Raw genomic sequence first — 72,089 nt, forward strand, 5'->3', positions numbered from 1 at the left:
GTACAGATGGCCCACCTAAGGAAAGTTGCCAGCACAAAAAGTGACTCAGACAGGGAGAGCAAGGCATCATGGGTTCTCCTAAGTGTTATTGTCTACCGCTACTGGTTCTCCTGGAGTAGCTCATCATGCTGCCTTTCCTGATATGAATTCAGCCACTATCATTGGAGGAGCTCAAGACCTTATCACTGAAGCTGGCTGTGGTTCGCTTTGGAGGGGCTCTGTTCTTACATTCAATATCACTTCCCGGTTACAGATGGGAAGATGATTGCTATTTAATGTCCAGAAGAAGTTTTGTCATGCTGGCTTCCTGACATGTTCTTATCATTGGAGGAGCTCGGGGCCTCCTTGTCACTGAGGATGGCTGTGGTACTTTTCAGGGGAGCCCTGGTCCTTATGTTGAGCTTCACTTCTTGGCTCTAGTGTAAAACCCTCAACCTACTGGCACAGATCTTTCACCTCACTGGCACAGACTTTCGGGCTTCCACCACTGCACTGACCAGTGCAGATCCAAAAGAAAGACTTGCATGAGTCGTTGTCATGGCTCTAGATTCATGGGAGGCATTGTCATGGGCTCTAGGTCTTCAGCTGGACTCATGTAGGACATTGTTGTGGGATCTAGGCTCTCTGCTGGGTTTTCTAGGTCTTCAGTATTGTGGACAGATTTCCTGAACTTTCTTGTATTTAACTCTGGGTTACCATCATAAAATAGTATTATAAATTCTGTGTCCTGTATGTAATTGTTCTCCTTGCAGCCCCTGACTACAACATTTACATTGAATAGAATTATTTTTGTAATCATCTTAGGTAAATATATTTCTGCTTAGAGATTCATAGGCCACCAACTGTGGTATCATGTAGTATACTTGCTTAGATTCAAAGTAGCATCAGAAGCTTTCCACCCTTAAGGCATGCTTGCTCCTCATTATGAGTTTACAAGAGCCTGGATATATTGTAATAGCTTAGGCTATCAGAATGCCCTGTAAAGCATGAATACTTGCTGTGTTTTGCAAACACCATTATACTGATAATTGATTCATATATTGTAATTTTAACCCATGATTTTCTTCTATTTCAGAATCAAAATATGATTCTAAAGGGAAAAGAATGCCAACCCTATCTTCAAATACCACTCGTACTGTTTCAAAATTCTTTTTATTTCAGTTTCACATGGGTCTGTTGGTTTTCCATTTGAGTTTAGATAGGCTAAGAAACACAAAGAATTTTTAAGTGTACAATTAAAATTTAATGACACAGAGAACAATTTTGATATTCGAGTCATTTTCCCTGGGAATTTCAAATTCCTACTTCTTTAGTACTTGATTTATTATATTTGCACTTTACCCAGAGACACACAAACCACACTGAAAGTTCTACACCAGATGTCAGCTGCTGCCAGTGCAATGTGTAATGTGTCTCATGCGACAACTGCAATATGGTGGTATGTGGCTGCCAATATAATGGTGCCAATAGGGAATCGATTTCTACAGATGTTTAACTATAAAATACTACACAAATATTTTTAATGAACTTTAATGCTGCTGCAGTCTACTGAAAAAATGTGATATACGAGAACCTTGTTTTCTCTCTACTTCAGAAAGAGCATTTGAATGATGCAAAGCCATTCACAATCATGCAAAATACGCACATTTTTATTATCCAAACCTCGACTGTATAGAGTATTCTATGGAAAGTCAAAACTAATGTTAGTAGCAAACCAATGCTGTGCATCTAAATGTTTTTTCAGTGGTGAACACATTCAGCTAGTGATTACAAAATAATATTAAGAAACTTTTACTCAAAATAGAGAGATCCACTCTTTTAAGTGATCATGTATTATCCTATTTTCAGCATAATTAAAGTAAAAGAAATATGCAATCTTTGAATAGGTGACTATGAATGTATTGTCAGATGTCTTGATTGCAAGTCATAGAAACCTGTTCTTGCTAATGTAGATGAGAATGGAAATGTATGCTCCCAACTATACAAACATGTGTGCTCACCACTACCACCCTACCCCCACATGTAATCATGTAGGTTTAGTTAGGGTTTTAAGAAATACAGATTTGAGCAAATGAACAGGAATCAAATTTCGGAGAAATTCAAGTCCAACAACAGTAATCAAGCTAAAGGGAGGAACAAAAACATTACTATAATCTACTTAACTTTTCATCTCACTACCTTAGTAAATTAGCATTAAATCGATGAGCCACCAATGATCACAAAGGAGTCCCAAGAATGTTCTGTTTTGTTATGTAACTATTCACAGTGAAATGCAAACCGCCTAATTGGCTAATATGAATCACCCACTTATGGCCTTATTATTGGAATCTGAGCAGGGAAGAAGTTCTTTCCCTTCCCGCAGTCCAATAGCAGGCAGATCACAATTCTTCAGCAGTCACACAGGCAGGGATGGTTTTTATCAGTATTTTTCTTATGAATGGGTCATATATTTCAGTATCCTTGTATGTTTCATCATTTATTAATAAACTTGTGTTCTGAATATTGAAATGTGATATTCCCAGAATTACATTCTCTTTCATCTCTAGTGCCTGATGTTATTTCTTTTGGGGGCACATTTTATAGCAATTCTCAAACCTAATTTTGAAGGTTTTATTCCTATATACAACCACTATGAAATAATGGAGAAACAAAATAAATCTCTCTTGGTCTGATCTTTGCACACTAGAGTTAGCTGTAGGGTTCTTTCAGTGCCCAATCCTTCTTGCAGTAAATCAGCTTTTATTTTCATTTCCTGCCTGCAATAATCTTAGAGAACAGACAGAGATGCCACACTACTTTTTTCCAAGTTCCTTTTTCAAAATTTTGGCATAAGTTACACTCTGAAACTGCCAGTGCACGGTGTCCTTTCTGTGTTAGTCACTTTCCCACTGCTGTGACCAAATGACTGAGGAAACAAAGTCCCTTTCTCTAAGGTCTTCTTCCTTAGTCACTTTATTATTGTGGTCTGAGGTTTTTGATCTCTTTGGCCTTTACTGTGCCCCTCTTCTCTTAGCTAAATTAACTGCATGTACTACATGCCTCTATACTCAATCAGAAGTTGCAACAGACTAAAGGGGAGGGATCAAATACAAGCTTATGTGCTTGTTTCTCAAGAACAACTAAGCAGAGAAAAATGCACATACACAATGATTTGGAAGAAAATTTGTAGTATTTCCCCTCTCTGCAAAGCAGCATAACCCTGCACAGAACATAGAGCGTAGTCTGCACCACTGATACTCAGCTAGGGGCTCAGCTTTGATCAGTGGGAAAGGAAGGAGTCCTGATGCTTTCTTACTGATATCATAGCAGCCTCTTTCTTTGTTCTTCATTTTAAATTTTTCGTTACAATACATGTGCATTACATAATGATTACATTCTTAGGGGGAGTTTGTACATGTGTAGTCTCTTTCTTATTAACTACATTTTGATGCTTTTTAAAATTATTGTTATGGCAGGAGATGTAGCACAGTGGCGGAAGTGCCTGCCTGGCAAGTGTGAGGTCATGAGTTCGATCCCCAGTACGAGGGAAAAAAAAAAAAAATTATGTTATGGATTAAAAACTGATGGTCAACTTAACACCAGCCGAATTAAATTAGCATGATGCTGAGTGTAGATGGTCCACCTGGGGAAAGTTGCCAACATAAATAGAGATATGGAGAAAAGGAGTGAGTGTTGCAGGTTTCTCTAAGTATTTCTGTTTGAGCTGTTGGTTCTCCTGAAAGAGCTTGTCATGACTAGTTTTCCCAGTGTGAGTTCGACCATTGTCATTGGAGGAGCTCAGAACATTATTGGTGAGAGTAGCTGTGGTTCTCTTTGGGGGAGCTTTGGTCCTTACGTTGAGCATTGCTTCGTGGCTCAGGAAGGGATGATGTCTGCTATTTACACTCCAGGAGAAGCTTGTCACACTGGTTTCCTGGCATATACTTCACTGTTCTTATTGTCAGAGGAGCTCGAACTTGTATGTCGCTGAAGATGGTTGTGGTGCTTTTAAGGATAGCCCTGGTCTTTATTATGAGTGTGACTTCTTGGCTCCAGTGTAGAACTCTCAACCTACCAGCACAGCTCCTTCACCTAGCTGGCATAGACTTTGTAGCTTCCACCACTGACTTTTGGGCCTTCCCAGCAGGGATCCATAAAACAGACTGGCATTAGTCCTTCTTGTGGGTTCTAGACCTCCAGTTGGACTCGTGGAATGCATGGTCATGGGCTCTAGGTTTTCATCTGGACTCATGTGGGACATTGCTGTGGGACCCAGGCCCTTGGCTGAATAGTGTTATGGACAGATTTCTTGCAATTCCTTGTGTTTAAGTGAGCATCATAAAACAAATTATAAATTCTGTGTCCTGATTCTAATTGTTCTCTGCACAACCCCTGACTACAACAATTATACTGCAGAGTTACTAAAGAAATACGTTTTGCCAGCTTAATGGTTGCTTCAGTTGAGTGGATAGGAAAAGCTAATCATGGAGTTTTCCTTCATACCATTTTTTGACAATAATTCTAAATGAAAATGTTAAGCCTGAAATTTCCCACCATTACTGTGCATATTCACAGTGCATAAAGTTCACATTATGATACCAAACTAAACCAAACCATATTTCAGTTTTGTGTATTTCTGTCACCCAGGACCATTTCTTCAGTCTTATAGCCACAGTTTAGTCTTTCTCTCCCCATTCTCTTATTCATACTTAAGCATCTACTAAGTATGGCCAGGTGCCATAGATGTTGCAAAGATCTCACCTTTTTCATCAATAACATTATGGTCTAGTGTAGAATACCCAAGAAATAGTTTGAAGATTGGGATTTAGGTAAAAAGAGATTTGTGAAAAGATGAGGACTGATGTACATCTAATCTACAATGCTTATCTCAAAAGTAAAAAATAAAAATAACCACAATAACTTTTACTTACTTCATCAAATATATAACCCAGCTCTTAAGCCAAGGTTATGAAATTATTCTAAGGTACAATAAAAACCATTAAATATAGGTTAATAAAAATACAGAGTCTAATGTTTTAGATAACTTTTCTTCTCCTTTAAGGATTAAGACATAATTTTGTAATCCTATTTGTAACAGTTATTAATAGATGACATATTTCAGCTAACACTTTCTAAGGATTTGTTCCATACCAGATTCAATTAAGTCAGATTTCTATGAATAGAATATTACATTTCATAGTCATTATAAAGGTCACCTTTGACTACTGTATTACACATTATGCATGAAATTGTCAGTACTTTTAAACCAATTTATATATTTAAATTTTTAAAATATGTCTAAGTAGAGATCTATTTCAATTAATATTAAATCCTTGCAATTTAAAGGTTATTCCATTTACACAAATTTATCTCCAGGACACATGCATAAATCGAGATCTTCAATGGTAAGAGAAAGAAGAATCAAGAACTTCACTTATCTGTCAAGAGATATAACCTAGATGTAGGAAATTAATTAAGCATTAAGTCCAAAGAATTATACATTGAATATTAATGACAATTTTCTACCCTTTAATAAAAAGGATCACATTTTTTCTCATAAAATTTTTGAATATTCAAAAATACACAATTTATAATACTAATTGATAATGCTACCTACATGTGTAATGTGCATTTTTGTAAGGTTTTTGCATATCAAAAAGAAAGGAAAAGCACATTAGAATGTGTTGATCATCTAAAAGCAGACTTACAAAAGTGACAAATTTAGGTGATGTTATTTTGTATCTGATGCAGTGATCATATCTCCATTAAGTTAGAATTGACAGAAACTTCAGTAGTTTACTGTCATAGTCATCCATATATATGTATGCACAGTGCTGATGACAGTTATTTAAAATAATTCATTTTGGATTAATACTTCTCTAGTTTTGATTTAAAGTATCCCCAAAGTCTCATGAGTCTAGAATGCAATCAGATTGTGGGATGCAATACTCAGTGGATTCATTCATTGATGATTTCCGCAGCTGAATGTGCTTTAAAAAGTGGGTCACTCAGGTGTAGTTTGAAATCATGTGTGCCTATCTCTGGATCCTCCTTTCCTTTCTGTTTTTTGGCTGCCATGAGTTGAAAAGCTTTCTTACACTATACTCATCATTATACTGTTTCTCCTTTAAAGCCAACAGAGCATGGACCGAACTCTTTGAAATTATGAACCAAAATAAAACTAACATCCTTTAAATGGACTGCATTACTTCCTCTCAGTGATAGACAGTGGGCAATACAAAATATTAGTAACAAAAAAGTGTACTCATTTCTGTGACTGTACTTGTCCAGTTGCTGAAATTTGATTGTGGGAGATAAAGTTTGGAGAAGTATGCCAGAAAAACACTAGATGGTGATAAGCAGAGCTCCTTGGGTGATTCTGTGAGAACGCAGAAACCCAGAATACTAATAAGAAAGTGAACAGTAAAATCAGGGCTCATGAGTTTTCAGATGGCAATGAGAATTCCACTGGAACTGAGCTAGCAATTTTGTGTGAGACTTAATGGTGGCAGATTAATCTGGTAAAGGAAATTTCAACATGACCCTCTACTCTGGCTGTTGTATGAGAATTTTTCTTTGATTTTAGCCAGATGTACAGTTGAGAATCAGCAAAACATAAAAAGGTGAATGACTTGAAAAGTTTTTATTTTTAACAGAAAGGAAGTACCTGCAAACTGGGGGCTAATGATTACTAAAAGTATTAACATTAAAGATAGGCCAAGCATTTTACATCAACAACAACCAAAAAAAAAAAAAAAAAAAAAAAAGCCAAGACAAAAGACATCTCAGGAATTGAAAAGCCCCCACCCCTCTCAGGTGTATGCATGTGAAAGTCAGACAACGTTGAAAGACTTTTATTTGAGATTAGTTTTTAATGGAGATCAGCTCATTTAGAGTCAGCTGAAGTTTTTCCTAGAATTTAGCCATCCAGACACTCAAAACCACTGCCATTTGGGTCCAAGGAAGACTGGTCCCTGCTTCTACTGAGAACAAACATGGCATTGTTCTCTCAGTGCTGGTTTTCAGGCATTCAGAATTCAAAAATTGCTAGGTCATGAAGACTTCCACTTCACTATCAGAAGTAAAACTGAGTGGTCAACTATGTCTTTATGGAGTGGGTTAGCATATGAGCCTGTAGGAGAGAATCCAAAAGAGCAGTGGAGGTTGGGATGTCAGGAAAGGAAATGTCTGTTGAAGAAAGTCACAGGCAGTGAGCACTTCCCCACCAAGAGAGAGGCTATGTGGGCAAAAATAGGGCTGCCACACCTTTTGGAGCTCATTTCTGGCCTCAAATTGAATGGGTCCTGGATGTGGAGATTTGAGGTATAATGTTTATTCTGCTGGAATGTTGTTATGACTTGTGTCTGGTTATTCCTCCAAAGCCTCATGTGGTCATGGAGGCAGAATTTTCAGAGGTGGCTGAATCTAGAGTTTGTGATTGATTTTGTTGTCTCCAGCGGGCAGTAAGCGTGTGAGTGCTAGCTACACTCTCAGTAGGGTGCAAAGCCTGAATACAATATAAGGGAAGAAAAGTGGCTTGCTCCTCCCTGTTGCTCTCACTTTTTCTGTTGTCCACTGCCATGAACTGTTGTCCCCCAGCCATGCCATCCTGTCTTGGTGCCAGCTGATTATGGACTGAAACCCCATGAACTGTGAGCTAAATAAACCTTTCCCCCTTTAATTTTGGGCATAAAGCATTTTGTCTCAGCAATGAGAGGAAAGTAATTAAGACAGATGTGGTTTTACATTTTCCCATTTCTTTCTATCCCCATAATTTCCCTGTTTTACAACGACAATATTTATCCTGTGCTTTACATTTTTAAATAACTTAATTTTCTTTTATTACTTTTAGAAGGACTCACAGTGAAGATTTTCCTTTGAATTTTGAGAGATTTTGGACTTGGACTTTTCAGCAATGCTGGAGCTATTCGTGTTTTGGTGAATTGAACCAAATTCATTTGGTCTAAATGAATTTTCCACAACCAGATTGATATGAATCAACTAAAGGCTAAGGATGTAAAGTTATATATTCACTCTAAACTTTCCCCCAAATTCTCAAGTATTTAGAGGGTGATGCAACAGTGAGAGTGCCATAGTCATCAGCAGATTCATCCACCGATGCAAGCAGTACCTGAATGTGCTACCTGGAGATGGGCACTCACCTGAAATGGGTCACGAGTGGCACAACCTGAAAGCTTTTGTCGTCATCCTTATCTCCTTCCATGTCTCTGATTGCTGGTTGCCATAGGATGATCAACTATCTCACATGACAAATGCTATGCAAATTCTTCCTTGGAGTCAACTGACTGTCCAATACATCCACTGGAAATCTATAAGGCAAAATCAGCCTCTCTTCCTTTAAGTTGAAAGTGCTCAGTATCTTTTCCTAATGACAGATAAATTTCAGATGCAGTCACTGACTATTTTACTTGGTAGTAGATAGATTTAGTAAAAGAAGTTACTTCACAAAAATAACTCAAAACATCACTTTAGAAACAATGACATGAAGGTATTTGACTAGTCATTAAAAATCACATTAAAATGAATTTTGTAAAAAAATTGAGTTTTGATTGTGATGTATAATAGAGACATGAATATAATATAATATAGGTAAAAAGTTTCCAGTTTTAATGTGAATGTCCTTTTATTATATTTATGAGTTCATGGTAAATATGAAAAGATCAACTGGTTGAGTAGATGCGGAGTATTTGGTTAGATATAAGAAATTAAGGTCATAGATATGAAAAATAAACAGCAATGAATGATGGCTGTAAGTACAAAAATCATGTAAGTGAAAATTGTCAAAGTATAGTAAAGATAACTAAGGAGATTACCTTTTATAAATCACTGTATTTGTTTAAATTACCTTTAATATAATTTTATATTTCAAAAACAATGGTAATACATTTGTATCACATTCAAGTAAAGTATTTTATTACATTTTAGTTTTATAAGATTTTGTTTCCCAAGATATACCTCTTTAAATATTGCACTATCTTTCTATATTGTGTACAGTCCTTTGAGATAAGCTTTTCATTATCCTCTTTTTACATGCTTAAAGTGTTAGGTTTCATCAACAGTTAGTATATACTTCCAGCAGCAAAACTCAGCTAGTTCAACTATCATGAGTTTAGGACTATAATACCAGACTTTATTCCTATCTCAGGTATTATATGTGTACAAACATATATCACTCTCAGCTATCTTCCCTGATATGTTTGTGTCTTAGTAACTTTTCTTTCATTGCTGATACAAAATACCTGACACCTGAGATTAAAGGACAAAATGTATTTAGCTTACAGTTTGTAGACGTTTCAGTTCAAATCTGCTTGCTCCAAGGCTGGGTGGCTCATGGCAGAAGGGCAACTATTTATGATGATGTAAGATAGAAAAAGCAACAAGAGAGACAGCAGGCACTAGCCTCTTTCTGTCTCTTGTAGTGTATGTAGGTTACTTGCTCTAGGGAAAATGTAGCACTTACACACTTAATCCCAGTATTGAATCATGGATCAATCACAAGCTCTAGATTCAGCTGCCCCCCCCAAAACCCCCCTTTCTATGACCTCATGAAGTCTAGGGGTGCATCAATATACAAACCACAGTAGTTTCTTATCATACTTTCAACATGATAATTTAGAAAGTAGCAACTGATTTTTGCGACTCCAGAGGTGAGTTTAATTTCTATTTCTCACTCCCCAAACTTCTCCTTATTTGTATTTCTGATATTTATGACACTAACTTTTAAACTTACAGAATATTTATCTTATACAATTGTTTAAATTTGATTGTATATACAAATAATTATATTCTAACTATAGCTTTTTCTTACCCCACATCTATTTTTTCTACTGTTATATATTTTTAAACCATTTCTGTTAAAAATGAGATAATGCTGGGCTATATAGTGACATGTAATAAAACCTTCTCTGTCTCTGTCTCTGTCTCTCTCTCTCTGTCTCTGTCTCTGTCTCCGACTCTCTCTCTCTGTCTATCTCTCTGTCTCTCTTTCTGTCTTTCTCTCTATCTCTCTCTGTCTCTTTCTCTCTAATTTCAGATTCTTACCTGTAGTGATTTTCATTCCTATTCTGTGCTGAAGTTCCTCAGGTCTTAGGCTGGAGGTACATCTTTCTTCCTGATAACAGACATATTCTGTTACCATTAGCAATCACGGTAATTTACTATAAATTCTTTATTTTGTTATATTTATTCAGTAGTATGGGTCAAAACTTTTAAATTACTTTTAAGGAAACATATACGAAAAAATAAATTATGGGAATTCCAGCAAATATACATATATCTTTGTTATTGTTTGGTTAAGTTTGGAATAATAAGTCAAAATTTAGTTCTCAAATTATGGATAGCAAATTTTCGAAACATAGAGCACATTTTTGAAAAAAGCACTGCACTTTAAATTCTGTCCACCAGTAGAAAAACCTTTTGCTTTGTCTTTATCCTCATTTTTCCCCTCCTTTCCTTCTGCCACTCTTTATTTTTGTGAGATTTTTTTTTGTCTTCACAATGACTTTAAATTCTTCTAGTTATTTCCAATGGCCAATATTTTTGATATGATATTAAATAGCATTACATAATTGTCAGTTAGCAATGAATAATCTTCATTCAATGATCATATGAAGGGCCTCACAGTTTCAGGTCTCCAGATTAATGCGTACCTGGGTCGTAGTCTCCAACACGTCCTCTAGGTGTATTCTGTAAATACCAGCCAAGACAGAGAAAGATGAAAATGCCATCAATCAAAAGCTGACAGGAAGCTTAGTGCCAAAACACAGAATGAATGGGCGAGACTCTGTTATTTTATATGGAACAGTTGACCTTACGGCGTGGAAATTATCTATTTGGGCTTAATATAACAGCATTGTACCTAAAGAAAAGAGAGATTTATTTGGCTATTATCAGATGGGAAAGTCGGAGAGGTTTGAAGTGTGAGAGTGTTTGTCAAGGCCTGTGAAGATGGAGAGGGCAGCAGGAGAAGCAATGTTGATGGCTTTAAAGAGCCCAGAGCCACCAGTTCCCTGTGAGGTGACAGTTAGGACAAGGAAATCTCCCTCCTTCAGCCAGGAGAAACCAAATTCTGCTAGCAACGTCAGATGGCAGTGGCAGTCTTAGAGTCTTAACTTAGAAACAGTTCAAGTAATTTCATTCCAACAACCTACCTTCAAAATTCACACCCTCAGCATGCAACACAGTGAACATATCTGTACTTCTAAACTACAGAGCCACAAAATATAAAAGTCATATTTTTCCTACACCATGTGTCGTGACTGCTTTATGCAACAAGGAAAACCAGGTCAGTGTGCAAGCCTAACCCTGGATTTGAAAATACACTATTCAGTGTGTTATGGGATCCATTTGAGACTCTTGTGCATTGCTGGAAAGTGAAGATAATTTTAACTGTCCAGTGGACACAAAATATACATATTCAAGACCCTCAGGAAAATTCTGATCACATAGTAATTATGCAGCTAATAAATATGAAATGCTATTAGATACTTATAACTAAGGAATCTGGCAGATGTAAAATATATTGTGGAAGTACTTTCTTATAATATAAAGCACTATGTTTGGGTCTATAAATTAATTTCTTGGTGATGATGTTTACTTTGGAATTCGAGTTTTCCTGAATAAGTAACACTTCTATGTATACTAAAACCAGACTACAAGTTGAAAGAAGAAATTGAAGGTATTTCAAAACAGAAGTACTTTTGGAAAAGTACCATGGACATTAAAAGTCTGGGTCAGCTTCATATAAAATCATATTTTGCCTAATATTTGCTTTATCATTATTTCTTCATGATAAATTGACCTTTTTATGATAAGTAAGTTTACTTCATAGTATCTTTTATATCAGTTAAGACTATTTACTTCCTGAATATTTATTTTGTATGAAATTAGTGTAGTCTTTCTATTTTCATACAATTGATTGATATTACTCAGTTCATCTATTTTCATCTTCAAACTTAAAAATACTCTTATTTTGAAATCACAGTATATCTTATTTTCAACCTAAATAGCATGACTTTTTTGTGGAATGTTTTCTTAAATGTATTTACTTTTTACGCTTAAATATATTTATTTTTTATGTTTTAGGGGAGGTTATTTGAAGTGGAAATGAAACATTCATTTTGAAGTGGTGGTCATCAGGCAAGAGAGGGTAAGTGGTGAGAGGATTTTATAAGGCAGGAGACATTTCCATTCTCTAAATTTAACAGGCCGATATGAATGGTTGGCTAGACCACAAATCACTTGCCTATACCCATAAAATACAAGGTTTGAATTGTCCAAAATTATATGTTCTGAAACATGCTACAAAAGATTAATCACACACCCTTTCTAAATTTGATCTTTTACTAATTACTTTGTTTTTATGAGCAACCTCTAACTGTGAGTTATCCTTAGGCAATACTGTTTAAAAATTAAGGCTTCTTTTATTTCAAGTTTATTCTTCTCTAATACATGGTGAGTGAAAGGAATGTATACTAGAGTTTAAATGCATTTCAGTTTGTTCATTCCAGTGCTTGTTATTTGCACTCCCAAAAGAAAGCATAAACTCTTCAAAATAAAATAGCTCATGCAGCTACAGGAGAACCATCAAATGCATGCTTCAAACGAGACAGAGAGAAGTTGAAGTATCAGATGTTAAAATGTAATTTTAAATTTCCACTTCTAATTTAAGTACTATTTGTACTTAATTTGGCAAAATAGTTTTTAAATAATTATCCCCATGGATAAAAGTCACAATTTCTAGTCTCTATATTGACTAGGTTGTATAATGTACTTCTGGTTAGTCAACACAATAGAAAAATCCATATAGACACTTTCAAAAAACATTCCTGTAATTTTCTTATATAAAATTTGATTTTCCCTACCCTCTCATCTTTGTAGTTTGTATCTGATAGTTAGTTATTTTTACATGTTATTTGAGAATGAGATGCCTGCGTTTGAGCCATAATAATAGAATCTTAAGACAAGAAACCTTATGGAATTTGTGTACCCAAATTTTCAAGTAGCATGGAGAATATAACCTTCAGATTTCTCAAGAAATAGAAACAATCTTTTGGTCTTACTCAAGCCACTAGTATTTGGAATCTCTACTTGCCTCTAAACCAAAACTTCTGAAACTTCTCTGCTTATCCCAGCATAAAATCATCTGCCCTCTTGGTTGTTTCCTGTTATTTTTATCTTTAACAGCATTTAGCAATTTAGTGTTTGAAAAGATCTAAACTTGTGTTTAATTATTAAGCCATTGTGAATCTAAAGCAGAAGGCATGCCTGTAATGAATATACGAATAGGATAAAAGTTATTCATCAAGGTAAAGTGAGTATATTTTACCATCATTAATAAGAACGGTCAATCCCTTACGCTCATTGCTTCAGTGCGTTGCATCTATGAAGATGGATGAGACTATGACCTCCAACTAAATACTGTGTGTCAAAAACTCCACAGGGCAAGGAAATACACTTTAAATAATGAGAAACTTGTGCAGATAATGGCCCTGGCTGCCATTTGAACTGACATTAAATTTACATTTGGTGTAGGCAAGAGTCTCTGGTCATGCATCTATAAACTCTTTTGCAAGGCAAGATATATACAGGCACCAGATTGTACTGACGAGATAACTGTAAACTTAGTCCTGCAAGCCATTAGGAAGGGTAAAAGAAAAATAATATATATGCCAAATTATAATTGTGCTCTAAGATGTAGACAAATTTCTTAAAGAATCCAAATTTTAAAAGGAACTGGGAAAATGCTCACTTATAAAATTTATTTTTAATGCAATAGAATTTTAAGAACATGATTAGTATTTGTTGCTCATGTCTTTAAGATTGTTTTTTAATTTGGTAGTATACAGATCATATTTAATTTAAAAATTACTTAGATCTATATGGCTGAAAACTTGTTCTTTTCAGAATTTACTTAATATTTGAAGTATTATTCATTAAATACATATATGTGAAAATTTCATTGAATTAAAGATAATATTTTTATGGAAGATTTGACATGTACTTAAAGTAATTTCCATTCACTTTATATTGTTATTGATTTTTTAAAACTTGTTTTAGGCAAAAGTCTTATTATACATTTCACAGAGAAGGTATTGTTCCAAAATCAGCATAAACAACTTTCTTTATGAGCCACCTTAAACATGGAAATCCGTTTGATTAATTTTAGAGTTTCAGCTTAATAATAAACCTCATACAGTAATTTATTACAGAAATACAATTCTGAATGCAGTCATTGCCTGAAAATCAGTCAGATTCACTCAAATTTGAATTTGTGTTTAATATTCTCAGTAATATGTTTTATGGTCATCAATTTTCAAAAATCATGATGTGCCCTGTGTCATAGGAACCATTTTTTTCAGAAATCCATAGCAAGATAGAAGTTTATATAAAATTTGAGATGATAAAGAAAAAATTTTCCTATCCATGTATTCCAAATACTGATTCATTTAGTTCTCTTATGTATTTTTTGCTAGGCTTGCTTATGCAATGAACTTACAAAATTACAAGAGCCATAGTCATTCAAAATGCTTACTTGTATATTTATTTTTGCAACTTCTCTCTATATAAAATAAGAATAATGACTATGAGTAGAAAAAAAAATAACCTCGATTTTAGAAGAATTTGTATGGAATGTTACGTAGAGAGCAAGTGCAGATAATTAATACATTTTTAAAGCTAATTACTGCCTGAAGAAAACTCTAGAAAATCACTAGAGAACTCTAGTGATAAAAGATTTCTTACTAGCCAGATGGGAGATCTGATGCACACAAGCCTGGTTCATTTCCTTAAAAATGACCATTGAACAACTAGTGGACAGTTCTTAGGAGATACTGTGATCAAATTCCACAGCTCAAGCAATACAAGTAGCTGTGATCACAACACTGCTGTGCTTTCTGTGATTTACGGAAGTCTGGGAGATTGGTGCCAGTTTTTCTTTCCTTGGGAGCATTTCCACTTTGATAGCGTAGTCTTTAGAATATGGAAGACTTCAAGATTTCTATTTCCATCCTTACCCGTGTCACAGGTTTGTGGATTTATGGCAAAGTAACCTTAGATCTAAAAAGGGCTTCTGTCCACCATGAACCTATGCCAACCTGTGATGGGTAGTCTGTGTTAAATAGTTTCTGCTGAGTAGCTCATACAGTTAGCTGAATGTTTCTAGAGTAAGGGTTTATACAGAAGAGAAATTATACTTGTAGTCCAAAGGCTAGCAACAAACAAACAAACAAACAAACAGGCTTGAAATACAGACAGGAACTTTTCAGCTACAAGTGAAGAAATCAAAGACCAGAGAAACTGATGCAACCAACTGGAAAATAAATGAAAATACTGCACGTAAGGAAGATAAATATCTTCCCTATTCTTGTTTCCTCATATACAACTTTAATCTGTCTAGATATGGGCAATATCTCTTTACAAAATTACCAAGTGTTTAGTTGCTTAATTTATTTATTATTAAATGATTTTATCTTTACAAAATGAGGATTTAATTTAGCCATAACATCATTTACTGATTCTATTTCTCTACACAGGTTACACACAGAATTTTATGTTGCAATCCTTGTTGCAATCATTGTTATCCTACACCCAGGACCATTAGGATCTCTATATGCTGCCTACCTTCCAGTCTTATTAATTTCATTTACTTTTTTATTGTCAAAGTGGTTAATACTTCTAGTCTATACTATTAATGTATATTGGAATTTCAGTACAGAGTCATCGAATGCATTTTGCACTTTGTTCTCTAAGTTTACAATGTCACATCACATTGTCTCATTCAATACATAATGTATTAAACAAGAACAGTAACACATGCTTGTAATCAACACTCTGGAGGTGGACATAGCAAGAGAATTACAAACCAGAGCCCAGCCTATGTAATGTAATGAAACCCCATCCCACAAAACCAGAACATGGAGAAATGAACTAAAGATGTAGCTCATGACTAAAGATGAACTCAGCTCAAGTTCAACCACTAGTACTGAAAAAATATGTTTAGCTCTGAGATTGCAAGATATCAATTTATCAAGATATCAAGATATCATTTCCCATTTCCCATATTTTATCACAATATCTCTGACCACAGTACTGGATAGAAGATGAAAGAGTATTTTCAATTGAAAAATGAAGAAAAACAGAGGGATATCATACAATCCTCTTTCCCAGCTGAAACCTCCTAAACCTGGTCTTGCCTGGAAGGGTTTCTATAAGCATTCTGGTCTTCTGAGATCTGACCACAATCTATCTCCATGCAGAACAGCTAAGGGGTTCCACTGTTTCAAGTGATATCTCTGAACCTTTCCCAACTCATCCCTCAAGTCATTTCCAAAGGCTCTTGAACTACATGGTCAGGTGTAGTCACAACAATGACCCCAGTTCTCTCATAACAAATCCGGGATTGGCTGTCTTCCTCTCATTGCTAAGACACAATACCTGATGCCCCAAACTAAAGAAGGAACACTTTATTTAGTTCACAATCTGTGAAGGTTTCAATCAATAATCAGTTTGTTCCAAAGCAGGGTGGCAATGCAAGGGAGCAACTATTTGTGGCAGCAAAAGATAGCAAAACAAGAAGAGAAAAATTAGATGAGAAAGAGCAGGTGTCTTTCTCTCAATTATATATTATGTAAGTTCCCTGCCCCAATGTGAATGTAGCACTTACAACCATAATCCGGGCATTGGAACACAAATCAATACAAAACTCTAGATGCCCACTCCCATCACTGCATGAGGCTTTGGGAAAACATCGAGACACAAACTATAACAAATGATGAAGTGACATCTTTACATTTTCTAATATAGTTTTCAATGTATAGAACTTTCACTTCTTTTATTAGATTGATTCCTAAATATTGGATTTTTTTGGATGTTATTGTGAAGGGAGTAGTTTCCTTAATTTTTGTTTGTTGTGCATGTACAGGGATGCTATTGATATTTTGAGTGTTGATTTTGTTTCTAGCTACACTGCTGAATTTGGTTATTAAATCTATAAGTTTTCTAGTGGAGCCTTTAATATGTTCTGTGTCATCTGTAAATAATAATTTAACTCCTTCCTCTCTTATCCTTATTCCTTGTATTTCTTTCTCTTGTCTAATTGCTTTGGCTAATTTTTCCAGAACAATATTGAAGAGTAGGGGTGATAGTGAACATGTGTCTTGATTACTTTTCTATCATTGTTGAGACAAAATACTCGACACCCAAAATGAAGGAAACAAAGTTTAGCTTCCAGTTAATTGAGGTTTTAGTCCATACTCAGCTGACTGTAAGACAAGGTGATGTGGCTTAAGGAGCAGCCATTCATGATGGCCACAAGTCACAAGTTTGAAAAGGACAAAAAGGACAAAACATTCCTCCTTCCCTCTCTTATATTACATGTCAGCTCTCTGCCCCGGGTTGGTGCTAGACAATAAACCAATCACAAATGCTAGGCTCCATTGCTTCCATGACTGTATGAGGCTTTGGGTACTATCCAAACACAACCATAACATTCCACTCCTGGGCCCCCAAAGTCTTATGCACATCCTATATACAAAAGATATTTAATCCATCTCCAAGAGTTGCCAAACTCCTAACAGTTTCAGCATTGCGGAAAAGTTTAAGTCCCAAATCTTCTCTAAGATCAAAGGCAAACTCATACTGTAAGTCCCTATATAAATGAAAACAAGTTAAAAACTTCCAACATACAATGGTACAAAATAAACATTGTCATTTAAAAAAGGTACAAAAGGGATATAAAGGATTGGAACTAAAATGAAACCGAAATCCAGCAGGGCAAACATTAATTCCTGGAGTTTCATATTCAGCATCTGAAGCAATTGAGTTGTGAGCTTCAAAAATCCCCATGAAATTTTGTTGTTGTCAGGAATTGCAAAGAGAAAAATTTACATATAGGACATAGAATTTATAATATTATTTTACGATGGTCACCCAAGGAGTTAAATACAAAGAAAGTGCACAGGAATTCTATCCACAACACTAAAGACCTAGGAAATCCAGTCAAGGGCCTGAATTCCTTGACAATAGCCTGTATGAGAACAGCTCAAAACCTACAGCCTACGACAATGACTCGTGAATCTATTTCACAGATCTTCACTGGGAAGGCCCCAAGGTCTGCCGTGGAAGCTAGTAACTAGTTTATGCCAGCAAGTCAAAAGTTATGTGCCAGTAGATTGAGGGTTCTACACTGGAGCCAAGAAGCAATGCTCAAAAGAGAATAGGAGAGAGAAACGCTCAAAAGAGAGAAAAGTACCACAACCATCTTCAGCAACAAGGTCCCAAGCCCCTGCAAGGATGAGCACAGATAAGTACATATGAAGAAGCCAGCATGACAAGTTTCTCCTAAAGATTAAGCAGCACACATCTTCCCCTCCACTGCCAAGAAGCAAAGCTCAATGTGAGGACCAGAGTTCCGCCAAAGTGAACCACAGCCACTCTCAGCAACAAGGTCCCAAGATCGTCTAATGACAAAGGCTGAATTCATATCAAGGAAGCCAGAATGACAAACTCCCCCAGGAGAACCAACTGGCTGGAAACAGCAACGCTTAGGAGAACCCACAATGCCTCACTTTTCTTCTCTATGCTCCTTTTATGATGGAAGCTTTCTTCATGTGGGCCATGCTGATTTTGTTCACCTGGTGTTAAATTGACTGCTAGTTTTTAATCCATAACAGTATCTTCATCTTATTCATGATTTTAGAATAAACACTTTCATTTTGACCATTTAATGTGATATTAATAGTTAATTGCCATTGATGGCTTTTCTCTGATGAAGATAAAGACCTTGTATTCCCATTTTCTTTTTCTTTCTTTCTTTCTTTCTTTCTTTCTTTCTTTTTTTTTTTTTTTTTTTTTTTTGTCTTTTTCAATTTTATCGGTACTGGGGATGGAACTCATGATACCTGCTTGCAAGGCAGGTACTTATGCCGCTGAGCTAAATCCCCAGCCCCTGTATTCCCATTTTCTGTAAGGCTTTTATCATAAATGGGTGTTGGACTTTGTCAAATGTTTTCTCTGCATCTATTGAGATGATCATGTGATTTTTGTCTTTGATTCTGCTAAAAAGGTTTATTAAATTTATTGACTTTGTATGTCGAAATATACCTCCATCCCTGGGATGAATCCTACTTAATCATGGTATATAAACTTCCTGACTGTGCACTTTATTGTGTTTGCCAGTATCTTATTGAGTATTTTGGCTTCTATATTCATTTCATAGATTAGTGTGTAGTTTTCTTTCTTGGTTGGGTTGTTTTCTGGTTTTGAAATCAGGATATTATTTGCCTCCAGAAAAATTTTTGTTTCTGTCTTTTTCATTTTTATCGGTACCGGGGATCTAACTCATGACAGCCTGCTTGATAGGCAGGTGCTTATGCCGCTGAGCTAAATCCCCAGTCCCCAACCTCCAGGAATTATTCTTTGTCTTTCAATTTCCTTAAAATGTTTCAGCATTAGTGGCATTATTTCTTTTCTGAATTTCTTGTAGAATTCTACGAGAAATTCATCAGAGCTAATGCCTTTATTTATTGATAAATTTTAAATTGTATTTTAAATTTCAATGGCTGATTTAAGGTTATTTAGAATTTTTATATCTTTTTGATTTGGTTTTGTCAATTTGATTGTATCTAGGAATCTGTGCACTTATTCTGTGTTTTCCATCTTATTAGAATATAGATTGTTGTAGTAGGTATTGTTGTTCTTTTGAATTTTCAAATGAACTCCTGTAACTGTTTTCCTGATGTGAGAGTTTATCCTTATAAATTTCTCTCTTCAGAATTCTTTCATTGTATTCCATAAGTTTTGATATGTTATCATTTCATTGAATATGTTGTTCAGTTTCATCTTTATCTCCTGTGATCTATTGGTGATTCTGAAGTGTGTTATTTCATTTCTGTATATTTATGTAATTTTTTATCATTGATTTCCAGTTTTATTGTACTGAGATCAGATAGTATGCATGGAATGATTTTAATTCCTCTACATTTACTTAAATATGTTTTGTGGTCTAATATGCAGTTTATTTTTGAGAATGTCCCATGTGCAACTGACTAGAATGTATATTCTGATGTTTTGAGCTGGGATACTATGTAGTCATCTACCAAATACATTTGTTACAGGCTTGGTTTAATTGTGATATTTCTTTGTTGATGTTTTTTCTCTGGTTTGTCTATCTATTCTGAGAATGGGATATTTAGATCCCCCATTACAATTGTGTTAATTCTTGTTTGGTTTATTTTTATGTTTGTTAGTATTTGTTTTATGTACTTGGGTGCACCATGTTTGGTGCATATATTTTTATGATTCTTACCCCTTCTTCTAGGAGTTTTCTCTTAACAAATATGTAGTAATTTTCTTTGCGTCTTTTGATTAGCTTTAGCTTAAAGTTTACGTTGTCTGAAAATAAAATAGTTACCCTTTTTTTTTTTCTGGGTTCCTGTGACCTGGAGAAATTTTTTCTACTTTTTAACTTTTAGCTTATACATTTCTTTTTAGGTTAAATGTGTTTTTTAAAATGTGGCATATTGTTGGGTCTTATTGCTTGATTCATTCTACCAGTCTGTTTCTTTTGATTGATTAGAGACCATTTACATTGATAGTTATACTTGAGATGCATTGGCTTATATTTTTCATGTTATTTTCCTGCTTTTGGTTCCTGGTATTTCTCTTCCATTTAGTCAGTTGCTCCTCTTCATGGCTTCTTTTTATTGGTGTTCATGTGTTTGTGGTTTTCATTATATCTTTCCAATACATACTTCACAGCATTTATGGAGATGACTGGTTTGGTGGTCATGAGTTTCTTCAGCTGTTCTTTGTTATGAAAGTATACTATATATCCATGGAGTTGGAAAGATAAGTTTTATGCGATATACATCAATATGGGTTTAAGATTATTTGTTTTTAGGGCTTGAAATACTTCAATCTAGCTTCTCCTTGTTTTGAGACTTTGTATTGAGAAGTCTGTCATGATTCTGATGGGCTTTCCTTTACAGGAAATTTGTTTCTTTTGCCTACCTGCTTTTAATAATTTGTTGTTGCTTTTAATAATTTCTTGATTCCTGGAATCTTGATTGTATGTAGTGTAAATTTATTTTGAAAATGGCTATTTGGAGTTCTATATGCTTCACTATTTTGTATATGTAAGTTATTTATCCATGTTTGGGAAGTTTTCTGCCATTATTTCTGTGAGGTCTTTAACGGTGTTTATATTGTCTCCAGCTTTATCACTGACTTAGTAAATCTTATGTTATCTTTCTGTGCTTTATCTTGTAGTTGTTGGATTTTCATGATCTCATGCTACTTTTAAGTTATTTTTCTTTTCATGGTTACTAGACACATTCCTGGCTTCTAGATCTTCTTCCAGATCTGATATTCTTCATCAGGATATTCAAGATATTCTTCTTAAATGTCTAATATTTTTTGTCTTAAAATTCTTGATATTCTGTTCCTGCCTTCATTCAATCTGTTGTAATGGAGTTTTTAATCTCTTGGATTTCTGCCTGGATCTGTTTCCTTGATTCCTTTTCTTGTTTATGTTGGACATTCGTAAGTTTCTATCATTTTCCTAACCTCCTGTTCTTTTTTAAATCTGTGTCTCCTTTAGTGTCGTTCATTTTGTCATTTCTTTTTGCATCTTAGACATTATTTTTTCTATGGCCTCTTCCAGTTTTTTTCACTTCTGGTGCTCTAATTTCACAGAATTCCAGTAGTTGTCTTCTGATTCTCTCTCTCTCATTGCACTCTGGATTTGGCCTGTGTGGGCTGGGCATTTGGGGTTGTATTTTACTTCTTCCTCTTGTCATTTTCTACTTTTTATTTTATTTTGTTTTCTGTGTTGATGCTTATAAATTTCTTATATTGGATATTTTTATTCCTGGTGTGTAAGTTTTCCTAGGAAATACCTGTTCTTCAGGTTTTCTTTTCAATATAGGTAGTATTTGGTCTTTATGTCTATCTCAAGAACATACCTTCCCAATGTAGTGACAATGTGGAGTTGCTATCCATTTGATTCAAGGTCTTTTCCTTTGGTATTTGACCTTCCTGTGGTGATGACTATGTCCTCTTGCAATCTCAGTGCTTTCATACATGGGAGAAACAACTGATTATAACTGTTACAGAATCTTGGTTAACATAGTAGTTATCAATAAAAAGACTCAAGCACAGTCTGGCAACTGACAAACAGTGGTAACTATTAGCCTGATATCTTTAACCACAGAAACAAGTTCTGTAGTTATATACTATAACACAGCTTAAACCAAGAACTTGTATGCAACATTTATCCATTTAGCAGAGTGCTTTTACCCTGTTTTGAGGGGCTTAAGAGGGGTAGGGTATAGGATGGAAAGGTGGATGTGTTCGTAGTAGAAGCATGTTTGGTGTGGGAAGACTGATCACCCAAGTTTTGGATACTTGTAAGACACAAGAAGGAAGGCTGGGATTGGAAGAGAATGCATAGGAGTACTGAAGTGAACCAGAAAGAGAAGGAAAAACATTTATTCACATGAAAGTCCCATAAAATCAAGTGAGATTTTGATGAAAGAGGAAGAGAATGAATAAAATAATACAAAGAGAAATTAAGAGATCCAAATAATGAATGAGAGAGAAAAGAAGGTAAAAAAAAGAGAAAGAAGAAACAAAAGTAACCACAACATGGAAAAACAACAAATATAAAGACAGAGAAAAAAATCAGAACAGATTAAAAAGACAGAAAATAAAAGGAAAAACAAGCAAAACAAAACAAAAAAACAAAAAAACAAACAAACAAAAAAAAAACCCGAACTATAATCAAAATATAAAACACACAAACCCAGCTAACTACCAAGAGAAAAATCCATCAAAGAGAGAAAAATGAAAACTGTGAGATTTCTCTAGTATCCATAGTTGTACGGTAGCTTCAATTCTGATCCCCAAATGTGTGCTCTAGCCAAGAGAGCAAGTGGATTTGTACTGCATTTGGGTCTGATATTTGTGTCTGGATTTAGGGGATGGGAGTAGTTTTCTGTGGCCAGAGTTCTCCTGGATGTTTAAAAGGGGGAGGGGATGGAAAGTTAAAAGAAAAGACGGCAGGGTCCTTTCCGTCCCCTCTCTTCCATGTGTCTTGGACCCTTAAGCACAGAATTGCTTCACCCAACTTTCCATCTTCTGGCTCCTATTGTTACTGTTGCTTTGGACTTTTCCATGTTTCTATCACATGTAGAGATGCCTGCGTTGAGTAAGGATTATGAGTAGATAAATATCCTCCTTCACTTCCCTAGAGTGGTGAGACTCGAGACATTTGCAATGCATTTTGCCAAATTCTCTTCTTTTCTTCTTCCTCCTTATTCTCTCCCTCCTGTCCTCCCCTCCTTTCTTTCCTGTCGCTTGCCTTCTTTGCATTTGTCCTTCTTTCTCCCTTCCTCATTCTTTCCTTCTTTCCCTCTTAGTTTCCTTTTCTTATTCTTTCTTACTTCCTATCTTTCATCATTGCTTTTTTTTTTAGTATCTTTCTTCTTATATCAGCTCAGATTTCTCTTTTTTTCTTCTCTTTTTTTTCTTTTTCCTTTTCTCCTCTTTATACTCTGTCCTCTTTTTATTCATCCTTCTTTTAGGGAAGTTATGAGCATTTGGGGATTTGAGGTCATTAAATATTAAAAAGTTGACAAAACTATGAAAATTAAAAGTCTCAGGGAGAAGGAGCCGACACTGGATCGTAGTACATGAACAACCCTCTGTAAAAGCTGTTTCCCAGCCTTTGGTTACTGGATGAATTCAGTTTCATGGATTTGTAGGGTTTAGGTGCCAGCTTTTTTTCTGGTCACAGTTGAAAGCCAAATTCAAAGTCAGAAAAACCAAATCACATCTTTGCCTCACATCTCTGATTCGTTTTTTCTCTCTCCTTTCCTCAATGTATTGCTCTTATTAGACTGGAATAGTCCACAAATGATTACCTCCTAAACCAAAGTCCTGAATCTGCTAAGAATCCTCTTGGTACACAGAGTAACATCTTCCCAGTCCCTAGAAATCAAGGTGTACACAATTCTGGGGAGCTGGTATCCTGTTACACCTTCACTCTTCAATAGCAAGAAAAGTGTAGAGAATAGTGCTGTTTAATAGTCACATATGTAATCTAAAATTTTCTAGAAACCACATTTTTAATGATAAAATGAACCACTGAAAATAATTTAATTTATTAATACTTTATATAAAGAATTTTGAATTATTATTTAAGCAATATGATTAAATAACTAGCTACTCATTTATTTAGTAGGAACAATATCACTGAGAATCTCAGATTCTTTATTCACAAAACATTTTTGAAATCTACTGTGTATTTTAACTTACGGTCTATCTCACCTTGCATAGTTTCATTACCAGTGTCGAAAGTGACTGATGCTTGCTGTTTTATGCAGGGAAATAGAACACAAGATGAGTCTCAGTGTTACCGTTAAAAGACAGCACTCCTCAAATTCTTTGCAAGATTAATAAACATTGAAAAGTATATTACTTTGGTAAATGTGATCATTTTGATTTGTTCAACACATAAATGACAACTAAAATTTTACTGAATTGCTGAACAACACACAAAAAATTTTCTGTATAGTGTCAAAGTATCTGTAACATTGTTTTCTCAATAAAATTATATGCATGTGTAGACATGTGTGTATATCTGATATATATCACATATAAATATACAAAATGACACAATGATGTGGATGCCTGCACGATTCACATCAATTTACATTAACTATATTGACAATAAACAACTTATAACAAAGTAAGAAGCAATTTAAGTGATATTTTTAGTGGTTCATACTCATGCACAGCAAGTTATATCATCAGATTTTCTGAGGTAAACAGTCTTGAGGTCCTTCTACTAATTAATAATTTCAACACATTAGAGATGAAACCTAAGAGAATAATTGGTCTCCTATACAGGTTGCTTAATGACTTTAGGCATGCTGTCCTTATTTTGATTACTTTGTACTTATATAAATGTCATCATAGTTTCTTCCTAGATTTTTAAGTGATTGATTTCCAACCTTTTACCATACATAGCATCTATTAAATAATCAATATATTGAAATTAATTTGTTTCCAGATTGAAATTAGATGGTGATATATCGTACTTATTACTACAAGTATGAGGATGTTGTCTAGTACATAGTTCTTTAGTCAAAGTTGCCAGAGTAGAAGTTTCATTATACACAAACTTGAAATATATTTTACAATGTTTCTAATTTTAACATGAAAAATGTCTATATTAATTTAAAATCATATTTCTAAGGATTCTGCAAAGAAAGTGAATGGGCAATTGGGAAAAATGGAGTTACTGTGTTTTTTGAATATTAATGAAACAAATGATATGCTTATATATTAAAATATTTATACAACTAATAGAATGTTTCATGTGTCTACTAATATTTTTTGCTTTCTTTTTGTATGACTATGTTTTAATATTAAAACCTGAAAAACATGAAAAATTAATATAATATAACTAAGTGTATATATTCCATTCATACTGTCTACCCCTAGGAATCCAAAGTGTATTCACCTGGAATATGTTTTCTAATAATGCAGTTTGCAATCTTATCTGCTCCATACAATAAATATCTTTCTAAGCAATTTTCTTGCTCTGATAAAATACTTTAAAAGATACAGAGATAATCTCTCATTACTCTATTGCTGTATAAATATGGTAATATACTCCAGTATATTTCAAAGTTTTCTTTGCAGTAGAATATATTGAAAGTTATCTTTGAGTCACTAGTTTATGTTTAAATTACGGAGGTATGTTACATAACTATTTGATTTTCATTATTATACAGAAGACTTTAAATTATGTATAACACATATAACACAAAGGATTGTAAGTACTTTTATAGTGCTCACTTATCTAGATAATCATAATTTATAAATATTTTGTGTACATAATTATACATATTCAAAAATATACACACCTCTAATATTTGTCCTCACAAAGAATAGTTTGAGTAATAAAATCATATGAAATTTTCATTGAAATGACTGTATTTCTGTATCTTATATTGTCATGTCAAAATATTTTTTCACTAGTCAATTTTTTTCAAGCACTAGATTGTCCAAATAGAGAAATTTTTCTTGTTAAGTTTAGACAAAACATCTGTATGAATTTTAACTCAAACAATATGCAAATGAAGATTACATTTTGCTTATGTAGAAATTGTATACAATTAAATACCCAATTCTTGATATAGATTTTGCCTAACAGGTTCAGATGGCTGAAGTTATTTTCTTTTAGACTTACCCTCATTCTCTGGGCACTCTGTGTGAGTTCTGAGAATAGTGCATGAAATTTTAATTCTTTTTGGAAGTGCTTGATCAGTTTGATCAGAGGTTAGGGAATTAATTGTAGCCAAAACTAAATTATTTTATAGTGCATTCTCCCTTTTCCTGTCAGGAGTTTCAGAGAAGCCTAATTATCAACTGCACTTCATATCTCCTACCCAGAAATGTGGTATCTGTTCCCATCTAATAATAGCAAAGGAAAAAGTCAATGAAAATTGGTGTAAAGACCAAGTATCTACCGCAGGCTCTTCTCTTAACAGGAGCACAGTGACAGCTGGGTAGGAAAATACATACAGTCATAATCCCACAAAGAGCACTGGTAATTGATTTTCCTATTTTCAGAGAGATATAACTATTAGGAAAAGCAGTTAAAATTTTATTTGATACTCTGTCTTTAGGAGAACAAGGAATATAAAATATCTGTTGAAAAGTTCTGTACATTAGTTACTGGTAGGTTTTATGTGTAAGTTATACTTCTTTGAATGGATAGTCTCTAAGTTGTATGTCTAATTAAATCAACTTGATTTATTTTGTGCATTTGAAAATAATTATGTTCTTGGTTAATGGATTTCCAATAAATTAATATTTTCATAAAGTTAACACTAACCCTATTATAAACATGGTAAAATCATTTTGTATGGTTACTTTAAATGTGTAGTTTTAATTTCTATTGTATTTTTTTCTTTTTCTTTCTTTCTTTTTTTTTTTTTTGGTACCAGGGATCAAACTCATAACCTCACATTTGCCAGGCACACACTTATGCCACTGCCCCAGGCCCTGGGCACACATTTGCCTAAGGTCAGAAACACAGTTCTAAAGAAACATTTCATGTGTGTCTAAATTTAAATGTGTTAAATACTTATTTTGTTATTCATCTTAATCATTACCGTGTTGAATTTATATATGTGTTTTCCAACACAATACTAATATGTATTATTCTTTAAATGTAGGACACCACTTTTGTTATAAATACAAATAACAGTGTGATGGACTCAAACAAACTCTAGGATTTTTTCCTTCTTTCAAAGTGATGAGTTAAAACTTTCTAGGCATAATATTCCCATGCTAATCAAAATTGAATCTCTTTTGGGAAGTTCTTTCTGTTTCTCTGCAAACCCATTTTTTAAAGTTTTAAATAATTGTCTTGTAAATGAAATGCAACTGTTGGTGCTCAAGATTTGCGTATAAAATTGGTACACTGTCATTTTTAGAATACCAGCCAAGACTAGCATTTTTAAGTTGTCTGAGGAGCACAAAACTGATTAGGGCAACTATCTTCAATCAGGGATCTTACAATCTACATATGGTAACTTTTCAAATACTTTAAGTACTTATCTCATCTCTGCCAAGTTTTTTGAAATACCTGAAACAAAATGCTTGTTAGGAAAAAAAAAAAAAGTATTACAATATCAGCAAGAAATAAGATATCAGTGATAGGAAGTAAATATTCAAAATTTACATTAGTATAATTGTAACATCAAACATATATTTTACATATATTTATTTACATATTTACATTATTTACATATATTATGTGCTGTTTATGTTAATTTTTAATAAAACATTTCATCCCTCTTCAAGAAAAGAGCCACATTTTGAAGAAATGTGTCCTCTGTTAATGAGTACTGTATAAAATTTATTTTAAGCATTCAGTTAGAAAATACTTAATAGTGATATTAGACTTCTGAGGTACGAAGTGAACTTTAAATGTGTGGTTGAGATACCTGTGAATGAGAAAGCTCACTGATGCATATCGCACTGCTGTTGTAAACACTGAACTTCATATTTGTGAAACTTGACATAGCATTCAATGTTTAGGACCTCAGTTTTATTCCTACATATGAGTACTGTTATTTCTGTCAAACATTAGGTTAATGAAACAGTAAATAATGGGTAAGTTAGCATTCAAGTTCTTCCTGCCATGATTAAAAAAATCTGAGGTTTAAATGGTGAAATGATAAATTACCATTCATAAAATATGTACCATAATTCAGTATTTGGATATTGTTACAAATGGCAAGAAAATATAACCTGGTTCAGTATTGTAGTCGCTGAGAGAATTAATGTATTGACGAACCCTATGGTTTTATCTAGGTCTCCCCCAAAACCTCACATGCTGGCAGGTGACGGTTTTCAGGGGTGGCTGGATCTGGAGTGTGTGACGCTGGAATCAGTATGTGTGATTATTAAATTAATCCACTAATTGGTTTGCACAGTTCTGGCCAGGATTAAGGATGCTCACCTGTCCTGGGGCTGGTATCCTGGATAAAATATAAGGGACAGAAAGCAGGTCCTCCTCTGTTAGTTGCTGCTTACTTGTTGCTGGCTGCCTTCTGCTCTCCGTGAACTGTTTCTCCCCTGCAGTGCCCCTCTGCCACGCCACCCTGCCTCGGAGCCAGCTGATTGTGAACTGAAACCTCCACAAACTGCATGCCAAAGAAATCTTCCCTCCTTTTCCTTTCGGTATTTCGTCTCAACAATGAGAAAAGTAAGACAATTTACTTTTTAAAAATATTGATATATTTAAAGTGCAGTGAGACATCAGAAAAATTACATGATAAGATATTGACAAAATTTTAATTTTGTATCATTTTTATACACAAAAAATCCATAGCTATTAAAGTGGAATGCTGTCTTAGCTTTTTATAAATCCATGAATGTAATGGTAAATTTTTAGATCTGAATCATATGTTTGATCCCAGTATCAGTGTGTAATACTTGATCTGAATTTCAGTGTGTAAATATAGCCAGATCACATATCTGGCATTTTCTTGACACACTTAACCTATTAATTCAGAAAAAGTAAAGAAGAAGTATATGAAAAAGTTCCTTTCAAAAGGAAATATACTCTGTTCCAATCTGAGAACACTGTGTGAAAGCAGAAATATTTTTTTTCTGTCATCGGATGGGTATGTGGAAAGCAGATGTGTGCATCACAGTTGTTTCAGGAAATGACGCACCTATCTCAGAAAGCTGTTCAGCGCTCCATCACACAGCTGTACCACATTTCTCTATAGTAGCTTTGTAGAAATAACCTAGTTCAGTTTATTATAACAAACTTCTAATTTAAGTCTTTAACTTTTCGGTTCCTAGTACTGATATGCATGACAGCAAATAAAAGAAACTCATTACACAATAAACTCTTTTCTAAGGAAAATTGTTGTTGCTAAGGAAACATTTCTTTTCCTCATAGAACATATTTTCATGCACAGTGTTAAGAAATTTTAACTTTAATCTAAGTTATTTAGAAATATAAAGCCATTCCATACACAAATTGCACACAATTTAAAAAATCAATGCTGCATTTTATATGAATTTACATATTCACAATTTTGCTGTTGACTTTCTCTCATATAGTAATACGAAAGTAAAAATTTGAAGCACCTGCCTTACAAGCAGGCAGTCGTGAGTTCGATCCCCGGTACCGATAAAAAGAAAAAGACAGAAAAAAAAAAAAAAAGAAAGTAAAAATTTGTCACTCAGTCTCTTTTTAAATTATTTTACCTAATTAGTTCAATTTGTTTAATTTGAAGACTTCAATATATTTTTAATAAACATTTACTTTTCAATAATTTTAACAATTTAAAAACATATATGACCATTCTGCTTTTAGGTTTACTTGTTCAAATGTAACAGCAAGAAAATACTCTTTTATACATACAGTAATAATTATTACAAGCTCTATTAAATTTCATTTGTTTTGTTCTTTCCATGACTTCATTATTTAGAAGAGTGTATAATAAGTAAATGGTAGTTGAAAAAAAGACAATACTTCAATTTATTTTCAAAATTACTTTATTTTTAGAATTTAAATTTTCTTCTATTAAAGCTTATGATTATTCAAATACATAAGCAAAATGACATTTTTCTCCTCAAGCATAAGCAAATTAAAATGATAAAAACTTGAAAACATTTTTTCTCAGAGAATTTTCAATAATAAAAAAAAATAAACCTATTGAGCAAGATAAGTCAGTTATATTACATTGGAAATGTAAATACAATTCTCAGATAAAATATTAAAATACATCTTCAATAATGAGTTCTTTTAAAATTTGACCTTGGTTAATTTGGAATCATTTGTGCTTTAATTTGAATCAAGATAATGATCTTATACTCTGATAGCTCAAAAATTATAAAATCCGTCCATTTGTTAGTATGTAAAGGAAGCAAATAAAAGGAATGAAGTGAAATTTTATGATAATGCTTAGTAGAGATCCATATTTGAGTGGGGACAGTATCTTATACTGGATTTAGTAAGTGTCGATTGTTTTGATACTTATTACACATTTGCATGTCTTTCCGGCTGTTAAATGCATGGGTAGAAAGCAGCAAGACAATTAAAGACTCCCTATAGAAGAAATAAATTCATAGGGAAGAGGTTAGAGGAACTTCTCAAAAAGGAAACATTACATCTTCTGTATAAGACGTCCCTTTTTCACAATCCAGTCAATATCTTAAGTCAAAAGATGCTTTCATACATATATATTATGGTTTATTTAATGATACATTTTATATATAATGATAAAATTAATTAATCTGCATCAATAAAATAAGATAGTTTGGGTACTTCCAATGTTAGTGAAGCATACTTTATAACATGCATATTTTAAAAAGTATTTTGCTTGAGTTACCAGCTTCCCTCCAATCGTATTAGGCTTTCTCTCAGTTTGAAGCACTCATGACGGAGGAGCGAGGGTCCGTCAGCCCAGTGACATGTGGATTAACCTTGGACACATGGTCAATACCGGTTCAGATACAAAATTACTTCTCAGTGTCAGAAAAAGTATTTAACCACATTCATCACCCTTATTATGTGAATAAATATTTGAAATTATTCATATTCACAAGGCGGAAGCATCGTGGCAGAAGGGCACAGTGGAGTAAAGTTGCACACTTCCCGATGAGCCGGAAGCAGAATACAGGAAGAAAGCCCTAGGCAAAAACATTTCCAAAGGCATCTTCCAGAGGACTTCCTCCCTGCAGCTCAAAAATATCAATCTTTAAATGTATGTGAACAAAATAAATACACAACCACTAAGAACTCAGAAGAAAATAAGCAGTAACTACCATGAGTTATGCCAGTTCATCTTGACAACTGGGCTAAACTATTAACGGATTGACCTACTCATGCTAATAGCCTACCATGAACCAAAAACAATGGTATCCTGAGCCAAGTTTAAACTTCAAGAGTCAGATAGTTTGTCCTATTAGTTGGAAATCTGAAAAAATCAATAAAATACCTATTATTTTAATATATTAGTAAATTTTTGCACCCAACAGTTTCTTTAACAAAAACTTAATGAAAATGGAGTATTATATGATAATCTATTTCTACTTGGAGACTTGAGAGTAAGTGACTATTTCTTAGGGAATTTTTGTGTAAAAAATTATGTTATTTAAATGTATTCCAATAACATTAATAATGACAGCAGGTTAATTATTGTTTACTTATTCAAAATAGTTTTAATGTTCTCCAGGAGTAATACATGACTTCAGAAATAGTTGTTACTGCATCATGTTGTGTACTAGTATTTGAGCTAAGTACTAAAAAAAAAAAAAAAAAATTCTGAAACTTTACAATAGAATAACCAACTCCAGTGAGCAAACCTACAACACACCTAATATAATCACAATCAGAAGACTCATGTTAGAAAATTTGAACCATCAGCATCAAACTAGCTCCAGTGAACACATTTGCTTTAGTTATTGTCAGCCAGAACTTGCCACTGTAATCTACATCAACCAATATTCTCAATAGAGTCTTATTCATAAGAATAAAACCATGTCCCTTGCTGGAAAATGGAGACAAATGCAGACCTTCATCCTTAATGAAATAAGCCAGACTCAAAAAGGTAATTAAATACGTGTTGTCTATCATATGCACTCTTTAGATAAAATAATGAAGAAATAAATGTTTCTAGATAAGTAACAGTTTTATGTCGTTCAATGATTTATTGTTCTGCTACATGCTTTGATTATGCCTCTGATTTGTGCAAAATGCTAGCTCATATTTTGTGTCCTTGTTTTTTTTTATTCTATATTTTTTGTTTGCTTCATATATAGGTTCTGCTTACAGATGAAATATAACAAAATAAAATTCAAACTAATCCCAGTGATCCCTGAGGCCTCTTTATTGACTGGCTGTCTGACTGGTGACCCACTTGTGCAAAGGCTATTGATCAGTTTTCTAGTTAGCCTCATACAAAGCTACCATGAGGACACTGCCTAGTTAATGGGTCAAAGATGTTAATTGTCTTCAGTTCATATTCAGGCATCAATATTTCTTGAGCACTGATTATCACAGAAGTCTCTGAGAGACTGCCTAAACTGAGGAATCTGAGACACACTTATTGTTTTCTTATCATGAGTCCTTCATATCAAAGACACTCTTACCTTCTTTAAAAATTTTGTCTGTATAAGGTTGTGTCACAAGTATAAACCATGGTTTAAGTTGGTAAAAAGTGAAGGTAATTAGCTTTAAAAAGCATTTCCATCTGGAGTGCTCTAAACATATCAAAATAATACATTTAAGAAGATTGTTATAAAAGTGAAGAAAGACAAAAATGCTTCAAGTTTCAAAGGCTTGCTTCTTCAAAAGACTCTGAATACCAAGATTCCAAATAGGAAATTCAAAATAATTTATTTTGAAAGCTTTGCTTTACTACTGTTCCAGTGTTTTGAGATTTTTCTCCTCTGTACAATCCTCTTACAGTACTTGCATTCTTTCTCTTTCAAATGACAACCAAACTAAATTAACCTTTCGTTTGGAAACTTCTTGAAACCAAACACTCTGTTCAGAAAGCTTGTTATATAAATTATTTATCATCTATTTATGATCAAGCAGTACAAGTTCTCTCTATACTTGTTTTTCTATATATAGAGAGAGATTAAATATATAAGACAGGGACATGTATTATGGGAATCAGCTTATGTGTCTGTAGAGGTCAAGAAGTCTGAGAACAGCTTGTCTGTACATTGGAGAACCAGGAAAACTGACTATTTCTATTCAAGTTGAAAAGCTTGAGAAGAAGGAAAGCTGATGACATGAATCCCAATCCAAGACTCACAGCCTGGTAAAGAAAGATGCTTACTGGTTTAAGACTTGGGATTGGAAAATCTGTGCACCAGCAGCTGAAATATCCAGAAGCAGAAGACTGCGGAGTCCCAATTCAAGAAGTCAGAGAAAGGATCCACATACTCTTCACCTCTTTGTTCCATTGGAATCCTCAACAGGTGGGGTGCTGCCCACCAGTAATGGGGAGGGTTCTCCTCCTAATCTACTGATTCATATTAACCTCCCGATGAATGACCCTCATCAAACACCCTAAGCATGTATCTTGGTTTTCGGGGCAACACTGAGGTGTTTTAAGGTGACACTCATACTGACAAGTATACATATTTATTGCCATTTTATTACCTACCAGATTCTCAGAACATAGATAAAATTTTGGGAATGTACATAAATTGATTCTTATCAAGATTTTAAAAATATTCTAGATATTTGTAACTCTTGATTTCCACAATCTTCTTTAAACCTTTTGTGCTTTCTGCTTCTAATTATATTTTCTCCTAACTTATTTAACCCTGTACACTTTTATTTCATCATATAAAATTCTTCATATTACACTAACACTTGCCTAGATCTAAATGTTATAAGACCACTAAAATGTTAACTGTATAATGCAACTCTTACAAGTCATTTTACTCCTTGTAAATGAAACAGTAGTATAGCTAGCATTGCGTTACTATTCCAGGTAATGAGATTATTTGCACACAAAATATGGAAAACAAATGCTTAGACAACAAACATGAACAGAGTTATCTGTGAAGATCATAACATTAATTATATTGTGGTGCTACTGACATGTCTACATAGCCACTAAGATTAATTGAATTTTTGTGCGGTGCCTAAATGCCTCTATTTCTCTCTTGTAATTATCGGTCATTTATGAGAATCAAGCTGTTGATTTTTCAAATGACAAAGTTATTTGTTATGAAGAAAGGTTAAATTGATCATTGCAGGTGTGTTTCTCCCCAAAATTTTCAGTGGACTATTCACTTACTGAAAGTCCAAGGCAACGCCAACCTTCCTGGTGTGTTGTTTGGCATGTTTTATATGGTTTTTGGTCTACTACTCTGTTTTTTAGACAGTATATGTGATCACTGTCTTTATAGGGCCTTGTAAGATGAAGAAATGAGTGTGATGCTGGCATACAGGGACATACAGGGAAGGGGAGCAAAAGTATTGAAATGTGTAGAACATGTAGCAACTCCCTGCAATGAATGTTACCGTTATATACTGCAAATGTATACTAATAACAGTGAAAAGATTAAAAAAAATAATAATTAATAGAAAGGGAGTGTAAAGTAATCTCTTCTGAAGGAGTAAAGTAACACCAAATTATTCTCAACACTCAACAAGGCATTTTTTTTATTTTGCTGATGTAATTAGGAGTTCTTGTTCTGGAAGCATAATGTACTATTTTAAATCCCTTATTGTTGAGAATCAAACAGTTTTGGATTTTTTAGGTAACTAGTGGAAGTTTGTACCCTTGTTAGCACTAATGCTAATTCTGAGTTTAAAAATACGTAAGTGAGATGTAAAAAACCTAACCTTCAAAAAAGTGGTTGAGATTGTTTATACAGGTTTTTGGAAAGGATGGGGCTTTTGGTTTAGATGTTTTTGTTTTGTTTTAGTTCGGATTTGGGAAATATTAGGTTATGATCCCAAATTTTCCCCTTGACTTATAACACTGTAGTTGAACCTCGGTTCACTACAGTTACTGTTCTCTCAAGTGAAAGATGTTGGAATGCAGCAATTGCCCTCTTACAAATTACTCAAGAAATGGTTCAAAGATACAAAGTGAATGAAACCTTGTTGATCAATACGTAGGCTGAAAATTTCTGAGATAATTCATCTTCAGGAAGAATGAATAATTCAACAGATCAATAGTACATCAAGGTGGCTATGGTGAATGACAATATTTTAAATCCTGAAAATTGCTAAAGGGCTAGATTTTAGGGATTTTAGCTTCAAAGGATAAGCATGTGAAATAGCAAGTACACTAAACAACGTGCTTTAACTGTTCAACAATGCAGACCAAATAAAAATATCATTTGTATATCATAAATCTGTAGGATTTTCATTGTCAATCAAAATAGATTTTAAAGCAAAGCAGACAATTGTGGTGAATGTGGGGATAAACCTACTTGCCAAGCATAACCAAGCAGGGCACTGAGAGGATTCAGAAGTCCACACGTACTGAGTTGAAGGCTGGCTGGTTTCAGAGCTGTTCTAAAAATGTTTCAAACTTTATTTTAAACTGGTCTAATCTGTCTCTTTGATTTCCCTAATGGGCAGAATGTTTAAACACAGAACTGCTTGTGAACCTTTCTAATCCATCACCAAATCAATTTAGAAGCCAAGTTCCAAGAATAGCCACGAAGTGACAGCCTCCCACTTGGCAAGACGACATGAGACTCACTCAGAGAAACACTCCTCGAACGCTGGTGGCAGCAGTGACCTCTTCTGCCAGTATCTGACCCCTCTCAAGGCCATCATAAACCTGGCTTAGCACTCCAAGCAATGCAACCCTGCTTGCATTCCTTCCTGAAACCTAAATAAGTCCTTTTCTGTGCTCCTAGATAACATATATCATAGGGATCCTTTCCTTAATTTCTAATATCAAGAGTCACATTTTTAGCATAGTGTTGTATGATTAACATTGCAAACTTTCAAACTCTTTGATTTATATTTCTAAATGCAAAGATTATTCACTTAATTTTTTTTCTAAAAATGTATTTGTGGTGTATGACATCAACCATTGTTTCTTGTTTCTGAAAAATAATGTGTCAAATAAAAATGCATATTTAGAAAAATGCAAATGCTAGCAGAGTGTGGTGGCACAAACCAGTAATTTCAGCACTCTGGAAAGCTGAGGTAAGGAAACTGCAAGTTCAAGCCAAGTCTGGGTGATTTAGGAAAGATTCTGTCTCAAAATAAAAAGAAAAAATACAGACCTCAAATAGACAGTGGCAAATACACCCTGGATTCTATTAGCAGTACCGCACACAGACGCTAATTATTATCATGATGGTCTCAACTATTATGTTAATAATGTCTCTTTCCTTTCCAATGGCATAATGTTTCCATTACAGAGAATATGATTGTTAGTATGTGTTTTTAAATGACATAAATGTCATGTCATACATAAATGTTATTATGTATTTTTAAATAAACACAAAAATTTTGTAACTAAATTAAACAAAGTAAATATCTCCATCTAAAGTATCCAAAAGCATATTAATTTAAAATTATAAAAAAATCTCAAAATAAAAAAAAAACACCAAAACAAGTCAAATTACTATCAGAAATATGAGGCTTTTCTTTTGTATTTAAGAAATCATATACCCAAGGATATAGCTCAATGGCACAGTGCCTGCCTGGCAAGCACAAAGTCCTGAGTTCGATTTCTGCTACACATAAAACATAAATACGTAAAATGAAAGGAATTTCATATGAACAGCTAAAGTATTGCTTGATAATTCTTCTGGAGGAAAATTAATTTGCAAATTGTGCATTTTCAAGTGACTATATTTACTATAGTACTTAGTACTTATCCATTCAATGCAGACTATTTTGTTTAGAATTTATATATATGTACAATTTCCAGATAGTGGCAGAGCAAAATATGATATGCTCAGATTCTTATTTCTACCACATTGCATTGCTAATGAGAAAACCTGAGTGTGGCTTTCCTGACATTTAAATAGGGTGCTGTAGACTCATTAATAAAACCACAGTAATTGTGAAATTATAAACATTTAAATGGGCTAGCAATATATTACTCATTCTGGAAAAAAACAAATAGTTATTTTAAACATTCTGAGCATAACTATCAAAGTATATCAATGTGTTTAGGAAAAGCCCTTGAGTAGTGGGAACTCGAATCTGCCTTGGAAGCTTGGGTAGACTTGAACAAGTGGAGACAGATGGCTGCAGAGCCAGAGGTGCAGTCCCACAGGCAGTGCCATCTTAGTCACTAAGCCTTGTTCAAAAAACAAGCAGTCTGTGTTCCCATGCACACACAGTTACTGCATCCATGGTATTTCAGTGGGTGATTACCAAGTGAGGTGGATCACAAGATGCAGCATACAATTGTTTAGGAACCATTTGCAAAATGCTTTCCTTCCTCTGCTGTGTGATCTTAAAGGAAGAAAGGATTATCAGCGAGCTAAAAAGGTGAGCATCTGAATCTCCCTGAGCAAGAAGCTGAAGCAAAGTACCCAGCCTTCCTCACAGTGGTAGATCCTCAAACATGTTTTCCGTTTTGCACCAACTCCATTTTGGCCTTACTTGTCCTCTAACCGGATTCCCTAACGGTACATTAATGTCATTTTTCTCTTTCTTTTTCTGGCCATAATTCACTTTAAAATCTCACCCATTTGTTATTTATTTTTTTAGGTTCATCATTTTCTCCAACATGCAGGTTATATAAGAAATATTTCATAGTAAGCAATTGTGAACAAGAATTCCCTTTGCACTTGATTCTTCTTTTCTGCATAAACATTGTGTGCATTCTGAAGGATTTCCAGATATGCTCTTTGCCGAGTGGGATGTCACTGTGGCCAGAGGGAGGCTCACTGTGGAGCTCGTCTCCATCCCTCTCAGCAGGCCAGATAACGATGGATGCCTCTACTGTTCCTGACTTCGCTCAAACCTGCTGCCCTCGTCCCCTGCAGGAGAAACTTTCCCAGCGTGACGCCCAGCCTCATCTGGAAGAGCTGAACTACATGTATTTGAAAAATACATCCAGGATTTACATACTGCCAATCAGAAAGAAACACGATAAATCATTCAACCATGCAGTTTTTAAAATACTAATTCTCCATAGCTAATTTGCAATTAGGTTTCTCATGATACAGAAGAGAATGTTAAAACACTTCACTGTAAAAGATACAGCAGTTACACTGTGACTTTGTGTACTAATTTTTCTGCAGTGATCACCATCATAAATTTAAATTTCACTATTTATATAGGTAATACATTTATGAAATCTAATATATTTACATTTCATTATTAGGCCTCTGATCAAAGAGACAAGTTTTAATGATATTTATTGTCGATATTCAGGTTTTTTCCTTATTAGTTAAATGACACTACCAAGTGCATGAGTAATTCATTAGGAATCAGTAATTCTCCTATGTTTCTCTTCAGTCTTGCAGTATAATTCTGTGTGTGATGCTATTTAAGTTTTCAGAAAAAAGAATAAATAAATTCACTGAATTTCAGTGATTCACCTAAGCTATCTTACCTTGTACGTGGTGGAACCGAGAGTGACCCAGATTCTCACACTGGTCCCAGTGAGGGTCTATAAGTAACATAAAGTTCTGGAAAAAAGAGACCTTTAATACAGAGGAATGTTCTGACAGATTCTAAGAAATGAGAAAAATACAGTAAACAATTGATTACAATTGTTTCAATAGCAACTTGAGGCAGAGAAAACACTAACAATTTCAAGATAAAAAGTAAGAACTGAACTATAAAATCTGGATCCATAAATTAGAAAATTAACTTCTCTCTTTCCAAAAATACCTTGAGAAATAAAATATTCATTATAGCAATAAGAGTTACCCAGTACTCAGACACGTATGGCAAGGTGCAATACTTTCTGATAACAAAGAATTTAAAATTTTGATAGATCATAAAGTCCTAAATAAATAGGAAAATAGAAAAATGTCCCTAAGAAGAAAAGAACAAAAAGCAACAACAACAACAGCAACAAACAAAAACAATGTCGTATCTGCTAAGAGTTAATTAAGGGCTGTGAGAAAAGAAAACAACGTAAATAATCATTGCAGCATGCAATGTTTACAGAAGTAGAGAAATTTTTGAGTTGTAGAGAGTTTTGAAAATAGGGCCAGGGCTGTATCTCAGTGGCACAGCACCTGCCTGGCAAGCACAAGGTCCTGAGTTCAATTCCTGGTACAAATAAAGAAAGGAAGGAAGGAAGGAAGGAAGGAAGGAAGGAAGGCAGAAGGAAAGAAAGAAAGAAAGAAAGAAAGAAAGAAAGAAAGAAAGAAAGAAAGAAAGAAAGAAAGAAAGAAAAAGAAAGAAAATGAAAAGTGTTTCCAAAAGTCAGAATTTTTGGAAAATGATTCATATATAATTTCAAATATATGATATATTACGCATACAATGTGAAACAAAAACAGTTTTGTCTTTGGTAAATTTTCATCCCTGTGTATTTTTTTGTTGTTGCTTTTCTTACTTCTTGTCTGTTTTGTTCTTGTTTTCATATATTTAGCATAATCAGAATCAGCTACTTTGCAGATATCTTAAAATAAATGGGTAATTTACATTCATTTTATAGTTCAAAGTTTAAGCTTAAATATTTCCCTTGTTTAGACATTATTTAAAAATTAAAAGAGAAAATTTAATAATTAGAAATAAAAATGAAAACCTGTCATCTGATTGTTGGTATTATTTCTTTTAAAGCTCAAAGAATTCTTACTGGTATGCCCTAAGGAGAGCCTTAGATCCCTACCTCTTGAGTATCTTTTGTTTTTGTAGGTATACAATACGTATATCCTTTTCGGAGAGCAGAAGCTGTCCAATGCTAGATATGAACTAAATCACAAATGCCCTGGATTTTATCTTAATATTGTGATACAAGTAGAGATTGTTGTAGATTTGATTTGTGATATCATTTCACTTACCATAACAGAGATCCATTAATCTTAAAGTTGGAGTAAAGGTGAGAGTTGAATCTGATGTCTAAGATGTAGTTTCTTTGAATAAGCTTCTTTCAACATCAAATGCTACAATGCTTGGTTACTTTCTTTAAGGAATTAAATGTAGTAAGGATTTGCTCTGCTTTGAAAGAGAAGTCTAACTTTAGTACTGGATGACCAGGGATTTGAACATCTGCCTTCACTGGCTCTTCTATCATGGGATTTTAATACCTGTAGAGTAACTCTAATGTATATATGAAATGGAAGATATTCAGAATCCCCAATTTTTGTAATTAATAGTTTATATACTATGCTTTTCCAATACATAGCATTCCACAGGTAATATTTTTTTATAAAATAAGTAAAAACCTACCACCAACAACAGAAACAAAAAAGCATAGGCCCTGATAGAATCATTGCTGAATTCTAATTTAGAGAATACCTCATGCTACTGTTTCTGAAACCCTTTAATGAAATCAAAAGGGAAGCAATACCTGCAAATTCATTTGTAGAAGCAAGCATTACCCTGATATCAAAACCAGAGAAGGAGCCAACAAGGAAAAGAGAAGTACAAGCCAATCTCTCTAAAGAACATCAACAGGTAACTCCAAGATACTGTAAATAGAATGAAGCAAGTCATCAAGAAGATTATAGACCATGAGTAGATGAATTCATCCCAAGGATGCAGGGATGATTCAACATACACAAATCAAAGGACGCAATATATGTTCACAGAGCCAAAAATAAATAACATATGATCATTTCAACAGATGCAAAAGAACCATTTGACAAAGTTCAACATACATTCATGATAAAAAAAAAAACCTACAGAAAGTAGGGATAGATAATGTTTCTCTCAATCTGATAAAAGCCATCTATGACAAGCTGGCAGCCACCATCACACCAAATGGTCAAAAACTGAAAGCTTTCACACTAAAATCAGGAACAACACAAGGATGACCCGTGTCACCATCCTTATTCAGTGTATTTCTGGGAGCATTAGCCAGAGCTAAGAAAGAAAGAAAAGGATAGGAAAGGAAGAAGAAAAATTATCATTGTTTTTGGTTGACATGATACTCTACATGGAAAACCCCCAAAACTACACCACGACTTCTAGATTTAATAACCAAATCCAGTAGCGTAGCTGATTACTAAGTCAGCACACATGCCTCAGTAGAATTCCTGTATGCAAATAGCAAACTCACTGAGAGAGAAATTAGGAAAATGTCACAAGGATGTTATGATCCAAAAATAAATATCTTGTATATTTTAAACTTTATGCTACTGTGAGTGCATGACAAATCTCACTCTGTCTTTATCCATTCCTCCAAGGAAGTGCACTGCTTTTCAGGCACTGTTTCCATGCTGTATATGCTACCCATCATTAGTCACCTAGGTTGCCAAATTGGGTGTGAAAATACTGGTGCACTGATGTGAAAATAAGCATTATTTTAAATAAATACAAAAAAAAATCTGGTAATGAAAAGTCAGCTATGCCAAACAAAAGCCATAAAGTTCTCCCTTTAAATGAAGAGAAAAAAAATGTATTAAGATGTTTTCAGAGAAAACATTCACATAAATATTATTAAAATATCTTTTTATAAATTTTGTTTTTATTTATTAGGTGTTGATGTTCCATGTATTACCACTGTTCTGGTTTATTAGTTGTTCAGGTATTATTTTGAATTTATTTTTATTTTATGGTTACATTTTAAATATAAATAATGGTAACATTCATCATAGGAAATTTATACCTCTACATGACATATTCTTATTTTATTTTTCCCATTCTTCTCCCCCACCTTTAACTCCTTTTCCACTGCTTATTTACAAAAGCTGTGCTTCCATTTTTCTCCTATTTTCTTTTTTTTTAATTTTCTTTTCTTTTCCCTCCTCCTCTCTTTTCCCCTCCAGGTGTATCCACTTAGCATATGTATCTAAATTTTATCCTTCTTTATGGCATAGTAGTACTCCATTGTCTAAAAAAAACCCACACCTTCTTTATCCACTCACTAGTTGATGGACATTTGGGCTGTTTCCAAGATTTAGCAAACTGTATCACTGTGAACATGGTTGTGCATGTATCACCATGGCATGATGCTTTTAATCTTTTAGGGAAGATAGCAAATAGTTTAATAGCTATGTTGAATGGAACCTAGAGTTTTAGTTTTTTGAAGAATATCCATATGGATTTCCACAGTGGTCGCACCAGTCTACATTCCCACCAACAATGAATAAAGCTTTCCTTCTTCTCACATTTCCACCAGTATTTGTCCTTCAGTGATTTCTTGGTAACAGCCATTCTTCCTGGAGTGAGATGGAATCTCAACTTTGTTTTAACTTGCTTCTCATGGATGATCAATGATGCTGAACATTTTTTCCTATATGTATTTGCATTTTCTACTTCTTACATATGTAAAGTGTCTATTCATTTCAGATGCCCTTTTTGGACTGAGTCTTTAAATTGGGGGGCTCTGATTCTGTATGTAGCTTAATTATACAAGGAAATGGAGCAGTAACTGAGAAATAACAGTGTTCTAGAAATGCCTACCTCTGCATTTAGATACTAATGGAAACACCTCCCACATTTCAGAACCATTTGCTTTTCAAAATGCTAAGTGTATTGCATTGCCTTTTTCACTTCAGTAATTCAAATGTGAATTTTCCTTAAAAATGAAAACAAGGGCCAAGGACATAGCTCAGTGGCACAAGGGCCTGCCTGACAAGCACAAGTCCTGAGTTTGATTCCTGATACCAAAACAGAAAAAAGAAAAAGGAAAGAAAAACAGATGTCACTAAAACATGCTGCTGGGACAGTGTTTCTGTGTCTTACACTAGTCATGAATGCAATTTCCTAAAATGAGAACAAAAAAAGTCTAGAACTCTCTCACCATGAATATTAACATGCACAAAACAGAGTTCCAATGAAGACACATGTACAGAAAAATTTATACTTCATATGTCAAGTATGTGAATAATTAGTGGTTAATTTTTTCATCAGAAATGTTATTAGAGTGATTACATGATTGCCTATGCCTGGACATTAAGTGATCTTGTCAGAATAACATTCGACACTCTTTCATTAATAAAAGAGTACAGAAAATTATACTGACAACTTATGAAAAATTTAGATACATAAAGCATGTTGTTGAAGAATCATGTATGTGAACAAGAGAAAGTAAACATCTGTATTGTATCCAAATTTAAAGAAGACACATTCTCAGCTATGTATAAAGAAATGAGTGATAATTTTCAGACTGAAGCGTTTTTGAGGATAACAATGATTTTAAATTGTCGAAGCACCTGCGTTACACAGTCAGCTACAATTGTGCTCATGGCTTCATGTGATTACAATACAGAAGAATGAAACTCCCAATCTACTAGATTATCAGGTCCTGACTTCAATCCCTGATCTCGAGACTGACTACGGTACAGGCTTAAATAAAATGAGACAAGTGGTATGATTTTAGGGCTCCAGGAGGGTCAAAACCCTTTAGCTGAGCTTGAGACACTCAGAGCCAAGACCAAGACTTCTCTGGACTGCCCATTTTTATTAGGTCCAAAACAAAGAGCAGGGAAACTGAAGAAAGCACAGGCAATGAGCAGGACCTTGGAGTCACTTCAAAGATGTCTCCAAACAATGAATCAAGTCAAATCAGTAGAACTGTCTTATGAAAATGTGGTAGGAGTGAGACTGTAGAAGTAACTCCTGCAGCTTCAGTCTGTATCTACTTAACAGATGTTTGAACCAGGTGTCCTCAGCTGAGGTCTTATCTTGCCCTTTTAGATATCTCTGGGCTCATAGGCCTCTGCAGGCCTCAGCCAGGACCAGTGATTCATAGAGGCTCATTTACTATGAATCAGCTTCTGTCACCAGTCAAGGGGCCTAGGCCTGGGGCAGACTCACAAATAAACATAGAAAGCCAGTTAGTAAAATTTAAATCCTGCTCAGAGCAACTTCCTAGTGGTCTCAAACACTAGATGTCTCGTGCAGTGAACATTTCTCTAAATAATACTCAGAAGCAAGGGTTCCACACTCCTATTCATTAAAAAAAAAAAAAAAAGTCATTATCAGGGACTTAGCCAAAGTCCCCAATCTCCCAAATGAGTGTATGGTGAACTCTTAAATAAATGAGACAAATGGTATGATATGATATTAGGCTCCAGGAGGATCAAAACCCTCTAGCAGAGTTCAAGACTCTAGGGGCTGAGACAAGAAATGTCTCTGGGGGCCCATATTTATTTAATTTTTCAAACAAGTAAGGAATTAGAGCGGAAAACGCAGGAAACTGAGCAGGACCTTAGGAGTGGTTCGAGGACTTTTCCATAACATACTATGTTAATTTTAGGATAACTATCTTATGTTAACTTAGAAGAAGGATCTTAGGAGAAAGTTTCCAGGTTGACTTTCAGTACAGTAGTGAAATGCCTACAGCCACAATCTGTACCTTGTTAATTGGGGCTGGAGTCAGGTGTCCTCATCTGTGGCCTTATCTTGCCCTCTGAGGCATGTCTTTGTTCTCAGGTCAGCAATGCAGAATCCCTGAAACTGTTCAATCTCCACCTCCAGTGGCTCCCAACAAGACATGTGTTGAATTCCTTTCACTTTTAACTCTATTGGGTTGGACCCCAGGGCCTTAAGCACTTCCCCCTTTAGTCAAGTACTCAGTCATGCAGCTCACCTCTCCAGCTTTTTCCATAAATTATTAGGAAAAAGGTCCCAGTGCCTCAGGAGCCTTCCTGCTCGTCTCACAGTGCATTTTTTTTTTTTTTTTTTTTCAGGCTGGAGCTTCAGGGAGACCCAGGTAGCTTTCTCTTTGGTTTCCTACTTTTTCTGGTGCTTTTTTTCCCAAGCATTTGAGAAAGTTTTCTGGGAGCCTACAGTGTTAATCAGTGCTCAGTATTAAGACATATTAAATCCCTTGGCAAGACTCTTGCCCTAAATTTCCTTGTTTCCTACATTGCCAACATGCTGGGTTAACACTGTAGCCTCTTCCAGTTTCACCAGGGTAACATTTGTACAACATCCCTTCTGAACGATACCCACTCCCTCCATGTGTACCACCATGTCACCCATTCTGTAGGTCCACGTGGTACCTACCACAAGTGACCAAAGCAAACACCCTCTGTTTTCTAAGTGACCTGAGAGACACACACTAGGCTCCCCTCCTCTTCCTTCTCATGTTCATCCTTTTGGTGAAAAAGTGAAATATAAGTTTTCACCCAACAAATGATTATGATGCTATTTGCTTTTAAATAAAGGTTATTTGAAAATTATGTAGTATTTCAAGTTATACTTTTAAGTTTAATAGAAAGTCAGGGAAGTTTCCAGGAGCTGCTCTGGGTAAACATACTCTACATATGCACTTGGAAGGTGACTTTAACTCGAACAAAGGCCAAGGCAATGGCCTTGCATGTGTCTTTCCTTTGATCACAGTCTTGCTTTCCACACTGTCCTTGTGTTTTTGCTTTGCCAGGTGTAGTCTCCTGATAAGTGCATTCCTTTCTTCCCAGAAATTCATATTGCTGACCTTGTAGTCTTTTGCTCTGATGGGGCTGCCACTGGCAATTGCAGATTAATACCAGCTAAAATCTCGTTGTTTTTGCTTAAGGTCCAGAGGTTAGAAAAATGTAATTTGTATCCAAAATGATAGTATAGGGAGAACATGACAGCAATTAATCCTTTTCTGACTGATGACTATGATAAAATATCCCCTGCTGTGTCCAATATCTTTGCTAATATTCAGAAAGCAAATTTACTTTCCTTCATTTACTTATAGATATTTTTCATAACTTCAGATGTTTGTTAAACATTTTTGAAACTCTAGAAGCATGTCCCCATTATTTTTACAGGAATAATTTGTACAGACTAGAACAACAATCTGCAATGAAACATACTCTCTATAACATATAATGTTATATATTTTTATAAATATATTTGCTGATCCATTGTGTGTTACAAATTTGATAATTTTAAAGACTTCTAATGAAGATCAAATGAATCCTGTAAAACCAATAGTGTGCTCAGTTTAGATTGAATCATTTCACCTGCTTAACCATTTTGCCTACATTTTTCAGTGTAACATCTTTATTCTGAGTTAACTTCAGTTGTCTACATTACACTAAGGTTTCCACAATACTGTTTGAGCATATACTTTATATGCTCAAATTAGAGACTCAATTGGTAGAAGAACAATGACATATTCCAATTTTATGGAATTATGGAACTCACCAACGAGAAAAAAATAGTGAAATAGTGGCATAAGAAGAAAGTAGCAGGAAGGTAATGTTTTGACATCATCTCTATCTTGGCCAGATAAAGATATCCATGGTACTTGCTGAGGATATTTTTAATGGGTGTATGTGATTTGTTATTTCTCTTAGTGTTTTCATTGTTTATAAATTTGTGCTCATCACTCAGTAAAATTCTTTACTATGAAAGCCAAAGGAACATTTTTGAATGGCAGAGCATTTAAAAGGAAAATTTCACTGAGCAAAAAAACCCAAGTGCACAGCAGAGCTTTGTCTTTCTCCTGTGATAAAATTGCCTTATTTGCATTGTTCCATATCTCCCATGATAGCTATATCACAAGTGAATTATGCCAGCGTTGGGTCATTGTTTAAATATGCTCAAAAGAATTAAAGATCATAATCAGTTGAATAAATTAACTTGTTTTAGAGCCTATGCCATATGAAATACTGAAGAATGTCCCAAAAACTACAAGTAAAAATTGTAATATCGTTAAACTTTGTGTATTTGTCATTCATAGACTCATTTCTGAGAATGAAAAAGTGCCTCTGCAGAATTCCTGTGTTGTAGCCATAATCTCTGATTTTAAATATTTGTCGATAGATCATTCGGAGGTAATTCAGGTTCCACAGTGTCATTGGATGGGGTTATCTTAAGCGGGGAGTGCTTTCAAAGAAGAACCTATGACAGAGAGAGAGAGAAAGGTAGAAAGAGATTGCTTACATTCTCCACCATGTGAGATCAATTAAGAATGCAGCCATTTTCAATCCAGGAAGAAAACCCTCAGTAGTAACCGAAATGGCAGCCATCTAGAAATATTGATTTTGGACTTAGAGTTTCCAGAGCTATAAGAAACAAGTATCTGTTTTGAATCAACAAGATTATGCTATTTTTAAATACCAACCAAAATAGATGGATATATTTAACCAATATTATTCACATTCCTTATATCCTAAAAGAAGTGACTACTAAAAACTTTCATGGATATTGTCAAATGTACCCCAGGGTATCATCTTTAGGTAGGAGACTGAAGTAGGAGAAATAAGGAATAAATATGCAAATGTAGACAAAATTGGTCTTGAGAGATTCTCAATTCAGATAAGTTAACTCCATTAGTGTCAGAGTAAGTATTCATTTACTTCCAGTTATAATCCTCAAGATCATTATTTCAATCATCTCTAATATGGATTAAAGAGATCTAATGAAAAGTTAGTAGTAGTTATTGATTTCATCAAAATTAATACAAAATGGATAACCTTGTTTAAAATATGGAATGTGGAAATTGAGTTTATTAAAACAGGATCAATCAATGGTGATAAATTTATAATTGCATTTTTAGTCAGTGAGTTGAAGCGTTATGGTTGATCATTATGAAAAATTTACCATTACATTTGTAGTTCATCTTTAGATCATGCTTGTTTGAGAATGCCCTTGATTTAATCTTGAATAAAGAGATATTATTCAACTGCAGCATTTTTATTTCCTCTTTCTGGAGAGGATGACAATTTTCAAAATACAAAGTAATATTTCCTTTACTTTAACTGAACAAGACTTTTCATTTCTCTCCTGTCATAATTTATTACTGGCAGAAAATGGAAACCAAGGCAGCATCATGTTGAACTGTCTGTTTAGAAACCTCTTTTGCTAGAGTACCCCATTCAACTGAGCCATTTTCTATCTTGCACATTATTTAAGGACAAAAATCTCAATTTTTAGAAAAATCAGAAATATATATTTAAATCATAGCCAAATTTAAATGATGAAATTTTACATAAAAGGAGATGATAAACTAAGTGTCTTTTTGGTAGTGTATTTCAAGAAGTAAACTTTTTTTATATCCTGAAAATTGTTTTTCTGCTATTTGTCTGGAATAATCTTCCTACTTTCCCTTGTCCTGATAATATATGTGATTAGGATCATCACAGAATAGTTTTGCCTGTCCCAATATTATACAAACTTAAATTTTGCTTTTAAATTATCTTTTGCATCTAAATATTCTCAGCTAAAACAATATTTCTGAAAGTTGTCATGTTTCATTCATAAATAATTTTTTCATTTATTGTTGCTGAGTAGAATCTGATTATATGACTATATAATAGCCCTTTCTTCTGATATCTAATTTCTTCCATTTTTTATGTCATGAAAATGTATATTGTTTTGTATAAATGTGTTTTAATTATCCTCAAATAAGTAAAAAGGGAATTACTGAGTCATAGAGTTGATGTATACTTTAATTTAAAAATTCAATAATTTGTTTATATCATTCTTTCACCTGTATTTCTATTCCTTATGTGTGAATATCTTGTCTGTTCCTCTTGATTTCCACTAGCTATACTAGCAATTTTTAAAATTTTAACCGTTCTTAAGTTTAAAGAGTATTTCGTTATGATCTGAGCTTTCCAGTTTCCTGATGATTAAAGATGCGGAATATTTTTATGTGATTGTCTCAAACTCGCATATCCTACTTTACGTACAGGTCTTTTACTTATTCACTGTATGCTTATTTTGCACTGATGAGTTTAAGATCTTATAAAATTTAGAAAAAGTTTCTTAGATATACAGAATATAAGCATTTTAACTATGAAAGGTCATTTACTGAATGATATTTTCTAAAGAACAAAAATCTAATACTTGAATAATTGTTATTATTTATGCAGTATTTTACCATGGTAAGAAATTCTGAACCAAGATTGCAAAATTATTCTTGTAATAATATCTTTGCTTATTTTGTTTACTTTCATATTTGTGATCAATCTTATGTAATATGTGTATATTTTAGGGCCAATTTCATTATGTTATATAATATAGGTAATACAACACAGTTTCTGAAAATATAATTATTTCCTCATTGATATGTTTGCTCATCGAATATTGTATGAAATACATGTGAGTCTGTTCCTGAGCTTTCCGTTCAGTTCTGATTTTTGTATTCTTTTATAAATATCAAGCTATCTTGATTACTGAAGTTTTAGAATAAACTTGAATTTTCACAGACTAAGCCTGAAACTTTCCCCTTGTTTTGTTTAACCTTATTGAAATAAGGTTAAACGTCTCCACTTTCACAAGTAGATTTTTTAAGCATGTAAATCTCTGTAGAGATTTGGATTGAGTTAATTATGCATATAGATCACACGTATAATGAAAGAAGAATTAACGTTACTATCGAGTCATATTACAAATTTCATTGTACAATTAGTTTTAATGATTTCAGAGAAAAATTTCTATAGATTTTATATTTCTTCCTAAGTTCAATTATTTTCAGATTTTGAAAAAAATTACAAATGACATAATATTAGTTCTATAGTCTCATTATTTACACCAAGGAAAATATTTCATCCAGAATTCTTCTATGGTCCAGCTATGTTAACTTGACTGGATTAAGAAATACCTAGGTGACTATGAAAGCCCACTTCAGCCCTTTTAATACCATATAAACTACTATAAAGTGCAGTCAGTTCTCTGAGATCCTCATGGTACCAGTTATCGGGGACCCTTGCAGTGAGTCTCAGTCTCCAGCTAAGTATTAAAGGTCACGGTGGGAAGAAAGGGCAGAAGGTGAAATGGTGGTGTAGTAGGGATGCAGGATGCTCAGTTCTTCATGGGGAAAAAGAGGTCACTGGGCAGTAGAACCTTTGTATCCATTGCTGACATCTGAGCCCAGGACAACAGGTGAGGGGCAGTGTGTGTTTCCAGGAGCAGTAACGATGACTTCAGTGGACTATCGCAAAGAATAAAGCATTCCTGCAAGGACAAAGCTGAGACAAGAGGCAAGAAGGAAACTAGCTTCCCCCGGTGCCTTAGGATCTCCAGCAGTCTTGTCTAACCCACTGAGTACCACAGTGGTCATCAGCTCTAGGACTTCCAGCTGTGAGCAGAAAAGAGCAGGGAGAATCCTCCTTCCAATGGAGCTCAAAGGGAAGGACAAGGACAACTCTGGCTATCCCCGGGATTCATTTTATAATTTGTGGTTCCCAACATTCACCCAACTGTGAACCTGTCTCCTCTTTGATACAAGCTGTCTTATAGGCATCATTTTACCTTTATTAGGCCTTCAATCTGTGGAACTGTGAAGTGTAATATCACTGTTCCAACAAAATTGCACTTTTTGATGTTTTTCCAAATTTATTATTTCAAGAGCACCTTCACTACTTGCTCTGTTTAATTAAGCTGCTGTTTCTTCTCCTTTTGGGAATCCTCTCCTAGATTTGCGTCTGAAGCAGCAATGGAGGTGCCTTGCCAGGTTCTTATTGGTGATTGAAATTAAAATGTCCAGCGCTCTGGAGCACTCTGCACCCCTCTGCTTTCACTCTGTAAGTCATGAAGCTGAGACTCTTCTCCCCACAGAGGTGATCCTCGTACTACACAAGTTCAGCTCAGTCTTCTCCGGGGTCAGCGACTCACATAGTGTCTCTGTGTGTATGCAGCACATGTGCACAGACAAAGGTACACGTGCTCATTCTTAAACACACATGTATACCGCATTACACTACACAAGCATATCACATTTGCAGTGTCTCGTGTCTGATTAAACAGCCAGTAAGTGGCTTAGCATTCATCAGGCATTGATTCAGCTGCTAATCCAAGCAACACAATGCTTTCTGTCTTCCTTCCTGGAGTCAACAATGGCATAGGTGATGACACAAAGTAAATTGTGTTAATATTGGATGCTTTTCCTTGTGAGTAACCAATTAGCACTCTGTCACTGATGACATTTATTATGTTGATCCAGTGTGACTCACTCCAGTGTGATGCTAATAATGCTCATGAATATTAGTAATTTTTTTGGCCTTTAACCTATACTGTGCAATAAATAATGAACAAATGATACAGGAGCAGACGGAGAGAAAGTGACCACATTACTTTGTTCTTTTCATTTAGAATAGTATCCTATTCATCATCATCATCTTTCAGGACCACCCAATAATCTTCTAGAATATTCTTTAGTCTTGTTGCAACTTTGATTCACTTGTGATTCCACATTATCAAGAGTTTTGCTCCGAATATCTTCTATGTTAAATATCAAAACCATCTTGGAGCATTTTAAGTATTTTACACTACATAAAGAACACAATTAATGCAACATGTAGGTCCTGAGAATGTGGGACATAGACATAGACGGGCAGATCACAGATTGACCCCTTATTTGTCAGAATTATATTTGTTATGAATTTAATCAGTTAATTCTGTTAATTAAACAGTTACTGATATTTAATTAAACTTTTAAATTTAATTTTATGACAAATTATTATTCGTTAAATTTTATTTTAAAACAAGTTATTATAATTTTATAAAAAACTGAAATGCATAGGGAGATACAACTGAGATATTTTTGACAGGTAAATAAGCTTATCAAAGTGATATGTGAGTGATAACCTACATCAATTTAATAATAAAGAGGACATAAAATAAATTAAAAGAGAAATTTCTTCTCTTCTGTGTACTTTTTCAGTTTTTTTTTCTTTTTTAAGGTATAAATATTTTCAATTAACCTGGAAGGAAAATAGCATATAGTTCAAAACTTGTACCATGAAAGTGTTAAGATACATGTGTTTTAGATCTAGCTTTGAGCCGCATATCATAAAATTGAGCTGAAAAAGATAAATCAAGTCAACAAAAAATGAGGCAGGAAAAAAATGAGAGACAACAAGAATGCAAATTGGGGCGCGGAAATAAGAGAGAGGGAAGAGGGAAGGGAATTAGAGTAAGAACAAGCCAGAGTACACACATGTACCCACACCCGTGAGTGTTAGCTGTGTGTACTGAAAACATTTACTAATATGTTATTTAAAGCTTTAAAACATAATTAATAACAAAATTACTACATTTATTATGGAGTTTCATAAATCTAAGTTCACATCAAAGGGCATAGTAATGCTTATCAAAGGTTTATGTTTTAAACATAATATTCTAAAATATGAACCACAGGAAGAGAAACACACTTCCAATATATATATATATATATATATATATATATATATATATATACACATGCATATAGATATGTACACAAGCATATATGACAAAGTATGATTTTCTCAAAGTAGTCAAACCCTTCGTTGAATTGTAAGAAAATTTATTGCATTAATAGATCTTTGTAAAACAAGGGCATTATGAAATTTTAATAGAAGTTTCTACTCAGTCGAGAAAAGTAAATGCCTGGAAATACTTAGAAACAGCTATTAGGTGACATGAACTGTGATTAAATTGGCAGCAAGTTGGGAAACCTGAAGAGATGATGAATAAAGACCATGCTAGCAAATAAATAATTTGGTTCAGTAGGGGAGAAAATTAAATTAACCACTGGGAAGAAAGATAAAGAAGTTTCTTCTTCATAGCTTTAAGCTTTATTGAAAAATCAATGAAAGCAGTGTATTGCACCTAGTGATTATATCCAATCCAACATGAATTAATTATTGTCTCCCAAGGGATAGTGAAAAAGGTATGCATGTGGGTCTTTGGTGCAGTGTTGACTGATTAAAATATAGCAGACTAGGAGATTAGGAGGAGTCTTAAGAAATATGGAGAGAAATTGATTTGTTTGCTTGTATTTGAAAGAATGCTTCTCTTCATCTGTAGATTTAAATGATCAAAATCAAGAAGTACAAGATGCAAAGTTATTTGGAGTAAATATATGAAGATATAAATTACTGTTAAAAATATTAAAGATCCTACAAATTAGTAAAATGGTAAATAAGAAATTTGGCATAAGATACCACAAACAAGAGAGTAAGATTTCCATAAGTATATAGTTTTAAAAGTTATATCTAGTAATTGAAAAATCCAAATAAAAATACTAAGTAGTTAATGATATCCAAATTTGATATTATGTTCTGATGCAAACTTGCAAAAACATAAGCAGCATAACTTGATAGTATACATTAAATCATTGAAAGCATTTTGAAGAAGTAATTTGAAAATGTACCCACTTTATACTAAAAGTAATACCTTCATACAGAATTAGCTTATGGATTTAAAATGTTGAGAACAGCATAGTTTTTAACTTAAATATATACCATATAATTATCCACAAAAAAAATTAATGTATTTCTATACAGAATATCTTTATGATTTCTATTCTAGAACACAATACCAGTAAATTCTTTAGTTTGCCAAATAATCTATATGATAGGTTTAAATATATACATAAGAAAGAGAAAATCTAAACACCACTTTTTATACTATGAAGATCCTGTGTTGTTCTTAAATGTAATATATTTGATTACATTATACTTGAATTGTAATTATTAGTTGTTTCTTCATTACCTTTGACAATTGATTTTTGCAGGAAATCGTAATAGTGTATTTAAAAAAAATACCAAATGTTGACAATTCCCAAGAAAAAACCCTCATAGTTTGTCCATGTACTTGATCCCCATGGGTTTCTCTCAAAACACTGTTTATATAACACTATTTACTTTAATTTATTTGCTTGATCACAAACAAAATATTGGTGTTCTTAATAGTATAATGTCAGCTGTAGATTATTGAAAGGTTGCAACAGGAAGGATAATCTTCCCATTCCTTTTACATAGATTGTTTTTTATTAATTAAATTTTGTCAGGGAGCCACTGAGCTAGAGATGGAACCAAGAGCACTGGGTACCCAAGGAACTCCCTGAGGGCACAGAGGCCCCCAGTGAGCAGGTGTCCCATTCCCAGAATGCCATCAAGAGGCAAGCTAGTTTTTATGCAAATTAGGTTTCATCTGAAAGCAACTTTGTAAATGTATAAAAAAATGCACCATGGGGATGGAGCAGTGCTTTTCTTCCATCCCAAGAGTGCCCCCCAAGCCCCGAGCTCAGCTTTCTATTTCTCATGTTTATTTCTCCTTTCTCTCACAGTCCTCCCCTCCTGGGAACTTCAAGAGCTGCATTGGATGCCAAAACATTTACTAGTATGTTTTAGATACATATAGTGATAACATTCATCACAAGGAGTTTGCACCTGTGCATATTACTAGATTCTTTTTTTCTCCATTTCCCAATGTTCCTTTTACTATTTCCGCTCCTTATTTACAGAAGCTATTGTATATATTTTACCATGAAATTACATTACATTTTCAATTCTTTGTACAAATATGTTGAGATAACCATGTTCAATATTTATGCATAATCCAATTTTGTGTTTCCTTTTCATTCAGTTTTAATATTAGATACCTTTTTCAGTGTGTGTCCATTTCATTGAGCTTTTCTAATTTGCAGTCATCCAGTTAATTGAAGCCTGTATTTTTTTTCTTTTTCTTTCCCTCTCTTTTCTTTTTTTCTTTCCTATCTTCCTTTCTTCTATCCATCCATCCACATAATTAATTTCTTTATTTTCTCTTTCTTTCTCTTTCATCCTTTCGTTCTTTCTTTGTCTCCTTTTCTTTTTCTTCTTTATTTTTCCCTATACTATAATTCAAGCCAGCGTCCTCACACTCAACTACATCCCTAAATCTACAGCTCTTTTTCCAATTCTTATTTTGACACAAGGTCTTTCTAAATTGCTCACACTGGTCTAAACCTTTGGATTCTTCTACTTGGTTTTCTAGACTAGTGACTGAAAGTATTTTCCACCACTGCCAGCATTCATGAAATTATCCTATCGTTATTTTTTTTTTCCTTTAAAACAGATAGGAATTTCTGGTCCTTCATTTCCATTTTGGAAATTGTATTTTTCTCCATGTTCCTTAAATCATTATGCTAGAAGTTTGTCATTTTGTTTATCTTTCAAAAAAGCAAATGTGAGGTTTTTGTTTTTATTATTTGCAATTTTAGTCTTTACTGTTTTCATAAAAATTTTGCTTTGTCTACTTTTCAAAAGGAGAACCTTAAATTATTCATTTTCAGTAGATTTGGTAAAAGATTATCAAAACCTCTTTGAGGCATGAAAAGCAAATCTGCAGAAAGGAAAGTTAGAAAAGTAAGCTTTATAAAGTCATCTTTATCTCAAGGTACTGCAATCATTCAAAAAGAAATAACTATCTCAGATACTTAGCATAGCCAGTAACATACACTCTTCATTAATGGGACAAAATCTTGGATTCAAGTGTTCACAAAGGAAGGAAAGATTAAATAATTCTGTGTATGGACTTGATATCCAAAAACTCTCAGCCAAACATATTCACACATGTGCTGTTTCCCTCAGAATATCTATTAGTTATCCACTGAAGCTACAGTGTTTACCTAAAGATCACTGAAAGATTACAATTCTAATGTTACCCATCAAATAGGTCACTTTGATTATTAATTTGTAATGCTTTATTATAACAGTAGTCTTTGGAAAGTAAAGTAATCATTCTATTTATGGCATTCTTTTTAATAGTGATATTTACTTATAAAATATATTAAATAATCTTGGGCATCAAGTTACAAGTTTTCTTTCTAAACAGGCAATGGTTAAATCAATAAGAATAGAGAATAAGGGGCAAAAACCTGTATTAATAAGTCCCCCTGATTCTGCTCTATGGCCAGTCTAGAGTAAAGTGGGGGGGGGGGGTGAAAACCTCACAGTAAGATCATTTGGTGGCCGGAATCATCACATTTTTTCCATATGAAATAAATGTAAGCAAGACCCTGAAACCTTTGGAAATATTATAACTCCATTACATTCTGTGTAAGAAACAAACAAAGACAGACAACACGGACAACAAACTCCGTGCACGTCATCTTTTACCTCCTCCTTTGCAGCTCTGCTCGCAATCCATGATGTTTTCAGGGCCGCCCATCCCAGGATACACTGTGAGTCTTCTCAGGATTTTTTATTCACCTTGTAACTCTGCATTTCGCTTTGTAAGATCTGAAAAAGAAAGGTGTAAACAAAATCCATTTAATACAGTTTCAAACCTTTCATTACTCTCTTGCAATATATTTATTCTAATTTGCACCCTGCATTATGTATATTAGTTTCAGTAAATTATTTTGCATATATTCTGAGTAAAATTACATGCAGAAAATGATATGTTTCAAATAGAGGTCAGTGGTACAAGAAAGTGAATCCAGTTTCAGAATACGAGTATGAACAGAACCACAACATCAAATTATACCGATACTAAAGACAATAAATAGGGAACTAAAAGATCAGAAAAAAAGTAAAGAATGATGCTGATGCCAGGAATCCACTCGAGGTGAAGTTCTGTATGTGGTAAGGAGGGTCCAGAGGATGTAATAAAGGCACAGGAACGTGTAAGCAGAAACACAGTGAACACCAGTTACTTGTTTAGAAGTCTTCATTGCTCCACACCTTTATAAAAATCAAGTTGGGGCATTAAAAAAACAACTTGTAAAAATCCATTAATGTAAAGGGCACAACAATTCACAGTTTCTTTGCTTTTGTTCTAGTGTTTTGTTTTTTTTTTTTTTTTTTTTTTTTTTTTTTTTTTTTTTTTTTTTTTATCTTAAAATTCTGCCCAAACCTTTGGGAAATTCTTAGTTCTTTACTGACGAGCACAGAATCATATGCTACAGATCCAGAAGTCTTCTGACAGGGTAAAATGAATATCGAACTGTCCAGTTACATTTTTCTCTTTTCAATTCATTTTTGAAATGGTTGTAACTATTCACTTCATAATACAGATGGAAGAAGAAATCACTTTTAAAATCTGAGCTCTCTGAAATAATGAATTTTAAAGTAATGTGATCTATAATTAAAATTTAAACAAATTTTAAGTGATAGAATAGAATAGGGTCAATTTCTAGAATGTAATATTTACTTAAATTTTATTAACAATCATATATTATGCATGATTCTACTTCACACATTTAAGGTAAATTACCGCAGGGTATTTATATTTTGATATCTTTGTTAAAAATCACCCATTATCTTCCAAGGTAAAGAAAACAATGATTAATTTGCATCTCGAATGACTGATAATGTTGAACATTTTTTCATGTATTTGTCATTTTCACTTCTTTAACTGGTTTGTATTTATCTAGATGTCCATTTTTTGATTGAGTCTTTGAATTTGAGAATTCTGAGTTGTTTCAATTCTTTTTATGTTCTACATGGCAGTCCTTTGTCTGAGTGACAACTGGCTGTAATTTTTTCCCCTCTGTGTGTCATCCTTTCAGTTCATTAGTGATTTCTTTTAAAGTGCAAAAGTTTTTTTTTAATAAACTGAGGTACCAGTTATTGACTCTTTGAATTATTTCCCATGCATTTTGGGTTTTGTTCATGAACTGCCTGCCCCTGTGTCTTCAAGATTTCTACCTATTTTGTCTTTCAATAAATTTAGTGTTTCAATTTTAATATTTAAATATTTGATCCATTTTGATTTTAGTTTGGTGCATGGTAATAGACATGGGTCTAGTTTTAGACTTTGGTGTGTGGAAAATCAGTTTTGGTAGCACCATTTATTAAGGAGGCATCTTTCTTCCAGTGAACATCTTTGGATCCTTTATCAAAGATAAGGTGGTTTAACATGTTTGGCATTCTTTCTGCATCTTCCAATTTGTTTCACTGATTCTCAGATTTGTTTTCTTTTCTTTTCTTTTTTTTTTTTCCAATACCATGTTGATTTTGTCAAAATAGCTTTGTAATATAATTTCAGATCAGGGATTGTGGTGCTACCTGCCTTGCCTTTGCTGCTCAGAAATTGCTTTTGCTATCTCACTCCAGAAAAAGGTTATCATCAAGAAATCAACCAAAAACAAATGCTTGCAGGGTTGTGGGAAAAAAAAAAGAAACCCTTCTCCACTGTTGGTGGGAGTGTAGGCTGGTGCACCCACTGTAGAAATCAATATGGAGATTCCTAAAAAAAACTGAATTAGTGGTCTTAGAACACAGCTATTTATCTTTTGAGTATCTTTGCAAAAGAATTAATAACTTCGCACCACATTGATATATGTGCACACGTTTATAGCAGCTCAATTTGTAATAGCCAAATCTTACAACCAACTCAATGTCCATCAACTGAGGAATGAACAAAAAAGCTGTGTGGTTTCTTTCAATAAACCGTGATACTACTTAGCCATAAAAAAGGATAAACTTGGGGCTTTTATAGGTAAATGGATACAACTTAAGACCATACTCATAAGTGAAATAAATCAGACTCACATGTAAACATCATTTTGCTTCACTAGTGTGAGAAACTGAAAGAGTAAATAATATCCAAAATGTATATCAGGTACTGGAAGTAGGGAAAAAGCTTTCTAAAGAAAATAAAAATTGTGATAGGAGAATGGGAAAAGGAAGGAAGGAAAAAGAAAAAAAGGTATATATAGAGTCAAGATGGTTAAGATAGTTATAGAGGCTAATGTCTCTCTGTTCTTTAAAAAGAAAGATTTGTGTTAAAACTGTTTGGACAGATTTTCATGCCTGTATCTTGTACTCTGAACAATTATTATGAATATAACAATATGCAATATGTTCATTAATATTCTCCTAATAGCCTGTTTTGAAACTGCTTTTATTTTTATTTTTTCTCTTTAAAATTTAAAAAAAAAAAAAAGAAAGGTTAGGTTTATAGCTCATGCATCTGCTTGACAAGTACAAGGTCTTGAATCCAATTCCTTGTACCAAGACTTAAATTAATTAATTAATTAATTAGTTAAATTTTAAAAAGCAAACAATGTTTAATACTTTCACAGCATACTGATTAATTTCTACCAATCGTAAAATTTTGGCAGTTTATTTCTGTTTCAGTTTATTGTTTTAAAATAACTATATAGATGGACTATTTTATGTAATTATATGTATATTTCCTTAAAATGACTTTAATGATTGATGAGTTGTGGGAAGCCCTGTAATTGGCTGCCACCTTAACATCTGCAGGCTGCACCACCTTAATGCCCTATAGGAGTTAAGTTTGGTAATTAAGCAGCATCTTGCTTAACTTGTTTTACCCGTCCCATTATTCAGGGATTATGCATATTGAGCCCCAGTGCAGGAAATTTGAACTGAGCTATGAACCTCAGCTTCTTGCTGCTGTTGCTAAGTTACCTGCTGATGTCTCAGCACACAAATCCCTCCTCCTCAACACCCTATATATTTGTTATACCTTCCATGAATAAAGGAGACTTGATTGGAATTCCTCAACTTGTCTCCACTCTTTGTGTCTCTTGCTCCCTTTTCATCCCCACTCCCCCCTCTAGGGTCTCCGTGGATTTACCCACGGGCCGGGTCAATGAATGATACTATATAAAATCAATTATAAATAGATTTAATAAATACACTTACATAAATTTATCTACTGTTAGACATAATATCTTCAGTTACACCTCTATGTGAGATTATCTAAACTATCTCTATGTGAGAACATCTAATAATTTTCTAATCTTCAAAACTTAAATCAGCATAGCCAGAAACATTTGTTGTCAGCATTTGCAGAGTGCATACAGTTTCAAAGGAAATAATTGCACTTAATAATAATCATATTTTAATATACCTGAATTCACTAGTAATGAGTACAGTTTTTAATAAGTAATCAGTAATACTTGATTCTTCCTTCAAACTGCATTGAAACTTACATATTATAAATTTTCATAATCATTCTTTTTTAATGTCATAGATGAAATTCATTTACTTTTTTTTCTCAATAATTAAAAACTATTACACAAGCATAATTCAGTTAAATACCACAGTGCCTCTATTTTACTTAATAGTACAACTTAGTTAAGGAGAATTGTGATAATAAAATAATATTTGTTGAAATAGTTATGAGAATTGAAACGTTTTAGAAAGTCATATAAAAAGTCATTAGTTGGAAAAATTGTGATTTTTAAAAAATATCTTGTTTTACTGCAGTTTAATTAGTATGAAAAAGCATTAATTCAGTTTAAGTGGGCAATTTAATAATTTTTGTTACCTTCTTAAAACATGGAATATAATAGTTTCAAGGTACAAAATATCTCATCTACTTTATTTGAAGGTATACTGCAATTTTAATATTCATATTCCCATTTGTAATGAATGCCTTTGTATCCATTTTAGAGTACTTTTTCATATTTAAATTACATTCTTGTACATAATGTAGATCAGTATATTTTTGGGACACAAATTCTGACATTCACACTGACAGTTTGCAAAATCATATTCCTTGGTGGATTGTTTATTGCCCTGCCATTTAACTCAAGTATAGAGTTCAGCTGACGTCTACTGTACTATATTGCATTCTGCTTCTTTCCTGTCTCACTGCACAATATTGTTCCTTTGCTATTTATATGAATACATGGGTTTTTATATTTATACCTTTTCACGCATTAACTATAATAATTACTTTAGAAATGACAATTTATGCCCTTTACTATTCACATCACATTCCAGTTTAATGTTGTACAACTTCACACTAAAATTCAGAAACATCTTTCTGCATGTGCATGTCTCTCACACTTGTGTTACCAATGTTTTGTTTTATGAAAGTAAATGCTTGTGCACTACATCTTCAAACATCACATCCCTGCAAGATGACAGTGGCCAGTTCTGCCTTTAATAGTTAAAGGATTTATAAAGACATTAGAAGAAAAGACTAGAGTACATGAAATGTTCTTTTGCAGTCATTCAGAAATTGTACCACTACTGAAATTATTCATGCATTTGATATTACTCCCCGTCATCTGTAAGGAATCTCGTTAAACCTCGCTCTATTAAAAATCTTTATTTGGTTTTTATTTTATGACATGTTTGCCAATGTAGAATTTGTACCAAGAAACTTTTCTTTCGTTTAGCACATGGTTTTTAATGAGATCATGCTCCTCTGAATGTAATGTGCTCCTTTTCTCTTACTGCTTCTTGCATGAGATCTTTATTTGGACTGTCAGAACTTTTGTTACAATATGTCTTTGCATGTTTTTCTCTCCATGTAAAATGCATGGTGTTTCCTGGCATCCTGGACCTATAAATTTCTGTTATTTCTCATGGTTGGGACAGTGGTAACTATTATTTTTTCAATAATATTCCTACTTTTTCTTCTCTCATTCTAAAAATTAAATTATATTTCTATCATAAAATACATATGCATGTCTTCATTTAGTTTTAAGAAGTTGTCTCTCTATTCCTCAAATTGAAAGCTGAAGCTGAAACTAGCAAATATCATAAAGGTACATCGATAGCTTTCTTCCTCTACTCCTCTGGGTTTACACGGCTCTCTCTGTTACCTTATGTTCCATCACTGAGGTAGTTTCTGTTATTTGTGTAGACTCTGCATCTTTGGTTCCTGCAGTAATACAGAAGGTCTCCCTTGGATATTCTTTTAACATGTGCTAAGCACAGTTACAGACGTTTGCAGTCTGTAATACTGCACTGCAATTTCAGGTTCACTATTATAATTTCAATATTTAACTTATTATGTTAAATACATAATAAGTATATTATTATACTTAATACATTATTAAGTATTATTATACTTAATACATTACCTTTCATATACATATAAAGACAGGAAATAGTATGTTAGTGTATCATTGAACCCTTACTTTTGACAAGCTTCCTAGTGTTAGCACATGTATAGCAGATCTCTGAGTTTAATCCAGATTTACTTATGGTAGTTTGCAATATAATTTTGGCAAGGTGGCTGTTCTATTTCTTAAAATTTCCATGTCAAAAAGCTCCAATTTTTCTATCAATTGAAATATAGGATGGTGATAGCTATATGTTTGAATTCATAAGAATTCTATATGTAATAGTGAATTCTTAGAAATGTCACTGTCATACTATAAACTCAGACATTATTTAACCTTGTAAGTTTATTTTAAAAATATATAAGGACACTAAATTACAGAAAGGATAGAGTACTTCCCCAAAGCCTCAGGGTGTTACTAATACTGTCACTGCATATATTGAAAACATGTGGTCTGTGTCTAGGATTGAATCCTTTTATAGCAGTAAGTATGTTCTTTAAAATACAACGGAAAATTTTAGTGAAATGTGTGCATGTGTGTGTGTGTCTTTTATTGTTATTTTCTATTTTTACTAAATGAACATGGAATAATTAAGGAAACTGCAAGTATAATTTTATTGCCAGGTCAGCAAAACTAAATGTTTTCTTTATGCCTGACATCATAGCATCTTAAGTTTGTCTCAAATTCATATCAAATAGAACTGTTAAATTATGATTTGGAAGACAGCTATATTTGGTGATGTTGGCCATTTAATTGCTTCCCTGAAGAAACGCAATATGCATTCTCCTCTACTGTCAGTGAAATCTTAATCCATTCTGTTGTTTTTTTCTTCTCAGATTTTCGTATCCTGTGGTAGGGAAAATTTAAAAACAAGAAACAGAACAGAAGAGTAGAAGAAATCAGTTGTCTGTTTTGAAACACAGTTGGGAGAGCGACAAGGTGATATTTTATTTTAACAAAGTTAAATCATTTCTATTAGAAGATGCTGTGTGTCCTCTGGCTACATGGCGAGTGTCAGGATTTGCAGGGTCACTCACTGTGATAAAGAGGAAAAATCTGAAAGCATTCATGTATCTTAACTTTACATGATTAGACAGAGAACCTTCAAAAGAGTTGGACACATGAATAAATTGCTTCTAGCAATTGACTGGCAATTCGAGAATGGAAGCATTAATTTGCACTAGAAATGGAGGTTAGAATTAACAGCTGCCTCATGGGTATTGGCACAATAGGTACATGAGGAACTGGAAAAAACCTGCCCTTTTTAACAAAGTGCTCTTGGCTACACTTGCTAGGAAGATTTTACTGATGTTAATTTTCTCTTTCCACTAAGTGAGCTCCCTGGGATCACATACTACTTGAAAAATCTTGGTACAGAACATGGGAGGCGGGTGTCAGTCTTTTCTTGCTGATTCCTGCTTTAACCACAGAGTCTACTCACACACTTATTTAGATGAACAGCAGCTGCCCAGGGACGTCCTCTTCCATCCCCAGATCTCCACTTCCTAATCTGCATACCTCTCTCTCTGCCTTTCTCAGAGATAGATGTCTCCTTTTGTATGATGAGTTCCCTCCAAGTTTGAATTTTAAAAATTGTCTCCTCAAATAAAATGTCTTTCATGTATGTCCTGTCAGTAAAATCACAGAAGTAACGACTTCCTGTGGATTAAAAACTTGTTCCCCCACCCCAATTCTTACTGACTGTGACAAAAGAGTGCTTGACTGAGTTTCCTTGTGGATGTTTGTAAAGTGTTAGGTCTTGAGAGTAGGTAGGTAAACGGTCTTGGAAAAGGAACGTTCGTAATGAACATGAATGTACCCTGGAAAGCATGATGTTTCACTACAAATGCCTATGTGTTGTTAGGGACTGTTGACGTGGTGCCAGGTCTGTGCTTTGTATTATCACCTATGTAGTTATTTTACATGGTTTTTCCATTTCAACCAGAATGTAAGTCTATTTTACAAAGAGTCTCCTGAGAATTTCTTCATTTTAGCTGGGAAACAAAGCATGTCAAAAATTTCAGGTCACTTATCAATGAATAAATCCCTGATTATCACCCTGTTGTGAAAAGATTTGACAGTGAATGTACTGATTCTTTGCAAAGAGTTCTGGACAAGATTTGGTGATCACAAGTGTCCAGGTCCTCTCCATTTTTAATGAAATCTACCTAACTAGGACACATCAGCACATTAGATAGCAGGATATTCCTAAGTTGTAAGTACAAAATTGCTCTTACTAGTAAAACAAATTTATATATAAATATGTGTTCATGTCTCTCTTTATATGTGTGTATATGTGTCTACATCATTCACACATACACGTTTCACATAACATCTACTACCAGATTTGTCAAACCAATCTTAAAACGTTCACAGTATGCTGTTTTCTAGTGAGCAAACACACTGTTTCAGACATTGAAAAGGAATATGTCACTATATCATAAATTATTTTTACATCTCATGTATCACTACCATGATTAATTAAATATTCATTTAAATCAATATTCAATGGTCTGGAAATGTCAGATACAATATATTTTACTGTTTTGTTTAAAAATGGAATTGGAACCTGTTAAACTAAAGCAGAGCTAATAAATTATGCATGTAGACATTTAAGATTTTTCAAATTTTTTATACAGCATAGTAAAATTTTTACAATATATTTAAGTATAAAATATAAAATAGAACTCAGTTTTTAAAATCACTGGGCTATTACAGTACATATACAAATGCATATAGATTTACTTTTATTATATATGTAAGCAATTCTGTTTTCTATGTGTAAGTATTTAAATTCTGAGGAACGATAAAATGAAAGTGAAAATATATACTCATGGTTACATATGGAGAGTGAACTATTTGATGTAATTTAATTTCACTTATCTTGACTTATAATGACTATATATTAATTTATTAATCATAAAATGAGGGAAATTGTTCTTTTAAATGTCTGAATAAAGCCTCAAAATATTTTGACTAGTCTTCTGAACATTTCAACAATCATTTGAATTCCTAAAATATTCTGATAGACATAGAAATTTTGATAGGCATTAGCTACCTCAGTACTCATTATTGGTTACTTAATAAATTCAAAAATTTTGAAAAACTATTATCATTATCCATACTCTTCCAAAGCCATTACAATCTGCCACTTTTCATCGTGAAATTATTGTCACAATCTGGTTCAAAAGGGGTCCAGTGTATGTAAAACTTGGATGGCAAAAATTTAAAAAACAATACAAATATATAATTTTATATTACCTGATAGCAATTCTTGCAATAATTTCAAGAATGCACAGCTGAAAATCTATTTTCTAAATGGTACAAGTACATAGTATTAATTCATTTAATGTAATTGCAAACTGTGGGATATTAAAATTCATATGGACACACATTAGTGCATTCGCCTACATTTGCTGAGTATAATTGCCTCCATTTGCAAAACAACCAATTACAATGCGGACCAGCTGTATAGTATGCCTATTCAAAATCAAAATAGTATGGTTTCTCATAAAAATATCTTTTTTGGAGTGCTCTTTGCAAAAGTTATATTTTCTTCTCATACCAGTTGTATGTGTTAAATTTTGTATTAAATTCATGCTTTGTATTTAAATTCTTGAAGTACATTTTACAAAGAAGAAAAGGTAGCAACTCTCATTGGAAATGCATTAAAGTATCTGAAGTATTCAGGCACAAGTTTCATCTCATAGAACATTGCAAACTTCAAGTAAATTTTTAAAATATTAGAAATGAAACTATTTTATACATTTTCGTTAACTAAAATCAGCTGTGAGTAACTAAACAAAATCACTGTATGGTCCTATCAGCTCTACATATAAAGAAAATTCCTCACAACTCACTGAATGAGAAACATGGTTATGGTTATATCTGGATTTCAAGAGAACTTTTCTTTAATACATTAAAGGTCCAACATATTATGTCTCTCTCTCTCTCTCTCTCTCTCTCTCTCTCTCTCTCTCTCTCTCTCTCTCTGTCTCTCTCTGTCTCTCTGTCTCTGTCTCTCTCTCTCTCTCTCTCTCTCTCTCTCTCTCTCTCTCTCTCTCTCTCTCTCTCTCTCTCTTTCCCTTTTTGCAATACACAACTATTCGGCTTCTCTAGTTTTCAAGTTTCCTTTCTGTTTGTCATACTTTCCATCCCAGATAGATAGTATGCTTGTTTTAAATACCTTTCCTCCAGAATGCTTGTTTACAGCGATTAAGTAGATATTTCATGTTATTTTAGTTAACATATCTTGTCTTCATTGGTTTTCTTTTGAAAACTTTGCAAAATATTGTACCTATACCTTGATTCTTACAGGTGATGTCTATTTAAAGTCAAAGAAAGGGAAGTTATAATCTATAGAGATCACATAATTATCAAGGATACAAATAATGTGATTCCAAGCAGACCAAATAGCTTTTTTAAAAGTCAAGGTAAGAAGGCATTATATATTTTAGAACACAATTGCAAAAGATAGTGAATGCATATTTTTATGTGTGCAGAAATGATTTTTATAAGTGTTAACAATACAAATGGAGGAGAAATACAATCTCACAGAAATGCACCTTATCTATAAATAAGTTATTTGTACCTTATCTATAAATAAGTTAATCATTAGTGATGGAAATAAACATTTTCCACTCACTGACCAATTCTCTGATTGAATTAGTCCCATCAATCAATCTTTCAGAATAATAGAGAAAACTACATAATCAGTTTAATCGGGGTGTTGATTCAGATATTCATGTGTCCTACCTGATACATCCAAATGAATGCTGCATTTTTAAAGTGTGGAAAAAGATATTTTCTCATGTTAAGTTAATTTGTAAAGTCCCCATTTTACTCAGACATGTTTTCATTTTCCTAGTGTCAAAAGCATACTTTGCCTCTTCAAATATGATTTTCAGTACTATTTTCAGATAATAAAAAGTAGCCTGAGAATTTCAACTAGAAAATGTTTCTTTGCAAATTTATGAATCCTTTTTATAAATATAATGTACAATATTTTCTTTGATCATTGTAATCTTCCTGAGCTGTAACTTATCACAGCAAGATAAAAGAATCAAATCCTCCAAATTAAAAGACCCAATCCAAAAATGAGAACTTAAGAGGGAACACAGTTCTAAGATGAAGAAATAGAAATATATATATATATATATATATATATATATATATATATATATATCTCAACATCACCAGTCATTTGAGATATACAAATTAAAACAAAGTTTAGATTTTACCTAACTCCAGAAAAAAATGGCTATTATCAAGAAATCAACCAATTGCATGTGCTGAATGGGCTATGGAGAACCCTTCTTTATTGCACATGTGTGTGTAGACTGCTGTAACCACTATGGAAATCAGTGCGGAGATTCCTCAAAAACAGGACTAGAAGTTACATTTGACCTAGGTATTCTGTTGTTGGAAAATTCCCCAAAGAACTAAAAGCATCATACCACAGCATTATATGCACACCATGTTCATAGCAGCACAGTTTGTAATAATTACACTTTAGAAACAATCCCCATACCCATCAGTCAATGAATGGATTAAGTAGATGTTGATTTTTATACAATGGAGTACTACTCAGCCATAAAGAAGGATAAAATAATTGATCTACTTATGCATAGGCATTATGATTTGAACTTGGGCAACAAGTTGTCGAATGCCTACTGCTTTCATTGAATTAGAGATAAGAGATAATTTAAAAAAATTATATGCACTAAAAAAAATATATGCACTGAAACTTCACATAAATTGGTATATATCCATAAACATAAATATTTTAATAACACAAAAGACAAGTTTTCAGTAACTGATTTTATATCTTTGTCAAATTATGACTATGAGATATAAAATAAAACTATCATATTAAATGAAAGCAAAAGAAATACCTGTTAATCTATACTCTGTGAAATTATGTCAGTTGAAATGATGAAGGGTTAGGGTAATCAGTCATGTATTTGGAATGCTGGACAAGCAGTGGAAAAAAGTTAATACTCAAGAAAAAAAAGAATTTTATAATTAAAGATTCTCCAAAGCATGAAATTTTTATAAAAATGAATTCCAGGTGGTTAGGGAAAATACACAAATTAAAAATAAGACAATGTGAAAAAGTAAAAATACTAGTTCATGGACTGATTATATTATATGTATAGTGGAAAAACTATTTTAAAACATTTTATGTTAATTACAGAAAATCAAAATAAGTTGGTTTTATTCCTGTATAATTCTAAAAAACCATATTTACAATGTATCTGAAAAGTTTTATAATATTTTTACTTTAAAATATCTTAATATTTATAAAAAATGAAAAGGATATAAGGTAATGACCAGGAGTCTTTAAAATAAGAGAAAAGTAGCATAATTCCAGTACAGATTCCCAGGACTAACCATTAAGCTAAAAATTATTAAGCTTGTAAAAGGTGGTTGAGTAGGGTTAAACAAACAGAATAAAATAAAGAATCCAGAAATAGAAATACTCATACAGGATTAGTAATGTTCTATAAGCACTGAATAAAATTGAGAGGAGAACAGAAAATTTGGAAATCCATATAGACAAAATAATAATGATAATGAGCTCATGCAATATGAAAAAAATTAAGTGGTGGAGGAGAACAAATCAAAACATAAAAACAACCATTATGAAATTTTATGAAGAAAATGAATATTTTTGCCTTTAGTGTTGTAAGGTATTTTAGACAAGGCACAAGAAGCACTGTGCACAAAAAAAGGAACGTAAAATTATCAATTACGCTTCACAGTTAAGGGATTTCTAATGAATCCTTCAATCAAGAAAATGACAGAAATCGTGGACAGCTCTGGGGCTGCAGCCAGAGGGCCTGTGCATGCCGGTGGGTCTGCATCCAGCGGGGCTGGAGAGTGCTCCGCTGGTCCATGCACGCTGAGGAAAGAGGCCCTGATAGCAGACACCACCTCCCAAGGCTGCTTGTTTTCGGGCTGCTTCTTATCTCAGACGATGCCAGGGGAGATAGGGACACATCAACAGCTGCTTCAAATTTCCTATTGACCTAATGAAATTTCTGGGAAATGGGTGATGCCACTGTGGTAGTCGTGGTCCTGTGAAACACCTTGCACGTTCTCTTTCAGAAGGAAACAGGATTATTGATTTAACAGGAGCAAAAATCACAACACCTGCACAGGTGCCTGGAGGACTTTGCCTGGAGCGTGGATCAGCCTGCCATCCACTGCTGGGATCCCCGTGAGGACCATGGTCTGACCTCACCTCCTCCACTGGTCTCCTGCAGGCTCTGAGAGCTGGACCAGCCCCTCATGCGGTGACTGAAGAACCAACTTTTATCTCTTGCTTATGGTAGATACAATATGTAAATATTCCTTGAAATAAAGCTTGTATTTCTTTGGGAAAGTGAATACTAACTGAACGTATTTATTTTCCCTCCAAACAGCATAGCTTCCTCATCGGGTAAATTCACAAGGCCTGTGAAACAGAGCATGGGTACCTCTCAAATGGAGAGAAAACAGATAAAAGACGAACAGGGGAGCTCTTCAGTTCTTTGAGAAATCAAATGATGGATTTACAGGTATATTTGGGCTTTTTTGTATAGTGGCAAATAAATTATCACAAATACTGACCTCCGAAGCTACTAAGAAACAGTTCAAATTACTCATACTTTAATTGTTATCCGTAGGAAATAGGTTCAGAAAAGTCCCTTTATAGGAAAAAAAGTCGCAGGACAGTTTTGCAGATGCCAGTGCACCGACCCTGTGCTCCACAGCAGGGTGCTTTCCTGCTTGCAGTTTTTTTTTAAGATTAACAGTAGAAAATGCTGGAGATGCAACAATCCGGAGGTAAGCAGGGGTTGCCTAAAACGTCCTGAGATTTATTCAGCTCCCTGTGGGAATACAGCAGAACTGCCCAGGCCAGACGGGCTTCCCCTCTCTGCTCTGCAAACTAGAAGATGTGTGCGCTTCCTTCAGGGAATCAGATGGCCTCAAGGTGGACTCCCTTTCTGGGTTCCACATCCACGGTACAAGTGGGACGCATGGGTCCAAGACCCTCCTCACCATGGACAGCTCTCTGCATCTTGGCAGACACATTTACAGCGAGTCCTGGGCTAACTTTCCCTCACTCTTGCCTATCTGCAATTCATAAGTACACTGTGGGCTCTCACTGGGCTCTGCCAAGTGGGAAGCCATGACTGTCAAAGCTGCCTTAGGAAAGTGCGGTTTGTGATACTTTTCCAAAAGTAGATTCCTTTCCACTGCCATATAGGTTTAAGCAAAAAAATTGTCTCAGGTTTGTATGTAAAAATCTCATTAGAGCAAACAAACTATTAAGCACAGAAAATACTAGACATAGGTTAAATCAATGCTGAGTGACCAGTAAGAGTAGAATACGAACAGAGAAAATAGACAAAAACAAAGTATTGATTTTGCAATTGTTTCAGTATTCACTACTGTATAATTATGTCTAAATCAGATATTTTCATATTAATGGATATTTCTACTTGAGTTGCTTTAAAATATTTGTATTATTTCTGTTATCTATTTAATGAACTCTAGAGACCTCACCGTGATTTTAATGTTTCCCATAGAGCAGCTTCACACTCCTTGTTAATCCCACCTGTTTTCAAGCTGTTCCCATGGATCCCCAATTCAGTAAAGCAAGGGCTCCATTCTTGCTGAAGGAGAACAATCACTTACCCTATGATCATAGTAAGAAATGCCCTGAAATGCAGCCAGTCAAAACTTAAAAGATGATAACAGAAAGATGAAGACAAAGAAATGTAGAACTCAGTGTTGACAGCTTTTCCTGGGCTAGCAGGGTGCAGCTGAATCCCCTGTCCTGGGATACAGGTTGACAGGCAAGCTTCCTGTGGGAAGGATGACAAAGGAATTGAAGAATGGGACCTTGTAGGTGCCAGGAAAACTTAATTTCATTTGTGTGCAGTTCCCAGAGAGAAGGCTAGGTCTGCACACCCAACAAGCCTCCCCCGGGGTCACTGCTGACTGTGCAGTGGTGTTGATAGGAAAGGTGAATGGGTCCCGGGGTCTCAGGATGACTGAAGCCCAAACCCTGCTGCAGGAATGACTTCCAGCTCCTGACACTCAGATACTCCGGACAGAACAGAGGCGACTGAATACAGGATCCTAGGCCTGACCTAGTTCAGTTCTTAGTTTTGGTAAGGTGGGCTTTTTCTCCCTACAATCAGCCAGGAAACTCAGCTAGGAGCTATTAAGCCAAATCTTAGGGCCATCATTTTATATGTGATCTGTGATTTAGCAGATAATGTGAGCCATATGAAAGGGAAAAGAGGTGAGAATGGAAGATGGCACATGATTTACCCACAAAATCCAAGGTATGATGAAAAGTATATGAAATAACACAACTAGTGAAAAGATCTATAGAGAATTTCAGCATAGATAGAAGCTCTAAACATGGACCAAGTGAATGTCTACAGCTGAAATCTCTAGTATTTGATATTCAAATCAGTTGTTGGCCATAATAGCAGATAAGACAGAAACAAAGAAAAAACAGTGGTTCGTGTTCGTTTGTCATAAATTAGCTAAATTAGTAGAGATTTAAAAAAACAAAAGAGACTCAAACACACATGAAAAGACGTCAAAATACCTAACAGATATTGAATGCTATTTTCAGGACAAAAATGAAAATAGAGAAAAAATATTTAAAACCGTAATGTTCAAGGATTTTCCAAATTTAATAAGGAAAACATGCCAAATACAATATATCAGGAAAATCCAGGTGAGTAAATAACATCATAGTATTAAGTACTTAAATTCAAATATAGTCAGAAATACTAAAAATAGCTAGAATCAGAAAATAACCTGTTATAGAGATATAGCAATAAAAAAATTGTCAAATATTCATTAGAATCAATAGAAGTCAAAAAATATTAGAAGAAAATCTTTAAACTTTGGTAAAAAGGAATAAAATAAAGGAATAAAATAATTTAGAATTCCCATTGAGAGAAAACAAAAGTTCTAAAAATGAAACAAAATTTATAGTTCCTAATTCAAACATAAAATTATCATTTTTACTGTTTTTTAAATATCTTAATCACTTGAGAGGAAATATTTAAAAAATGTATAAAAGAGAAAACAGTCATAATTTTGAAATAAGACAGATCATATTAAGAAAAATTAAATTAATTCTCACTATTTCTGCATGTTAATAAAAACTGTAAGACAATTATAATTCTGAAAAGTTGCCATCTATTCTGAGCCGAAATAATACATTAAGGGAGATAAATATTACATATTTATAAATGATTAAATTCTACCAAGTGTATATTTTCATACTCCTCTAATACTTCAGTTAAGAATCTGTTTCAAGAACTTTAATCTACTCCCCTCTACTTTGACTGATGCACTCCAATATTTTTAAGTCAGTTATTAATATATATATATATATATATAATAATGAATTATTATTAGTATGTCTTTGTGACAGGAACACAGAGTAAGATAGACTGGTTCTTAGCATTTCTTATG

The sequence above is a fragment of the Cavia porcellus genome, unplaced genomic scaffold, assembly GCF_034190915.1.
Source record: "Cavia porcellus strain 051 isolate PalLab524CR breed Dunkin Hartley unplaced genomic scaffold, mCavPor4.1 scaffold_2, whole genome shotgun sequence".
Classification (NCBI taxonomy): domain Eukaryota; kingdom Metazoa; phylum Chordata; class Mammalia; order Rodentia; family Caviidae; genus Cavia; species Cavia porcellus.